We start from the raw sequence: 72,089 nt of genomic DNA, 5'->3' as shown, positions 1-72,089 counted from the left end.
GTCAATATAGCTACCTTTACCAATTTTATAGATTGAAATATTTTTATGTTGTATTTGGTGTCTTTTCATTTCAACTTTAAGTATCCCTTAAGTATTTATTATACAGTGATACAGTTTGAATATGTGTCCCCAGTAAATCCCACGTTGAATTGCAATTCCCAGTGTTGGAGGTGGCACCTAGTGGGAGGTGATTGGATCATGGGGGTTGATCTCTCATGTGTTGGTTCTGTCTTCATGATAGTGAGTTCTCACAAAATCTGGTTGTTTAAAGTGAGTTGCACCTTCTCCCCTCACATTGCTCCTTCTTTGGCCACGTTATATGCTGGCTCCCATTTTACCTCCTACTATGAATAAAAGCTCCCTGAGACCTCTCCAGAAACTGAGCAGATGCCAGCACCATGCTTATACCACCTAAGAACTGTGAGCCAATTACGCTTTTTTTCTTTATAAATTACCTAGTCTCAGGTGTTGTGGGAAGTCAGGGACCCCAAATGGAGGGACCGGCTGAAGTTGCAGCTGAGGAATGTAAATTGTGAGGATTTCATGGACATGTATCAGTTCTCAAATAATACTTTTATAATTTCTTATGCCTGTCTTTACTTTAATCTCTTAATCCTGTTATATTTGTAAGGTGAGGATGTACATCACCTCAGGACCACTGTGATAATTGTGTTAACTGTACAAATTGATTGTAAAATGTGTGTTTGAACAATATGAAATCACTGCACCTTGAAAAAGAACGGATTAATAGCGATTTTTATGGAACAAAGGAAGACAACCATAAGGTCTGACTGCCTGTTAGGTGGGGCAAAAAGAGCCATATTTTTCTTCTTGCAGAGAGCCTATAAATGAACATGCAAGTAGGAAACATATGGCTAAATTATTTTCCTAGCAAGGAATATTAACATTAATACCCCGGGAAAGGAATGCATTCCTGGGGGGAGGTCTATAAATGGCCACTCTAGGAATGTGTGTTTTATGCAGTTGAGATAAGGACAGAGATACTCGCTGGTCTCCTGCAGTACCCTCAGGCTTACTAAGGTGAGAAAAAACTCCGTCTTGGTAAATTTGTGGTCAGACTGGTTCTCTGCTCTCGAACCTGTTTTCTGTTGTTTAAGATTTTTATCAAGACAATACATGCACCACTGAACATAAACCCTTATCAGTCGTTCTGCTTTTGCCCTTTGCCTTGTGATCTTTGTTGGACCCTTATCAGTAGTTCTGCTTTTGCCCTTTGTCCTGTTCCCTTAGAAGCATGTGATTTTTGTTAGACCCTTATTAGTAGTTCTGCTTTTTGCCCTTTGAAGCATGTGATCGTTATCTTTGTACCTATTCCCTGTTCTTACACCCCCTCCCCTTTTCAAATAAAAACTTGCTGGTTTGAGGCTCAGGTGGGCATCACAGTCCTACTGATATGTGATGTCACCCCTGGTGGCCCAGCTGTAAAATTCCTCTCTTTGTACTGTCTCTCTTTATTTCTCAGCCTGCCGACCCTTATGGAAAATAGAAAAAACTTATGTTGAAATATTGGGGGTTGGTTCCCCCAATACTCAGATATTTCTGTTTAGTCGTAAAAGAATGGACTAACACATATAGCAAGTGTAATGGTAATGAATTTTCTCAACATTCATCTGAAACAGTGTTTATCTCAACTTTATTTTTGAAGGACGATTGTGGCAGATACATTATTGACTGCAGGTTTTACTGTTTGTTATTTTTCACATTAATTATATTATTCAAATCAGGTCTGAAAGTCTTCTACTGAGAAATCCTCTGGGAATCTTATAGGGACTCCCTTGCATGAACCACTTTACCGTGCTGTTTTCAAAATTCTCAGTCCTTATCTTTTGACAGTTTGATTTTAAGGTATCATACTATGAACTTATTTTTATTTATTACATTTGGGGTCTTTTGGGCTTCTTGAATCTGTATATATTTATTTAAGTAATCTTTCTGCTTCTTTCTATCTCTTTTCAGAAATTTCATAATGCATATATTGGTTTGTGTAATGTTGTCCAATAAGTTTATGTTTTCTTCACTCTTTCATTTTTTTCTTCTCTTAATGGATAATTTTGAATTCTCTTTGAATTTCTGATTCTTTCCTCTGTTTTGGCAAATCAATTGTTGAATTCCTCTAGCAAATTTTTCAGTTCAATTAGTGTATTCTTCAGCTCCAAACTTTATTTTTTATATATTTGCTACTTCTTTGTTAAAATGTTTATTTTTTTCTCACAAAACATTTATCTGACTTGTTAAGTGTCTTTATGAATGTAATTTAGAGAGCTCTGTCAGGTAAATCATATACCTGTTTCTTTGGGGTCAGTTTCCGGAGACATATTTTGTTCCTTTAGTTAAGTGATGTTTGCCTATTTTCATATGTTCTTTCAAATTTTGTGCTGAGTTAATGCAATTGAGAAGAAAGCTACCCCTCCAAGTCTTTAGGGTCTAACTTACAGAGAAAAACATTTTTACCAATCAACCAGGCTAGAAGATCTGGCACCTATCAAATATTTTCTGTGTATGTGGTTTCTCTAGTAGTGCATAGAAAGTCCTAATTAGATTAATTTGCTGTTTTTATTTTTGAGAGCATTGTAGTCTTCTACTCATTGTGGGGTCTTTCTGGGGCTCTGAAACCTCTCTGGTGCAATGGCCAGCTGACTTAATGTTTTCTTTTCCCAGTGGCCATCAGGCAGCTCCTCATCACTCCCCCAATCAGGCTAAATAAATATGATTTCCTTGGGAAGACCTCCCATAACCCTGATCTCCAGAAACACACTCTATTTCTCTGTTTCTCTTTCTCTCAATGTAAGTGAAGGATGAGGCAAGACAAATCAATCCCTGAGATCACGTTCTGAAAAGTCAGGATGTTGGAAGCATACTCAATACTTTTATTCCCTTCCAGGGAAGAAGTTTCAAGTTCTACATCCTCAGTTGAACAAAGTTATGTTGGCACCTGTAAGCCACCTGCCTTTTTCTGTTTTTCTTAGCATCTTGCCAGGTCTCCAATTTGTTCCAGCTTCATCAGTACTGTGAATGAGGAGTGAGGAGATACCAAAACAAGCCCTTTAGGTAGAGCTTTGAAAACTTGCACCATTGGACCTATGTTCTAATATCTCTTTTCTTCTCAAGGAGGAAGTTGCAGGCCAGGGCTGTCTTCTTAGCACTGAGCTGTGAAGGCTAGGTAGAGGCGCTGACGTGGATAAAGTAAAATTGCTCTTTCTACCCATTTCAATGTGGCTGTTTTCATCTTTGTGCTTGTCTGGGGTACTAATATTTTTAGCTGGATTATGGAAAACTCATGAAGATATTTTAGTTTTCATATTGTGGTTAAATCAGTGTTTCTATGGACTTTTTATTCTGCCATCTTGTTGACTCACATGATATTTTCTTAATCTTGATTTTTTTCATCTATTAAATAAATTTGGCAGTGACTTTCAGAAAGCTTTTTTTGATTCATAGTCCATTTTTGCTTTTATTCTCTATGCTACTGTAACACCTGAAATACACTTCTATAGTACCCACAGTAACACAATTTATCTTCCACATTGTGGCACTTTGGAGAGTAAAAACAGATGATTATTGTGAATATTCAGAATGCAATTTTTATTTATTAAATTTACTTAATAATGGTATCTAATTCTAAACATTCTTCTCTGTTGAAAATGATAATAATGTTTTTATTTTAAAAAGTAAGAATCACTATAGGGTATCCTTAAATTGAGCTCTCAAGATTTTACTCACAATCCACAGGAGGCCAAGAGCTTGGTATGAAACACCTGTAGACCATTTGGTATTGAAAAGAGATGCAAAGGCTCCAGTGGGGGTAAATTAATACAAGCTATATTTTATATGCATAACTTATTGCTATTTTTCCATTGTTTAAAATAATTGTTTAAACAAATTGTCATAAAGACATGAATAAATAGTAAGATACTGTAGGCATTTATAGCTTTGAAAACAGAAAATCATTTTATGAGATTACCTTTATGATCTTGGGAAAGTTTCCCATTCCCAAATCATACTAGATTTCCTTAATGTGACATTTGTACTTTTAAGCCTGTTTAACTAGGTTAGGGAAAGGATTGTGAAAGTTCTCAGCATGGTATCTTAAACAAAGTAGGCTTTCGATTAATATTGGCAATGTTTCCTTTCCTTGTGGTACCAATGTCACATAAAACTTAAGAAAAATTATAAGATGTACTTTTGTTTTCTGACAAAACAGAAAACAGTTAATCTTTTTTGTGCTTTGACAACTATAAATTGGAAGACAAATGCATAGACTTAGCTATAAATGAACCTTTATAGAAAAGATCAATGGTTGCAATTAACAAAGGATGATAACCAAACTTACTCTTATCTCTTACAGAGATGGTCATTCTTTAATACATGTCTTTAAGGAAAAAAACAGCAAAGATAAACCCTTAAACCTTATCTGTGCTATTAAACTGCAGATATATATATATTTTTTCTCTAGGTACTTTAGAGACTATTTCCTGTCATTCTCATTATTTAATCAGCTTAATACAGATGACTTCCAAATTAACTGTGGTCTAAAATTCTAAGATTAGAAACTTTGTGTCATATATTTTATAATATAATAAAAACTAATGGAAAAAATAAAATATATATATATTTGGAGAAATAACTCTAAGGAACATTAAATAAAGTAAAAATAACTACGAATAAGGTAAATGAAACTATAATATCTCTGAGGAATGAATAAAAGGAAGCTAATGGCTTTGCTAAACAAAGTACCAATGCTTTGTCATAGGCATGGTAGATATGCGGCACATCTTTTCCAGTATAAAATTTATTTCATATAATGGAAACATAATTAAAAGTAAAACATAAGTGATTTAATGATGCTTTACTTTTGCATTTATAAAGTTTTTGAGTAAATAAATTTTGTTGGCACATTTATATAAATTTTTGGTTGACAAAATACCATTATCATAAATGTAGTAATCCCTATAGTCTGAATTTTCTTGCTCTTAAACAAGTTAATCTTTATTAGCATTCATAGTTTATACTTAGCCAGTTTTTTCTCAACTCTATTGAGGTAGAATTGATAAATAAAAATTGTATATGTTCAAAGTGTACAACATGATGTTTTGATAAATGAATAAACTGTGGAATGCATTATAATATATACTTTATGTTTAAGGGAAAATATTTAACTACTTATTTCAAATTTCTGCTTGGAGTAATTTAATATGTCTAGTTTTCTCTATATAAATGTAGTCTCCACTCAAGTAGGTGTTTCCCACTTCCATGAATAATGTGAATATTATTACCAATTACCCAAGTGACCCACGGTCAGAATCTAGGAATCGTTCTCGATTCCTACCTTTTTCATATTATCCTTTGTTAATCCATACACAAGTCCTGTATATTCTTTATTCACTGTTAAAATCTTGATCTGGGCCACTATCGTTGTTAGCTGGACTAGAAACAGCATTCTAACTAGTTTCTTTCTTTCCTTTTTTTTTCCTCCTCCTTTAGTTCATTCTACATGTATCAGCAAGATAAACCTTCAAATATAAATGAGATGATGTCATTTACACACTTAAATTTCTTCAAGAGCACTCTATTGCACTTACAGTTAAAATCTAGAAATTATTTTTTAACCCTACAAGTCCAAATATAATCTGTATTTCCTAGTTATTTAATCTTATTTATATATTCAAACTAATTTGGCACATTAAACCACAAGCACATTTATATTCTTTCGCTTTCTTAAACATGTCAAACTCCAAATAATTTCTTATTTCATGGCTCCTTTATATACTATTCCTTCTGCTTGGAATGCTCTTTCACTCATTGTTTGCATCATTGCCTTATCTGTTTTTTAATTACAATTTCTTACTAGGAATTTCTTTGAAGCCTATCTATACATAATGCTGCACGCTCCTTCATTTCCTCAGGATTTTCTGTTTTCTAACGTAATTTTATAGTACCTCACAATTTGATTTTATTTGTTTATTTTTTTTTTCAATTTTAACTTGCCTTTTATATATCTACCCCTTTAGAATATCCATGAAGCAGAGCAGAATGTCTTCTCTCTGTTTAATATAGTGCCTGGCACATGAAAAGTTTAAAAAAACACCTATTAAATTAACACTTGAATTATTTTCAAGAATTAGGCCTCTTATTTTTGTACTGAAAAAATGTCCTTTAAAACAAAAGATACATTTTTAGATCCTACAAAAACATGCTGCAATTCTAGCAGTTTCATGGTACTTAACTTAATCCTCCAAATTATAAAGTTTTCATAGTCTATGCTTTAGTTTAAAAAGGGACTAGAAAACAGAATTGAATGCTGAAAGCAGCATCTATTGAAAGCTCACTGTTTCCAGTGTTTCATAGTTCATTTATATCTATCTTAATATATATTCCCTATAATGTGAATGCTATTATCTCCCATTTTGGAAATAGTGAAATTTTTTGTGGTTTATAAAAATGTCCAAAGTCATTATTACTCATAAATGGCAAAAAAAAAAAAAAAAAAAAAAAAAAAAAAGGAATTTTAGCACGTCTATCTGGCATCATGGTTTATTACTTTTCCTGATATAATATTGTCTACAGCCACAATAATTATTAGGGGAATAGATGAGATTTAGCTCTAACTTCTCTAACCCCAAACCATGTATTCTTTTCATTATAATGTAGCTACCATATGCACACTGAGTCTACGATTTGAACAAGTAACAATAATTTATATTCAAACATATATTTATCTTTTATCTTAATTTGAAAATTAACTCCAAATTATTATAATTTTAGAAAATATAACAGTCGGCCAGGCGCGGTGGCTCAAGCCTGTAATCCCAGCACTTTGGGAGGCCGAGACGGGTGGATCACGAGGTCAGGAGATCGAGACCATCCTGGCTAACACGGTGAAACCCCGTCTCTACTAAAAAATACAAAAAAACAGCCGGGCGAGGTGGCGGGCTCCTGTAGTCCTAGCTACTAGGGAGCCTGAGACAGGAGAATGGCGTGAACCCAGGAGGCGGAGCTTGCAGTGAGTTGAGATCCGGCCACTGCATTCCAGCCTGGGCGACAGAGCGAGACTCCGTCTCAAAAAACAAAAACAAAAACAAAAACAAAGAAAATATAACAGTCATAAAGGATTAAAGACCTAGGGATGACAAATACAGTACAATAAAGTAATTAAAATAACATAAATGTACTCACTAAATATATCTTTCATAAAGCTGGTGATTCCAATACTGTACTACTAGAGACAGATGAAATAAGGACATTGTTTCTGTCCATGTGTTCATGAAATAAATATTTTATCAAATAAACGAAAACTAAAGGATGTGGATTTAATCACTACCATGGCTACATTCATTTTTTACTCTAATATATAAAGGATTCATCAAGATATGCTAAGTCTATAAATTTCAGGATATAAAGCAGCAACAAAATATTATGATGGAGGCACTTTTAAAGAACTGTGGGATAATCACCATTCTGAGAAACCCTGAGTAGCCTAATTGAATTCTCAAATGTTGTCTTTTATTAATATCTATAAATAAAACTAGAAACACTAACTATCCATTAGAATAAAAGATAAAAAATACGTATATAATTTTAAAAATGTTAAGACTTCTGCCAAATTTTATCTTTGTTTTAGTAAAAATTAAAGGAGTACAAGTGCAGTTTTGTTACATAAATATATTATGTAGTGGTGAAGTCTGGGCTTTTAAAATTGTAACAATCACGTGAGTAATGTATACTATGCCCATTAATTAATATCTTATTCCTTAGTCACCTCTCATTCTCCTACCTTTCTGAGTCTCCAAAGTCTATTATTTCACATTCTATGTCATATTTTAATTTCTCTTAGGAAGTATGTCTTCAAAGTTTATGACTTTTATTTTTTGGAGTACAAATTATACAATTTATATTCATATGAGTTTTGTAACTTCATTAAATCATCTCAAAAACAATTTTTCTCTCTTATTTTCTGAAAATCTTCTGCATTAAAATAACTCAACATATATGCCAGACTGTGAAGTTATTTTACTTCAAACTGTTTCTAGGTGTTATAAGATGTATATTATGCTCAGAAAAGTTTCTTCCTTTCATAAAAGAAATTGTAGTACTTCAATGGGATTGTGCATATCTGCTATTTCCCACATCAGTCTCTGGGATAAAAAGAAAAATATCAAAAATGAAAAACAATAAAGTACCTTATAGCTTTGTTTAATTTCCTTCACTGACACTAATGTCACCCAAAATGTCCAAGAATATTGTGTGTCAAAATTATTTCTATTATACACAAAAAAATTAACTAATGGATATTGATATTAAAACTGTATCAATGGTAAAAGCACATCATAAACACATGAGTTGATGTTATAGCTTTAAAAAAATTTTTTGAATTAGTTACCAACATAAAAGCTTTCAGCAGAAGTGCCTTAAAAATTACATGCTGCATTGCCAAGTAAAGGAAAACATTAATTGACTTCAGCTGACAAAAACACATGTTAACAGCAAAAATTTGTTTTGTATTGTAGAAAAGTAAGAGTCATTGAGGCGAATAATATTAATGACATGGCTTATTTAGACATGGATCATTTGAATAGTTTGAAGTAGTTTCAGGTACAACTACAATTACCTTTAATGAACGGCTAGATGTTACCATTGATACTTGACATTGTAACCAGATTTGGACTTTGGCCTGTTATTAGAACATCTAATCACATTAGAAAATCCAAATTGTACAGCTATCTATTAAAATGTTAGAGAATATTTTTGCCTTAAAAACAGTCAAATATTTATGCCTGGAACAATTTCAGTGGGAAGGTAAATCTTTATATTCTCTGCAAAGGTTGAACACCTCTACTGGTTGGTGTGTTAGTCTGTTTTCACCCTGTTGATAAAAACATACCTGAGACTGGGAAGAAAAAGTGGTTTAGACTTATAGTTCCACATAGCTGAGGAGGCCTAAGAATCATGGCAGGAGGAAAATAGCACTTCCTACATGGTGGCAGCAAGAGAAAATGATGGAGAAGCAAAAGTGGAAACCACTGATAAACCCATCAGATCTCATGAGACTTATTCACTATCAGAAGAACAGCATGGGAAAGACCGGACCCCATGATTTATACCTCCCCCAGGTGCCTCCCACAATATGGGGGAATTCTGTTGCTGCAGTTCAAGTTGAGATTTTGGTGAGGACACAGCCAAACCATGTCATTCCACCCCTAACCCCTCCAAATCACATGTCCTCACATTTGAAAACCAATCATGCCTTCCCAACAGACCCCCCAAAGTCTTAACTCATTTCAGCATTAACCCAAAAGTCCACAGTCCAAAGTCTCACCTGAGACAAGGCAAGTCCCTTCCACCTATGAGCCTGTAAAATCAAAAGTAAGCTAGTTACTTAATAGGTACAATGTAAGTACAGGAATTGGGTAAAAATACAGCCATTCCAAATGGGAGAGATGCGCCAAAACAAAGGAGTTACAGTATCCAAGCAACTCTGAAATCAAGTGGGGCAGTTAAATTTTAAAGCTCCAAAATTATCTCCTTTGACTCCATGCCTCACATCCAGGCCACACTGATGCAAGAGGTGGGTTCCCATGGTCTTGGGCAGATCCACCCTTCTGGCTTTGCAGGATACAGGCTCCCTCCCAGTGCCCTTTATGGGCTGGCATTGAGTGTCTGTGGTTTTTCCAGGCCCAGGGTGCAAGCTTTCAGTGGATCTATGATTCTGGACTCTAGAGGACGGTGGCTCTCTTCTCACAGCTCCACTACACAGTGCTCCAGTAGAGACTCTGTGTGTGGGCTCCGACCCTACATTTCCCTTCTGCACTGCCCTAGCAGAAGTTCTCCATTAGGGCCCCACCCCTATAGCAAACTTTTGCATGGGCGTCCAGGCATTTCCATACATCTTCTGAAATCTAGGTGGAGGTTCCCAAACCTCAATTCTTGACTACTGTGCACACACAGGCTCAACACCACATGGGGTGATTTCAGACTTGCATGGATACTGTAACTCCTTTGTTTTGGCGAATCTCTCCCATTTGGAATGGCTATATTTTTACCCAATACCTGTACTTTCATTGTATCTATTAAGTAACTAGTTTACTTTTGATTTTACAGGCTCATAGGTGGAAGGGACTTGCTTGTCTCAGTTGAGACTTTGGACTGTGGACTTTTGGGTTAATGCTGAGGCTTGGGGCATCCACTCTCTGAAGCCACAGCCCAAGCTGTATGTTGGTTCCTTCCAGCTAAGGCTAGAATGGCTGGGACACAGGATACCAAGTCCCTAGACTACACACAAAATGGGGACCCTGGGCCTGGTTCATGAAACAAAATTTTCCTTATGGACCTCCAGTCCATAGGAGGGGCTACCATGGAGGTCTCTGACATGGCCTGGTGACATTTTCCTCCATGATCTTGGGGATTGATATTAGGTTCCTTCCTACTTATGCAAGTTTCTGTAGCTGGCTAAAATTTCTCCCCAGAAAATGGTTTTGTTTTTTTGTTGTTGTTGGTTTTTTTTGTCTATCATATAGTCAGACTGCAAATTTTCCAAACTTGTATGCTCCGCTTCCCTTTTAAAACTGAATGCCTTTAAAAACACTCAAGTCACTTTTTGAATGCTTCCTTGCTTAGAAATTTCTTCCACAAGATACCCTAAATCATCTCTCTCAAGTTTAAAGTTCCACAAGTCTCTAGGGCAGGGGCAAAATGCTGCCAGTATCTTTGCTGAAACATAACAAGAGTCACCATTGCTCCAGTTCCTAACAAGTTCCTAATCTCCATCTGAGACCACTTCAGCCTGGGGCTTATGTTCATAATGCTATCAGCAATTTTGTCAAAGCCATTCAATAAGTCTCTAGGAGGTTGCAAACTTTCCCATGTTTCTCTATCTTCTTCTGAGCCCTCCAAACTGTTTCAATCTCTTCCTGTTACCCAGTTCCAAAGTCATTTCCATATTCTCGGGTATATTTTCAGTAACACCCTATTCTATTGGTACCAATTTACTGTATAAGTCCATTTTCATGCTGCTGATGAAGACATGTCCAAGACTGGGAGGAAAAAGATGTTTAATTGGACTTACAGTTCCACATGGGTGGGGAAGCCTCAGAATCATGGCTGGAGGTGAAATGCACGTTTTACATGTCAGTGGCAAGAAAAAAAATGAGAGAAGCCAAAATGGAAACCCCTGATAAACCCATCAGATCTCCTTAGACTTATTCACTATCACGAGAATAGCACAGGAAAGACAGGCCTCATGATTGAATTACCTCCCCCTGGGTCCCTTCCACAACATGTGGGAATTCTGGGAGATAACATTCAAGTTGAGATTTGGGTGGGGACACAGTCAAACGATATCAGTTGGAATAATAAAACATTATTGTTTGGATTAAAAATAATCTTTGCACATGACTATGACTCATTGTTTTCTTCATTGGAATTCATTGGTGTCAACTTATAAAATTGCTGAACAAATTATTTTCTGTTACTTCTTAGCTAAGACCTTGGGCCATGATGTTTCAGGAGGTTGTGTTAAGCAATGTGGGCAGAATAAGTCATCCATTATAGAGATAATCACAAGAATTCAGGGCTCTGATCAAGCTTATTGATTCTACTTTGATAGATATGTTTAAAGAGTAAAGTAAATACCTGATACCAAAATATGTCACGTCAAATAGATATCTTACATTCATAATTGATTGAAAGATGTTTTTATTTATGAAAACTACATATGTCTTTCATTTCAAGACCTTAGAATCAGCTTTGTGTGTGCTGCCATTCAGGAAGAAAGAGGCTAATGATGGCAGTGCCCACTCCAGACAGCCTGTTGCTGCTATCAAATGGGCTGTAGCAGGGATGTGCAGCTGGAGCTGCATGTTGTGTGCAGCTGGCGAAAGCAAGGGACAAGTGGGAGCCCCACCCTTTCTTAGTTGGGGTAGGAACTTCCCAATGGCTGCTGCAGCAGCACAGCTGCACACCTGGGCCTCCCGCTCCATGGAGAAGGCAGGAACCACCCCCATCCCCTGAACAGCTGCAGCTTCCCAAACTGAAACTGAGGCTACTGACTCAGGCATCACTGAACTCTTGGGGGCCCAGGAATGCTCCCCCTCCCCCTGCAGGCTTGGAAGTGCCTGCTCCCACTGCCTGGCTTCTCCCTGGTGTTGGTGCCCTCTCCAGTCTCACCCAGGGTCAAGCCTGGGTGCCATAAATGTCAGCAGGAGGCAGACAGTCCCCTGCGTGAAGGGGCAGGTCCCTGGTAAGGCCACACCTTCAGGACAGGGTGGGCCTGAAAACTGGGACCAGGCTGTCTGTCACACAGACTGGAGTGGGGACTTGTGTTACCTTTTCTGGGCTGCCTGTGGCCACCCATGGACCAACTGGCATGTACTTCCTCCCCTCTGAGACTCACAAAAGCTCTCCCCTCTAGTGTTAGCCAGAGCAGAAGAGAAGATGGAGAGATGACAAGAGGACCAGTAGCAGAGAGAAACTACCCTCTCTGCTGAGAGTTGAGCATTTGTCAGGGATGACCTGCCTGCAGAGAGAAGCTGATAACTGAAAACAGTTTAGAGCACTGTAAGACAATTAGTGTCCTATACTAACGTAATGCTTTAACAAATCTAAAATATATGGCATTGAATTAACAGTTCAGAAGTTGAAATCAAAGGAATAAATATGGCAAATTGGGAAAATGGAGATCTATGTTATCTTGTGGCAAAAATTTGGTGAACTCTCACCTGTTATAACTTGAACAACAGATTGTGGGCTCACTACTGTATCTCTAGGGTAAGGAGTTATAAAATGCTACAGTATCAATTTTTATTTACAGTTACTTGCTGATTTTAGCAACTTTTCAAAAAAAAAATGAGATCAGAAAAAATGGCTGATTTTAAAGTAGAGATAAAGGGACTCACAGTATTTGAGAAGCCAAGTGCTTCTGGATTATAAACAGTGGGAGGTAGAACTAAAATAGGCTTAGAAAGACAAAGGTTCAAGACTTCTCAATTAAGAAAGACTCACCCTTAACGTAAAAAACAGATTAATACTATTGCTTTTTAACAAGACTATTGCTTCGGGTGGCCTCACACAGCCAATAGTAAATTAAGTATGTAGGGGAATTTCTTAGTCCATTTGGTCTACTATAAGAAAATATCATAAACTGGATACATTTTATACTATAGAAATTTCTTTATCACAGGTCTAGAGGCTAGGACTCCCAAGATCCAGACTGAGGCAGAATTGATTTCTGTTTAGGACCCATATTTAAGATGATGACTTCTTTCTGTATACTTCACATGGTAGAAGAGACTAATCAGCTCTCTGAAGCCTCTTCTATAAGGATACTAATCTAATTCATGACTACTATGCACTTGTGATCCAATCACTGCCTAAAAGCACAACCTCCTAATGTCATCACATTGGTGATTACATTTCAACATATGAATTACAGGGGGACACAAACATTCAGAACATAGCAGGAAATAAAGCATATTTAAGAATTACATAACAAAGAATTTGGGTGGTTGTTGACATAAGAAATGTTTTTGAACCCAATATTGTATTAATGATTCCAAGATGAGTTTTAATAATCTGGAAGTTAAATGGAACATTTTTAAAGCTCTCTGAAAGTTTTTGTTTGTTTATTTGTTTGTTTTTTTAGTTTGAGAGAGAGGGAAGGTGGTGAAAAAATACTTTTGAAGTGAGATAAGTAGTCTAGCTGTAATTAAATGCAATCAGTTTATGAATCTAGCACCAATGGCTTTTGATAATTTTATAATTTCTTTTTCAGTGTTCCTAATAACCTAGGTGATAATATTATATGGAAAATTTTGCCATTAATGACTGAATAGAGAAGTATAAAAGTTGGACTGCATGCATCTGAAGGCAGATTCTGGAAACTTTCTCCTATTTGTGTGCTTATATTCTTTCTTTCTACATGTACACAGGAATAACAATGACAATGATTCTTAAAGCTTGGTATGTGCACTGCTGCATAAGTATTGGTACAGGAGCTAGAAAGAAATTATTTAGGCAGATAGTGAGGGTGAGAGAATGCTCAGTAAGGTTCCCTTTTCATAAAAAACAGCCACAAAATCATTTCTAATATAAAGTAGCCTGAAAAAAATCAAGCTGCAAGCATAGATAAGCAAATGCTTGCATAGGTAAATGCTGACAGCTGTGTCAATAGAAAAGGCTACCTGAAAGCCAGGCATATGCAACCGGGAGGCTCCATCTTCCCTTTTCTTTGTCAACCATGTGTACTGTAAGGAACACACAAGATGGCGCCGGTCAAGTAGAAAACTTACCTGCATAATAAAATATTAGGTTGGATAGCCAGCTTCTTTGCATGCTATACAAACATCACACCTAGTTCAACCAATCTCTCATGCTCTATGTAAATCAGACACCACCTCCTCAAGTTCATCTATAAAACCCCGATCATTTCACCATGGAACTGAAAGACCCACTTGAGAGCACCTCTCTCTCTGCAAGAGAGAGATCTATTCTCTTTTCTCTTTCTTCTGCCTATTAAACGTTTGCTCTTAAACTCACTTCTTGTGTTTCCACGTCCTTGATTTCCCTGGTGTGAGACAGGACCGGGTATTTACCCCAGACAACAACGCTATTTCAGTATCACCTAAGCCTTACCAGAAATGCAAATCCTCAAGCTCCACTCAGACCTACTGAATCAGAAATTGTGAAGGTGGAACCCGGCAATCTATGTTCTAGCAAGCTCTCCAGGTAATTCCAATACACAGTAACATTTGTGAACCACTGAGCTAGGATTAAATATCTATGCCTAAAACTATTCTATTTTAATGCATATCAAATAAGCATTTATGTTGATAAATTGTGGCAGAGTGGCACATAAAATACTGATTCAACCTACAAAGAAAACTATAGATTTGAGGATATGTGGTAGTGAAGAAGTGTAAATGGTTTATCAGAAATTGTATTACGAAAGATATAATGAGTCTGGTCTCAGAAAGCTTTGAAATTTGTGAAACAGGCAAAAATCCTGGAGCCACAAACTTACAACAGCAGAAAGCAGTGCTGTTAAAGATGTACATTTCTCATGGAGGACATACTTGCTATAATCCTATGTAGTTGCGGCCACGGAGGATAATGGATAAGAAAGACCTTTCCACAGGATAGAGCCAAAGGAGTCTTCATAGTGCTTATTCAATAGCTGTAAGAGATTTAAAATATCTTCAACACAAGAAGAAATAATACATGCTCAAGGTGATAGATATTCTAAACACACTGATTTAATTATTGTGCTTTGTATGAATGCATCAAAATATCACATGTAACCCATTCATATGTATAATTATTATGTACCAATAATTTTTTTAAAAAGAATTCTATAACTCTTATAGAACAATAAATGCACTGCTTTTCTCTTTTTACAAATGGGATGTGTGTATATATATATATATATATATATATATACACACACACACATACACACACACCATTTTTTGTGTGCATGTGTACTTGGACAAATGAGAGATATTTGCTCATTTATGAATTTGTAATTGTTGTACTACAGAAATCTGCCTATAGACCATAGATTTTGAACTTGGAGTTTGATGCAATAAGTAAATGGAAATTTATGCTGTCATGTTTTGGGAAGGACTGAATTAATTCTAAGTGTGAGGACAAGAGTGACATGTATATCTGAAGATCAGATTGCTAAAGAAAGTGAGAACCAGCCTTTAAATTTATTCTTCCGTTTCACTTTGAAAAAATAACTTGACTATCTTCACACTGTTTGCATTTAGGTGTTGCCATGTGGCTGAGTTCTAGCCAATGAAACTTGAACAAAGTATTTTTGCCGCTTTCAGACCTGCCTCTAAAACTTGTGCTCCACCATTACCCCCTGCTCAGGTGGCACTGGCATTGACAATTCTTAATGTTATTTTGGAAGCCACATATTGAAGACTACAAAGCCTGCAATTGCCTAGTACTTGAATAACTTCATGGAAAAGAACACATACATCACAACCAGTTGCCAACCCCAACCCCGACCCCCGTCCCAAGATCTGCATCTACTTGGACTGCTATGAACAAGCAATGTATGTAAACTGTGTTAACTTATAATATTTGAGGCTGTTTAGAAAAATCTCTTTAGCTTACTTATAATAAAAAAGCCTAAATATAATAATATATTCAATAATACAATAGAACATGACTGAACTCAGAACCTCAGAAAATAATTTATAATTCTACTACACCACGCTGCTGGTAATAACTTTTAAAAAGTAAAATCTCTAATACAAATTTATTATTGACATGAACTTTTCTCTATTATTACATTTATCCCCAATATGAATGTATATTTCTAGCTTTCTTTTTAACTCAAAGAAATACTAATTAAATAGTTACTTCCTATTAAATGCTGAAGCTTTAGAAATCAATGAAAACCCTCTACTTACAGGTTAGATCAGATGACTGAAGAACTGTATTGGTGAGGCTTATGCACAGACTCAGTTTATATGAGGACAGAAACTTCTTCATAGTCACATGCTGTACACATAATTTTAGTAGTTTATACACTTATATCACTAGATTAAAGTGCATATAGATTCCTAGATTTAGGTCTTGTTTAAACAAGTTGGAAATTTGTTCAACTAACTAGGTGCTTTTAGGGAACTCCAGATTTTTTTTTTTCTGATCTTTTATCTAATCCCTAAAAGAGGAGGGTGGATTCATGATCTTTTAGGAACTTCTGTAACATATGAGATAAACATTTCCTATGCCACTCAATATGTCACACCTCTTATCATATGCATTTGTGCAGTTTTACTATTTATTCAGAATTCAATAATAGAAGTGCTTGTACCCATTTTATCTTCATATTTGCTGCAGCTTTCATTTTGGTATCTTATATAGTTGCTCATGAATATTTGTACAATGAAGGAGTGGCACTTTCTGATGTCAAATTCTTTGCCAGAATTCTGAAGAGTAGCGTAGATAAATCAGTGTGGATAGTAGCATGGATCTATACATTCTACTTTAAGGTTATAACAAATGATGGTAGTGATAAGTTGCTTCAAGAAACATATATTTTATCTAGAATAAGCCAGGGCAACTCAGCTAGGTTTTATATTCTTGTATGGGCTGTTTTAGATGTACTTTCTTACTTACATCCTTTTAATACCTACTTTTTAAAAGGACCATTTATTTGAAAAAAGGAAACTGAATAAATGTTTTGTGTACATTTTTACACCGAACAAATAGTCTAGAAATAAGTTTCAATACAAATTGAAACATCCTTTTAAAAAAGTTCTTTACTATCTACTCATTGACCAAATAAAGAACTTATTATTTCTAGCTTAGATAAATTAATAAATTTTCCCAATTAAACTTGTTTTTTATGGAGTAGGGCTGAGGATATTTCTAATTACATCTCAGCAGCTTACATAATTCAAAGAAAGAAGGAGATGATGAAAATAATAGGTAACATGAATTAAACACATCCCAGAGACCCTTACATAATAAAGCATTATAGGAAGGGAGAAAGGTGGAGATGTTGCAGAGCTAAGGATAAATATGGAATACTATTTATTACAATTACAGTAACTTTCCCACTGGAAATACTGTCAATGTTGAGCCACAGGGCTTGGTAGCAGACACTAATTTTAGGTTCATTTAGTATAACCTCCATAATTTGGAGTCCTTGTATTCAGAATTCCAACCTGAAACTATTTACTAATGAAGACAGGGCTAATACTACTTAAATTCAAAAGTGATGACAAAGCCAGAAGAAGGAAGAAAATTAACAGCTTACTTAAGAAAAACACTACATTGTTATATTTCAATATGTTAGAGAAATTACTCACACCTGTAATTCATTTGTACAGCAATATATTCATCACAGAATGAATTGCTAAATTGGAAATTAACAAGTGGATTTTTGAACTCATTTGGCTCCTTTCTGAAAAATAAATTAACACAAAAATTTCCTAAATGGTTCTGTGGTTTGTTTGTTCTTATTGTTGTTTCATAGTAGTCATATAAATGCTTACATTGTTGCAAATAAAACCTACCTGTATTCACGTAACTATTTGGGTTTAAGTTTTGAATGGGTTTAACTTAACTATCGTAAACAGATGGTTATCATTCTTTATCAAACTAGTTTACAGTCAGAAGCTGTGATGGGAAATACAAAAGATTATGTAGTCAAGAGACCTTGGTTCAAATCTAGCTTAATACCTGATTGTATGCAACTTTATGCAAGTTACTTCATCTGAAACTTGAAAATACTCTATTCTGTTGTCATAATGGAGAAAATACATGTTTAGTGCCAAATGTAAAAACTTAGAGTGAGCACTTAACAAATATTATTTATGTTTTTAAAAGTTAAAAGTAAAGTTTACATTTCTTTGTCAATGAGCTTTCTCTCTTTATGAAGCTATGTTAAACATTCTGATTTTATTTAAATTACTTGGGTTTTGCAAATTCTGTTTCCAAAAAAGTAGACTTTGAGACAGAGATTAACATGCAATAAGATTTATTAGGAAGCTCTTCAGATTAATAACTTTGAAAAAAAGAGAAGGAATCAGGATTGGACAGAAGAATAAATTGAGCTTCAGTAACTCAGCTGACCCCATGAGGAGCTCTAAAACTAGTGTAGACCTTCATAGTTAGTCTGATGACACCAGATAAAGTTGCCCCTGGGATGTAGGCACACCTTGAGTGAAGCAGTTATGTTAAGCCTAGAGAAACTTCCAGAAAAAGTAATAAACTGGCAACACTCCCAGCAACTAGAGGAATAAATCCTACAATCCTAAAGGGGGACTTGCATGATGCATAACAGAAAGGTACATCACAGTGATTAAAAATCAGACATCCAAAGTGTCCCTGTTTGTACAAATACAATCCTACATCTATTAAACCCCATAGTCTCAGAACAAAAGCTCCTTGATCTAATAAATATCTTCAGCAAAATTTCAGGATACAAAATGTATGTACAAAACTACTAGCATTCCTATACACCAACAACATTCAAGGTGAGAACCAAATCAAGAATGCAATCCCATTCACAATAGCCACGAAAAGAATAAAATACCCAGGTATATAGCTAATTAAAGAGGTAAAATATCTCTAGAATGAGAATTACAAAACACTTCTTAAAGTAATTGGAGATGACATGAACAAATGCAAAAACATTCCATGTTCATGGATTGCTATTCCTATCAAACTACCAATGATATTCTTCACAAAACTAAAAACAACAACAACAACAAACTGTTGTAGAATTCATATGGAACTAAAGAAAGGCCTGAACAGCCAAGGAAATCCTAAGAAAAAAGAACAATCCTGAAGGTATCTCATTACCCAACTTCAAGCTACACAACAAGACTATGGTAACCAACAGAGCATGGTGCTGGTACGAAAGCAGACACATAGACCAGTGGAACAGAAGAGAGAGCCCAGAAATAATGCTGCACACCTACAACCAATTGATCTTTGCCAAAATTGACAAAAATATGCAACAGCAGATAAACTCTCTATTCAGTAAATCTACAGAAATCAACTGAAGATGGATTAAAAACTGAAATATAAAACCTAAAAATTTACAAGAAAAAAACAAACAACCCCATCGAAAAGTGGGCAAAGGATATGAACAGATATTTCTCAAAAGAAGACATTCATAAAGCCAACAGACAGATGAAAAAATGCTCATCACCACTGGCCATCAGAGAAATGCAAATCAAAACCACAATGAGATACCATCTCACACCAGTTAGAATGGCAATCATTAAAAAGTCAGGAAACAACAGGTGCTGGAGAGGATGTGGAGAAATAGGAACACTTTTACACTGTTGGTGGGATTGTAAACTAGTTCAATCATTATGGAAAACAGTGTGGTGATTCCTCAAGGATCTAGAACTAGAAGTACCATACGACCCAGCCATCCCAATACTGGGTATATACCCAAAGGATTATAAATCATGCTGCTATAAAGACACATGCACACGTATGTTTGTTGCAGCACTATTCACAATAGCAAAGACTTGGAATCAATCCAAATGTCCATCAGTGACAGACTGGATTAAGAAAATGTGGCACATATACACCATGGAATACTATGCAGCCATAAAAAGGATGAGTTTGTGTCCTTTGTAGGGACATGGATGCAGCTGGAAACCATCATTCTCAGCAAACTATCGCAAGAACAGAAAACCAAACACCACATGTTCTCACTCATGGGTGGGAACTGAACAATGAGATCAGTTGGACTCGGGAAGGGGAACATCACACACCGGGGCCTATCACGGGGAGGGGGGAGGGGGGAGGGATTGCATTGGGAGTTATACCTGATGTAAATGACGAGTTGATGGGTGCTAACGAGTTGATGGGTGCAACACGCCAACATGGCACAAGTATACATATGTAACAAATCTGCACGTTATCCATATGTACCCTAGAACTTAAAGTATAATAAAAAATAAAAATAAAAAAAATTTAAAAAAAATCTTTCAAAACTCTGGAAGGTAATACTATTCTGGACGTAAGACCTGGCAAAGATTTAATGATGAAGATGCCAAAAGAAACTGCAACAAAAACAAATATTGACAAATACAGCTAAAGAGCTCTACAGAGCAAAAGGAACTATCAACAGAGTAAACAGACAACCTACAGAATTAGAGAAGGTAATTGTAAACTATACGTCTGAAAAAGGTCTACTATCTAGCATCTACAAGGTACTTAAACAAATTTACAAATCAAAAACAAACAACCCCATTAAAAAGTGGGCAAAGTACAAAAACAGATACTTTTAGAAAGAAGACATAAATGTGGCCAAAAAGCATATGAAAAATGTTTAGCATCAGTAATCATTAGAGAAATACAAATTAAAACCACAATGAAATGCCAATCAGATAGGCTATGATTAAAATGTTAAAGAATGGCTGGGCGTGGTGGCTTATGCCTGTAATCTCAGCACTTTGGAGGCCTAGGCGGTTGGATCATGAGGTCAGGAAGTTGAGACCATCCTAGCCAACTTGGTGAAACCCCATCTCTACCAAAATACAAAAAATTAGCCAAGCATGGTGGTGCACACCTGTAGTCCCAAATACTCAGGAGGCTGAGGCAGGGGAATCGCTTAAATCCAGAAGGTGGAGGTTGCAGTGAGCCGAGATCATGCCACTGCACTCCAGTCTGGTAACAGATCAAAATAAATAAATAAATAATAATAAATAAATGTTAAAGACTAACAGATGCTGGTAAGGTTGTGGAATAAAGGGAAGGCTTATACACTGCTGGTGGGAATGTAAATTAATTCAGCCATTGTGGAAAGCAGTTTGGTGATTTCTCAAAGAACTTAAAACAGAATTATCATTTGACCCAGCAATCTCATTATTGGATACAAACCCAAGAGAATATAAATCATTTTACCATGAAGACATATGAATATGTATGTTCATCATAGCACTACTCACAATAGCAAAGACATATAATCAATCTAAATGTCCATCAATGGTAGACTGGATTAAAACAATTGTATTACATATGCACAATGAAATACTATGCAGCCATAAAAAATAATGAGATCATGTTCTGTGCAGCAACATGGATAAAGGTGGAGGCCATTATCCTAAGAAAACTAACAAAGGAACAAAAAACCAAACACTGCATGTTCTCATTTATAAGCAGGAGATAAACTTTGAGTACATATGGACACAAAGGGAACAGCAGACACTAGATTCTACTGTAGGGTAGAAGATTGGAGGAGGAAGACAATAGAAAAACTACCTATCAGGTACTATACTTATTATCTGAGTGACAAAATAATCTTTACACTAAACTCCTATATAACAAACAATTTACCTATATAACAAACCTTGTACATGTAATCCTGAACCAAATTTAAAAAAATAAGACATCCAGTCTCAAAATATTTAGGTTTAAATAATGATTCTGACGTTTATTATATGCATGACCTTAATCAAATTGTTAACTATATCTATGCAGAAGAATCATTATCTGTATATAACATATCTATATGTTTATATATATAATTAACTTATAGTTCCTTGTAGATGCTATTTTTGTATTTAGTTTTTTTTTAGTGATTGGTAAGATATATATGATATAAATTTTAAATATAAAATAATTATATATAAGTTAATTATATATAAACATAAACATATTATATAAGTTAATTATATATAAACATATATAAACATAAACATATTATATAAGTTAATTATATAAACATATATTAACTTATATATAAATTTATATTTAAAATTTATATCATATATATCTTACCAATCACTAAAAAACTAAATACAAAAATACAAAATATGTTATCCATTCAAATAATGCTTGACATATAATGTCTCCATTGAATATCAGTTGTTGCTGTATAATTAGAGGGATCATTATGTCAGGGAACTTGTAAATAAATTATTGAAAATTGTCTGATTGGAATAACTTACAGTTTAACTTGTCTTAGTGTATTTGCAATACCTAATTTATAGCATCTCTTGAGAACCAAGAATAGGCTAAGAGTTTGTATTTGAGCCTGTTTTGATTTTCGGGGGGAAGAAATTTTTCAAAAGAAAGTAAGAAATCAGTGCTAGAAGGTAATAATCATAATGATAAACTGGACTACTAATCAATAGCTGCTGGGGTGTTGAACTGAAATGCCATTGTAACTAACTAGGTAACCTGAGTAATACAGGCTGCATACCAAAGGAGAAGTATATTAGTGTATTAGTCATCCTCCAGTTAGAAACACAAAAACCATACTGGTACTTCAACAGAGAGAATTTCATAAAATAATTAGTTAAACAGGTAGTAAAGAAACAAAAATGTAGAAAAGGAACACTGAGTTAACATAAAGATAGTAACAACCTCAGGAGGTAACTCCAACCTCAAGGGCTTGGGGAACAAAGTGTAGCCACCCAATGGGTTCATCTTGCCTGCTGCCTAGACAGAGCTGATTTATCAAGACCCAGGAATTGCAATGGAGAAAGAGTAATTCATACAAAGCCTGCTGTACAGAAGACTGGAGTTTCATTATTAACCAAATAAGTCTCCTTATGCATTCAGGATCAGAGTTTTTGTTTGTTTGTTTGTTTGTTTTTGAGACCGAGTCTCGCTCTGTCGCCCAGGCTGGAGTGCAGTGATCGGATCTCAGCTCACTGCAAGCTCCGCCTCCGGGGTTTAGGCCATTCTCCTGCCTCAGCCTTCCGAGTAGCTGGGACTACAGGCGCCCGCCACCTCGCCCAGCTAGTTTTTTGTATTTTTTAGTGGAGACGGGGTTTTCACCATATAAGCCAGGATGGTCTCAATCTCCTGACCTCGTGATCCGCCCATCTCGGCCTCCCAAAGTGCTGGGATTACAGGCTTGAGCCACCGCGCCCGGCCTCAGGATCAGAGTTTTTAAGGACAACTTGGTGGGTGGAGGGAAGCTAGTGAGCTGGGGGTGCTGACTCGTCAGGTCACAGATGAAATTATAAGGAGTCAAAGCTGTCTTTTTTTGCTGAGTTCCTGGGCTGGGGCCATAATATCAGATGAGCCAGTTTATTGATCTGGGTGGTGCCAGCTGATCCATCAAGTGCAGGGCCTGCAAAATATCTCAAGTGCTGACCTTAGGAGTAGTTTAGGAAGGTTAAGAATCTTGTAGCCTCCAGCTGCATGACCCATAAACCATAATTTCTAATCTTGTGACTAATTTGTTAGTCCTACAAAATCAGTCTAGTCCCCAGGCAAGGAGATTTGCCTTGGGAAAGACCTGTTTTCATCTTTGTTTTAAACTATAAGTTCCTCTCAAAGTTAGTTAAACCTATGCCCAAGAATGAATAAGGACAGCTTAGAGGTTAAAAGAAAGATGGAGTTGGTTAGGTCAGATCTCTGTCACTGTCTCAGTTATAATTTTGCAATGGCGGTTTCAAAAGGAGAAAATATTAGAATGTCAAGTTTTTGAGAAGAGGGCTCCTTCCTAGAGAATGCTGGTCCCCTAAGGACCTTTGAGGAGAGGACCACAGAGTTGAGACTCAGAATTCTGAGAAGGAAGCAGCATCTAGCTCTTACTTGTCCTCGGGAACTCAAAGGAGGAGTGTCTTGAAGCTAAGGCCTGAACATCATAAAACATTCAGGTAAATCTAAGAAAGCATAATGAAGTTGGTCCTTAGAGAGCAAGAGCAAAGACACAATTAAAGACTAGTACCAACTGCCAGTGCAAAGGTGGACTTTGATTGCTGTAGTCAGGTGGACTGCAGTGCAAATAAACAAGAAAAGCAAGACCCTTCTCCCCACCTTGTAGTATCTGTCTAGTGAAGAAAGTGGCAAACTGCAGCCCATGGACCAAATGTGGCCTGTCTTGTGTCTTTGGAGAAGTTGTGAGTTAAGAATTGATGTATACCTATAGTCCCAGCTACAAGAGAGGTTGAGGTAGAAAGATCGTTAGAGGAAGGAGTTCAAGATCACCCTGGGAAATAGAGCAAGATTCTGTCTCTCTTTTAAAAAAAGAAAGAACAAAAGAAAAAGAGAAAAAAAAATACTATTTCCTGACAGGTAAATGTTATATATAATTCAATTTTCAGTGATCATAACTAAATTTTTACTGAACACATTCATGGTCACTTATTTGCTTATTATCTGTGGGTGGTATCATGCTGCAAAGCTACAGCTGAATGGCTGCAACAGAGACCATAAACCCACAGAACCAAAACAAAAATGTATTACCATCCATCTCTTTCAAAAAAGTGTGCCAACCTCCGTTCTAGTGCTCCCTATTGGCAAAGGAGAAGCACTGTTTGCAGATCTCTAGCTCCGGTACAATGAAGAGCATACAGTGGAGCAGCTTTGAGGCTGAGAAACAACGGTTCTACAGATGCTGGGTTTGAAAATAAGTGAATTTTTCTAAAGAGTGTTAGAATGTGTGGCTATGTGCCAACAGACCCTGATGCCCTGATTTCGGTCCATCTCTCTTTGTCCATCCAATTCACCTAGGTGATATTTTCTAGGGTGTAATAACTTGTGTAACCCATCCTTCTCTTTTCTTGTTCCCATTATTTCATTCTGTTGTTTTTCCTCCTCACACTCAAAGACTTTTAAATCCTGCATACCTTGAAAATTCTGCAATTGCTTAAGTAACACTGTTTCTGAACAGAAGTCAAAATAGATTTTGATCAAATAGCCAAGTATCTGAGAAAATATTGTTATTTACACCAAGATTATATTGCTTTCCACAGATATGACGGTAGGTGGTTCAGTGGAAATAGGTTCACCATTGTAAAATGCCATAATTAATCTCTGATGGACGTGATGGGCCTCATTTATGATGCTGAGAGTCTGGGAGTCTTCTGTTTACTGATGTTTCCACTTTAAAGTATCTGTGTTTAAAATGAATAAGATACTGAAGTAAAGAAATCTTGAGTTAATTTCTAAATTTTTTTTTAGTTAACTTTTTTCCTCTAGCTGAGCTCTAAAAGAACAACTAAAAAACTATAGTCATGTACCACATGACGACATTTTGATCAATGACCAACTGTGTACATGATGGTGGTTTCATACAATTGCAATGCCCTATTTTTACTGTACTCTTTTCTACTATAAATTTAGACATGTTTAAAATATAAATACCATAGCCTACAATCTTTAGTACAGTAACATGCTGTACAGGTTTGTAGCCTAGGAGCAATAGGCTATATCATATAGCCTAGGTATGTGTTAGCATGTATGTACATCTAAGTTTGTGTAAGTCACTCTATAATGCTCACAGAATAACAAAGACTCCTAAGGACACATTTCTCAGAATGTATTGCCATCATTTATCTACACTTGACCGTACTGAAAATACATTTTGAACTTATTTCTCAGCTTCCCTGAAATCTGAAGCATTTATTAAGAAACAATAAAATAAATATAAAGGATTTAAAGAAACAGAACTAATGAGTTATGAGAAAGAGTGTGCCTTTCTTCTGGGGAGCTTATGAGGGTCAGCATAAATGCATGAGGCCAGTGGTACAGGTCACTTCTGACAATAAGGGGAAAGGGCTTGGGTTAGCCTTAAGTGTACATTAGCAAAAATGAAAAGAAATTGTTCTGCTTTCAAATAACTTGAAATTTAGTTGAGAAAAGAGACTATAGAAAAAGTAAATTTGAGACTTATAAATTAACATAGAAATATATAAAACCAAAATTATCCAAATCCTGAGGGCTTGGGATGCTAAGACTGTATGAAAAAGCTAATGATAGTTAGTTTCAATACTTAAAAAATAACAAAGCAATGATGCTCTTAATTTAATTAACTTGAATTATAGCTGTTTATATATGTATATATGTGTGTATATATGTATCTGTACACATTTATATACACACATATATATCTGTACACATTTATATACCACATTTTGGCAAGATGTTGAATTAATAATATGTTGCACTTATTTTTCACATCCAGTTTAGTCCTTTGAAAATTCTTAGAGGCTCAGCAAAGAATATAGTGGCAGATCTAATAAAGTAATGTGTCCAATATCTTTCTTTTTAATGTATCTATGATGGAGAATTCAAATAGGAGTTCACTCTTGAAAAAGACAGGTCTTTCTTAAACTGTCACCAATCAAACCTGAAAACAGATTGATGTTCTGTGTTAGTCCAGTGGCTACTGAGAAAGTAGACTTAAATCAGTCCTTCAGATATTCAGATTTTATGTCATTCAAAGGACTAATATTTAAAGGTCAGAACTGTGAAAAGGAGGATACACTGAACTGACATCTAGTGTAGAATTCAGGGGAAAACATTTGGCTTCTAGTTTATCTTTTTGTTTCCATGAAATTCACAAGTGTTGTGTGTTTAATGACATCAATAATATATACCACTTCTATCCATAATGGAGTACTTAATATCAGAAAAGATAATTTTATTTATAGAAATAAACTGTATTATACAACTGTATTATACAACGTAAATATTAAACGTATTCATAGTTTTGCTAACATTATGGTTATTTGGTAACATTTCTCTTCGGTTGAACTTCTTTTTATATATCTAGTAAAATTATTTGAAAAATGTACCAGAAATGTATGTGGTAAACATTAACTTGTAAAAGGTATACTTAGAATTAACATGTACTATCTTAATTCTATATAAATGTATTTTCTTAACATTTGTTTGATTGATCAAGAAGGGTCTCCTGCAACAGATATTAACCACTCCATCTGACCCAAAATAAGAGGGTGTTAAGATTACTTATGTAATAGGTAAAACAATTTCAACTTAAGCATTTTTAGAATTTGGAAAATAATTCGAATCTCTTTTAATTTGATTTATTGTGCTGTTTTTCTTTTGCAGTTTGCACTGTAAAGTTAGTGGGATAAGGAGACTTAAAATCTTCTTCTCCTGGGAAGATGGGTCTAGTGAAGCTCCAGTGACACTTCTTTATTTTTTTTCTTTTGGAGACAGTCTCACTCTGTCACCCAGGATGGAGTGCAGTGGCATCATCTCGGCTCACTGCAATCTCCACCTCCGGGGTTCAAGTGATTCTCATGACTCTGTCTCTCAAGTAACTAGAATTACAGACCTGTGCCAAAAAGCTCAGCTAATTTTCATTTTTATTTTTTTTAGTAGAGAGATGGTTTCACTATGTTGGCCAGGCTGGTCTCAAACTCCTGGCCTCAAGTGAATCGCCTGCCGTGACCTCTCAAAGTGCTGGGATTACAGACCTGAGGCAGGGTGCTTGGAAAAAAGAGAGAAGCAACCACGAAGGGATGAATTTTTCCGTCTGTTTTCTTCTTGCCATTTTGAGTGGCAAGGAATATTGGGCTGTAACCTCAATGCCTGGGTAAGTCAGTCAACAGTCGATGCTTTAAAAAATTGGTTGAATTCATTTAGAGTAAATATAGATTTAAGGTTAAATTGTGAGCTCAGTGAGTGAAAGAAGACTATGCCATTGAGTTTTGTTTTCGACTGGAACATATTTATGACTTTGTCTAAAACAATAAAGCAAAATCCTTAATCTCAGATCATTAAGAGAATACACCGAGGCTAAGCCCAAAAGCTGTGACTAAGAATGTACTGGTAGTTCTCCCCACTCCACATATCTATTTCATATGCAGCACCAAGTATAGTAAGCAGTTTGTAACAATTCAAGTGTAATGAGTTAGCCATATCTTTCTGTCTGCTTCCACAAGATGTACGACTGATGTTAGTCATGTTATTGAATATTTGACATTTGACAACTCAATGCACTGGCCATTGCAGGATAGAAGATGAAGAAAAATCAAATTCTGCATCAAATAGTTATTTTCTAAATGTCTGTTGTGTATCCAGGACTTTTATACATTTAATTAAAGTAATTATAAAATAGAAACAGAAAAAATAAACCATATTCTCTGTAAGAAAAAATTTTGTAAAGGCTTAAGGAACCATATTAGCTAGTGTTTTTGAGTATAAGTTTTACAAATAGATATAATTGTGAGTTATTCAGAGTGTGAAATTTTTCTCAAAGAAACAAAGTAGGATTACTAAATTAAATGATTTCCAAATATTCATTTTGCTCCTTATAGACTCTGTATATGGTATTTTTGTTTTAACATATCACATTTTGTACTGCAATGTTTTAACGAGACTCAAATATAACTTGAAAGCTCATAAAAGTCACATGTTCAGAAAAGCACTGCAAATTTCATATAAGCAATTTACTTAGCATATAATTTTCTTCTAAGAAGAAAGTACATATTATGTTTCTCTTACAGTACATATTATATTACTCTTCGGGGAATATACCAGATCATGCTGTTTATAGTAATTATGTATTCAGAGTTGATGGCTTCGCTTCTCCAGTACAAACAGAGTAACATTCATTTTTTCTATTCTGAGGACCTACCACATATCTGACAGAGAAAACATTTAATAATTTATGCTAAATAAGTGAAAGTACAGATAAATGAATATGTAAATTAGAAAAAAATATGTTAACAGCCTTTGGAACTCTTATTGAAATCTCTAAAGATATTTTATCCATCTGTGGGCTCTGATCTTGTTACCACAAACAATCTAAGGATATAATAATGCACCCACATTTATGTATGTATGTATGTATGTACGTATAAGTCTGGAGGTTGATATCTATGTACGAAGGTTAAAAAGTTGTGACTCTAATCTGCAATTTTGTGAAAAAGTTAATGAAAGTTTAACAAGGGTTATTTCTGAATAGTTTACGTAACTTGGCTTATGATTTTTAAAATTTAAACAGCCTGAGAAGGTATCATTTCCAGTTTGGTACTAAAAACTGATTATAACCAGAATCAGAAAGTCTGCTCTTAACTTGTGAAATACTTATTCATATGAAATTAAGCTGCTATTAAGAATTTGAATCCATGTATAAACTGAAACCAGGACCCCATGCATGATATTTTTGCTCTTTGCTTTTTATAATAAGGTATCTTCCAGTTTTTAAATTGTTACTTTTAGTGTGATTCATATCTATGCTTCATCTTAGTTTGTACTCCAACTCAATTATAAAATAGCTTTTTAGGGAAATGTGGGTTTGAATACTATTAAATTCATGAGATTACTGTATTAAAAATAAATAATGAACAATTATATTTCAAGATTCTAAGGAATCCTAATAAATCTTCTTTGCAATATTGCTCTTTTTGATTCAAAGTGTAATGCTGATTCAACAGCAGTTGATTTAGGTGCCTTAGGGCTTTTTCCATGAAGAATGAATGAACAATTTTAGCACTTTCTTTTCTTCTTTCTCCAGATTCTCAGTACTGATTTTGAGAGTCATGGGGTGAGGCCCATCTGTTTAATCAGGTTTCTGCCTGATGATGCAGGTAGACTGGGAAGTTGAAACTCAACCATGCTTTCCTTTAAGTGTTGTAATTAGCCTCTTATATCTGCACAGAGTGTAAGTAATGAGCACATTTAAAAATGCAATCATAGCAGAATGTAAGTTTTGCATGCTTAAACTCTTTCAAAATTCCCATGGGTTGAGTGTCTTCCTTCAGCCAAATTGGATCATGTTGGTTTAAAACCTCTCTAATATATCACTCAAGGATGTAGGCCAATTTATCCACTTAGATATCAAGAGCTCTACTCAAATAGGATAGAGTCATTGCCATAGGTCTAAGGTTTTTTTGTTTTTCTTCCCAATTGTTCAGAGTAAGTATGGACATTATTTCCCCTTCAGAACAAGACTTAGGTGAAATTCCATTTGTTGACTAATTTTTTTTCTTCTTATGACTATATGTAACATACAGTCACAGCTATATAGATTTTGCCATAAGCATTGTTTTTAGGCAACAACTCAGTAATATACATAGGAAATACCAGAGGATTGCATTTAGGCATGTGGAAGAATAAAATGAGGATGACACTTTTGCAATAAAATCTTAAGTTAACAGTATGAAATTTTAAGGAATTCAAGCGCAAAATAAAATAAAGTTAGGTTCATGACCAATCCCAAATTTGAGGTGGCTGAAATGGACTTAATGAAAGGAGGGTAGTGTTAGATTCCACTAGACCTGCTGGTGCTGTCCAATAATGTAGATCACCACACATCAGTGTTTCAATTTATATTAGTTAAATTAAACTAAATAAAAACGCAGTTCCTCAATTAGACTAGCCAATATTTCACATGCTCAATAACCACGTGTGCCTAGTGGTTAAGCTATTGGACAGCACAGGCATAGAACATTTTCATTACCACAGAAAGTTTTTTTTTTTTTTTTTTTTTTTTTTTTTTTTTTTTTTTTTTTGAGACTGAGTCTGGCTCTGTCGCCCAGGCTGGAGTGCAGTGGCTGGATCTCAGCTCACTGCAAGCTCCGCCTCCCGGGTTTACGCTATTCTCCTGCCTCAGCCTCCCGAGATGCTGGGACCACAGGCGCCCGCCACTTCGCCCGGCTAGTTTTTTGTATTTTTTAGTAGAGATGGGGTTTCACCGTGTTAGCCAGGATAGTCTCGATCTCCTGACCTCATGATCCGCCCGTCGGCCTCCCAAAGTGCTGGGATTACAGGCTTGAGCCACCGCGCCCGGCCTTCATGCTGAATCTATGATTTACATGGAAATGCAGACCTTAAAAAAACACAAACGATAAGAAAATTATTTGCAAAATTTGTATCTCACAAAATACTTAAATTTCATATATATAATATATATTTAAACAACTGGATGACAATAATAAAATGACAAGTCCACAAACTTAAATCAGCAAAAGCAAGATAAAAAAATGGGCAAACAAACAAAAACTAAGAAAATAGACATCATTTTTCATCAAGAAAATTTAAATTAAAACCACAGTAAAAATGTCACTTCAAAACTACAATTTTAACCAAATGTTAAAACTCCAACAACACCAAATGTTGGCAAGTAGGAAGAGCAATTAAAACTCTTAAACACTTGTGGTGGAACAGTAAAATTATAGGAGCAGAATGGAAGAAAAAAAATGATTCTGTGTTTAAAAAGTAAAAGCTACCCTATGGCATTGAAATTCTATGCCTAGGTAGTTTTCTAAGAGAAATGAAAATCCATGTCCACAAAAAATGTCTTCAAACATATTCATAGCATCTATATTTTTAATAGCCAAGCACTAGAAACTACTTAAACATTCCTCATCAAGAATAGTGAAAAGATGGTTATATTTTTATTTAATAGTAAAAAAGAACAAATTTGCCAAAAAATGGAACACCATGCATGAATCTAGCAGAAAACATGCTGAAAGAGTCCAAGCACACATGAAAAAAACACATATTATGCAATGCTCTTTGTACGAAGTTCTAGAAGAAGCAAACTAACATACAGTTTTAAGGAAATTAGAAAGTGTTTGTCTTGGGTACAGATATGTTAACTGGAAGAGAAGAGGAGGAATTTCTGAGATTGTGGTTATATTCTACATTTCGATAAGGGCTGGTTACATAAGCACACACATTTGTCAAGACTCCTCAAATTGAACACATAAAATTTTTACATTTCACTGAAAATATACTTAAGTTAAATGTCACTATAAAATATTGAAATTTAATTGTTTTAAATGTAGCCGTGATGTCAGCGATTCTGAAGCTATCTATAGAAAGAGAGAGTGTGTGTGTGAGAGAGATTGAATAATGAATAATGAATTATTGGAGACAGATTTCTTACTGTTAGAGAAGTGAGTTACAAATAAGGAAAGGAATACTACATGGATTATACCACAAAGGAATACCAATGTACCCAACACTTAGAATTGGAGGTACCATGGTGAACTCGTAGATTTTAGTAAAGACAGATACAGAAATATAGATATAGGTAAAGGTTGAGAAATAGGCATAACTATTTACAAGTTCTGTCCACTTTGTGGGTTTACAGAAATAACACATCAGAAGAAACATGTTTAAGTTTGTATGCAACATTCTGGAAAGTCGTTTCTAATGAAGTGATATTTGTATAAAGCCCTGAAGAAAGCTAAGGAATTAGTCAAGCATTAATTCGGAGGAAGGGCATGCTATGTCCAAGGAGAAGGTTGTATGAAATGTCTGACATGTTAAAAATTTTAGAAAGAAGATAAATGTGAAGGGAATATAGCTGATAATTTCAAAATTTTAATACAGTGCAAAATATTATAAACTCTTGCGAGTCTTCGTGAGGAATATTTGCTATTGTACGGATTAACACAATGGAAGGATACGTCTTAAAAATAGACTGTAGAAAAACAATAGAATAATATCTGTCAATGACGATGATGACTTGGTACAAGAGGATAACTAAACGTGAGGTAAAAAGTGGTGTGGTTTTAGATATATTTAAATTTTAGATTCCAGAAATTTAGATGAATAGATATTTAGATGTATACACTAAGTATGCAGATTTAGATGCTAAATATGTAGATCTAGGTAGTTCTCTCACAAGATTTCTTCATGGATTGGGGATTAAATTTGAAATAATGAGAAGAGCCAATGAACACTAAATATGAGTTGTATTTTACTTCTCTTGGAAGATCTTCAGGAGAAGCAAGTTTTGGGAGAATGTATAGCACCTTGCTTTGGACACATAAAGTTAAAGATCTATTAGATATTAAGAGACGTCAAATAAGCATCTAGAAATGTATCTGGATTTGAGGAGAACATTTGAAACTTGAGAAATACATTTGGGAGGCATCAGTACGAGGTGAAATCTTGAGCTATGAGCTTGAATACAGCTATCAGGAAAGTGGAAGTAGGAAAACTTGATTAGGAATTCAAGCCCGATCCTCCGGGTACTCCAGAATTTAAAGTATGAGAGATAAAGACCATTTAAAGAAGAATGAAAAGCACTAGATGGAGGGCTAGTAGTAGGAAAAAAGGCAGATGGTGTCCTAAAATCAAGAAGACACTTTCAAGCTAGAGGGAGTAATCCTTTCTGTCAAAGACTGCTAATAGTAAAAAGAAAAAAAAATATATGAAGACTAAGTTTTTATGGTTATAGAGTATCCCTGATCCTAATAAAAACAATTTTGTCGAGTGGTAAGGTCAAAAGCTCAATTAGAGGGCCTAGTGAAAATGATACACAAGGGGAAGAATGCCTGATTTTGAAAGGAGTAAATTTACTCAAAAACATAAGATTTTTGTTGCAAAACAGGTGAGATCAAGATGAAAGAAGTTGATGCTAATGTGAAAGATGACGTATAGAAAAATACGTCCAAAGGCATGAAGGAGAAAGAAAAATTGCTGAGGCAATGTCTTTGAACATACAAGTTAAAATGGGGCTGGTATTGGAGAAATAGAATTGAAAACAAAATCTTCACCCAACTCTGAACACCTCTTCACAAAAGCAGAAAACAAATAGAATAATTTTATTATTGAATAACCTTCATCTAGAAAGAAATTTTATCCTCTCATATAGTCACACAGAAAACTCATTGATATACATGTTCTCAAGATAAACAATAGCTAGTCCTCAAGTAAGAGAACTTGAAAACAGCATTTATCATACTTAATTCATCCTAGATTCACCTAGTAATTGGTTTGGCCATCTGTGTTTGCTAATTGGCTTTATCCAAACTCAAAATAAACTTCTTGTATTGTTATTACAGGAGGTACTTTCAGAACTTGAAGTTAGGATCTTACCTTCCCATAGAACCTTTCAGACTGGTGTGCTCTATTCCTTAATGATTACATTTCAAATAGATAGCTCCAGGACCTTGAGAAAGACATTTCTGTGTCTTAAAGCTGGAAAGTAGCTCATTTAGCATTTAAAAAGATATACATACATTTTAAAAAGACAGAAAAAGAACTCACAAGTGCCCTAAAGGAAATGATCTAAGAAAAGGGAGGCAAAGTGTCTTCTCTTATTTTCAAAGGGGAGAATTAAGCCTTTTATTTTAAATTTGTATTTGTCCTTTTAATACACAAGCAGAGATGCAAATCTTATTTAGGAGCACAACTTTCTCACAGAAATATAGTGTAATGTAAAGGCAGATAAGTGGTCCACAATCCTTTATCTAAGACCTTTGCAGCTAGATGTATTAAGAAATAAGAACGTATTTGGATCATAGGTAGGTATAGCTATGATATACACTTTATATATTAAGTAAAACCACAATAGATATAAGTAACATGCTGTAATCAAAATATTAATAGGTCTGTGGGGAATATATGAATATTCATACTAATTAGGATAAAAATAGCTAAACATCAGTTTCAGTTAGGTTTTCTTGCCAATGAATTTAGGTCTGGACAGGGCAAGTTTTATAACCAAATGAATTATAAAATTTTCTCATTTTCACAGTCTTTTGAATGATTGTTTGTTAAATAGAAGATTTTGAACTTTTGTAGGAGTGGGATGGCTAATGAATGATATGATTCATAGTATGATTCATGAAAAATAGCCAGGGACCTATATGGTGCCCTATAAATTTCAAAGAAGAGTAATCAGCACAACTGCATGTTTCTCTCCAGTCGTGTTCATCTGTGTGTTAACATTTCAGAGAAAGTAGAATGCTGGACTGAATTGGATCTGTTTCTTTCCAGGCAAATCGAGAAAATGGGCAAAATATTTGAGTATAAATATGAGTGCATGATTATAATGATAAGATCTGACTCCAAGTTAGGTAAGGAGAGAAACGAGGTTGTGAGCAATGGTACACTGAAGTGGGTAGGTGAGATGAGTGGAACTAAAATACTTTCACGGCTTAATGGTTATAAGACAATGGTTTTTGGAGGCACAGAGATGGAAAAATAATAGGTGATGCACAAAGAGTGAGATTCAAACTTGAGTTTACAAATGGGTTTCAGGTGGTAATAAGCAGATCAGTAGTATGCCCATGAGAACTAGTGACCAAGTCAAGGGGAAGGACAAAGTCATCTGAGGAGAAAAGCTTAGGTTATTAGAAAGAGCACCTGCATAGAAATTGAAATGGCAGTAATTATAATAGGAGTCGGTGTGGAGACAGGAACAGTAAGTAAAAACCCAAAATATTCAGAGAATAAGGGGAATGACTCTCTTCAGATAAGTGTAACCACCAACTTTATGTTAACTACATTTAAATTAAATACATTTTTCTTTTTGCTTTTCTTATATTTTCTTTCTGGGAAACTAAGATAGTTTTATATTTTTCTATGGGTACATTAGTAGTATAATTTTTATTGAAGAAGAATTCATTTCTGTTGGTAAGTTATTGTTTCATTAACATTATTAAATCATAGTATAATATTTGAAATCACTAAAACTCATATATCAAATAAAAATTTGAGAAATTTTTAAATTAAAATTCAACCTACTTTCATGCACACATTCTAATCCACTTTTTATAATATTCAAAATGATGCAAATTATTCAGCATGCATAATTTATTAATCTAGCATTTTGCAGCCTCTTTAAGAATAAATACCAAAAATAAATTTGCCTTTCAGAGTTTTAAGTCAGTAAATATAGACCATGACCAATAAAGTTTAATAAGCGGGAATAAGTAAATCAAATTTAGGCACAGAAATTGTCAAGGTAGTGATACAGTAGGTAGCTAGTCAGACTTGAGCAGGACAAGAGAAGGCCCCCAGCACAATCAGGAATGTCAGGCAGCCATCAAGTGATGGTTAGGCAGTTGGTAAGCTGTCTCTCTAAAATATTAATTTGTCACAGTCAGTCCCTGGGAAAGACAGTCTCCCAATAGGTAGAAACACCTGAAACTGGTGATCAGTAGCCTCCCAATAAAATCTCAAGAGTTAAGTGAGTGGAATCACTCTTGTTCACGAAGAGGCAAAATGGTAGAATTTAACTTGTATATGACCTTCTAGAAACATTTGGACTGGTAAGGGAAGAACACCTCAAGTGATGATATGTGCAACTCCAGTAAACAAACTGTACATGCAACCCCTCCCAAGTGCTCGCAGGTCACTGCAAAGGCAAACAGCCCACCCCAAGGGAGGATCAGGGGTAAAGCAATGCAACCCCAGAAGCATGCCAATGTGTAACCCCAAGTCAAAGGTCAAACTGACCACTTGATCTCTCAAGTCACCTACTTTGTCGTCTTCCAAGCATACTTTACTTCTTTTAATTGCTGGTCTAAAGCTTTTTAATAAATGTTTACTCCTGCTCTAAAACTTGACATGGTCTTTCCTTCTGCCTTCTGCCCCTCAGTCAAATTCTTTCTTGTGAGAAGGCAATAACTGAAGTTGCTACAGACCTGTATGGATTTGCCACAGTAACATCTTTTGGTGCTGTGTAACTCATATACATTCCCGAGTGGTAAGACTCCTCTATGCTCCTCTTCTTCAGCTGGAGGCGTTCAACCCCTGTATGTGTTTTTCTTCTCCCCTGTCACTCTCCTGACCCCAGAAAAATTTATCTCAGCCAAGGAAGCTCCGCTCCCTCTGGCTGATCTCTCAGCTCATCCTGATGGGTGTTTCTCAGGGGTTGGAAATAACTTGGAGTCCGCATCGAGCAGAATGGAGACAGTAATGACCCTCCTGCACAGGAGGCTCCCGAGAATGGTAGGACTAAAGTCTAACGTTATGCAATGTCTGGGTTTTTCCCCGAATTTTCAACTAAAATTGACTCTTTCCCAAAAACTCACACTGCTTATTCTCGTGTTTTCTCTGTGTGTATTCTGAAACAGCCTTATGCACCCACGAGACTGTCCACCTTGGGTGTGAGTCTGCCTCTTTCCTTTTGTTTTGTATGCCATGTGACTTTGTAAACTCACAATCCCTGTTATTTTTGTACACACAGCTCTTGCTGTGTTTGTGTAGCAGCAAAGACAAAGCTTCCCTTAAAATATTCCCTGAGATTTGTACTTATTTTTAACCTACAGGCTCAGATGACCTTCAACCCTTCTCCTGTCTGCTGGCACATTGCTGGGACAGACACTAATTGGAACCCCAGCTCTGCCAGATCCTTATGACTTACCATATGCTTTTCATTACTTTTACACCCAAGGGCCAAGTTTGTCTGTGACTTTTGAAGCAGTTTGTCCACATGACTAGAGCCTCACTCTCCGGCCATTTAAGGATTTTTTTGAGTTATTAGAGTACCCCTTTGAGAGGAAGTGGAATTCTTATTTTGCAATTTGCAAGTTCTCACCCTAAACTCCTAATCCTCCTGAGGTTACTAGTTTATGTCAAGAGCAAAGAAATATTTGCCTCTCTAATTCAAGGACTGTTTTTCTTGCAAGGATATGAAGGCTTTCCATAAGTATTTATCTTGATTTCTGCTACTTCCCCCTGTAGCCTCATTTCTCTAATTACTTCCATGGCTTTCCCAACATGCATCAAGACCTTGAAGGTTATATTGGAAGGGACAGAAGTCCCAGAGCCTTGTGGCAGTTAGCTGAAAAATAGGCTTCTTGTCTACTGAAAGAACATGGGAAATGGGAATATGAAAAAAAACAGATAATCATTTTTTTGCTAGGATGCTCTGAGCAAGAGTCACTGTAAAGTCATGGAGACAAGCATATAGGCCAGCCCAAAGTAACAGGAGCAAGAGACCCATAGGACAGAGATGGAGGTTTGCCCAAGCTAACAGATGACCATTAGAATAGAGATAAAGGCAAGGTTATAGATACATGGTAAGACTGGTTCATTCCAGAACTTTAGGATGAATGGGGTATGCCCTATTCAGGATAATAGGAAAGTAAGAAGGAATACTTTCTTTTTTTCTTTTTCCTTTTTTTTTTTTCTCCTCTATTCTCTCCTCACAGATGGATAATTGTGCCTCCATACCACAGGACAAGCTCCTTGGATCCATCTCACAAAACTGGGAAAAGTTTGATTGCCTCACACCTTAAAACCACCACCAACAACACAAAAAGCTAGTTTTCCTTTGTAATATTTATTCGGCATGGAACTGAACAGGGAAGAATTTACATAAGTCTATCTTGGAACTCAATGCCCCTGTGTAGGAAATCCTTAAATTAACTGCCTTGGTCTTTCATAACCAAGATCATGACAGGGAAGACAGGGCTAAGGAAAAGGAGAAATGAAGAAAGCAGAGGCAGGTTTGATTACTGGCTGCTCGGTCAGCCCACCAGCCCTGTCCAGGTATGTCTAGTGATACTCCTCCGGGTAACTGAAAGGCAAATTACCCCAGTGAGATAAATGGGAAAACATCCTACACATCTCATCCTCTCTGCCAGAAGCTCAGCCACTGGAAACAGGACTTCCCTGAGGGCCAAAGGGACCATGGGACAGACTCCCAATCCCTGATGGTCTTGAGCTGAAGGGGCAGTCTGCTATGGCTGACTTCTAAATCAGATATAATTATCCACAGAACAAAGCCAAGGACAACTCTGGAGGCTGCAAGTAAAATTATAAATTCCCCTTTTGGTTTCAAGAGCTGCCTAGCCTGTGCTAATCTTCTCTAAGCAACTGCCTCCAAATCCTATTATGAAATGGAGGTAAATGGTAGCCCCTCCCACCAAAAGAAAAAATTCACCCCCCTTTGGGGCAAAAATATACTTTCAAAGATGGGTGCCTGCTTAACATTTACCCAAGGTCTAAATACCTCTTTTCCTCTAATAACTGTGTTTCCCCTGGGAAAGCTACCTAAATCTTTAACCAATAATGTGGACAGTCCTACTTCAGGGGTTTAGATATACTCACACTTATTTGATAAACCCTACCAAAAATCTAACCAAGCAATCTCTTGAGGGAGGATAACTTCTACAATACACAGATGACCTCCTTATCTGGTCCCCTTTCAAAGGACACATACAGCAACATGCAGTACAAACCTTAATTCCTAACAGAAAGAAAATTACTTTTGTCTAATTCAAAGTTTATAAAGTTAAAGAGGTATTTTTGGTAAAGGAGGTTATAAAGAAAAGATATTTTATGAGAACATACCTTTTATGGTAAATTCTTGCCCTAAAGTAAAATGACTGGTTATTTAGAAAGATGGGTGTTTAGGACAAGTCAGAAACTCCAAGTATGTTGTAAACAGTTTGCATAAGTCGTGACTAGATTTGCAAAAGAGAATTTATTAAAAATGTATAGTTTTAAAGGGTATTAGGTCTACTAAATGCTTTAAGTTGTTAAAATGTTATAAACTGCTCTTGACTGTACAATTTGCCTGCTTTGAAGCTAGGTAAGGTGGGGACATACAGAGTGAGCAATGCCCCCTACCTATGTTGGAAAGAGTCAGACCTGATCTGTCCTTCTGTGTGGTGTACTAGGCTCCACATCTAGTACATAATTAGGATCACTTATTCAACAGTTTTTTCACCAAAAGTAAATGTAGCTAAGAGTCAACAAAGTAACATGTGTTAGAGACTACTGGAAAAATAGCTTTACTTACAAGGCATGTAAGGAAAGTAAAATGTACTTTTGGTCAAAGATTATAAGAAGGCATGGAAATGTGAAATATTTTTCCTTTAAAGGATTAAAAGATTGTTTTAAGTTAGATAGGATAAAGTTAAAGATTTAGCTAAGTTGTGAGAGTTGTGTGAAGATAAATTTGCGAAAGAAACTCTGTGTATTATGTAATTATATTGGCTAAAGTTAAAGGGGTATTATTTATTCATAAATTGAACATCAAAACAAAAATACAACATAGTTTTCTTAGAGCATTGTTCTGCTCTTTAAGAGAAAATTGTGAAGGGTTATAAAAGGTATATGAGAATCTTACCTTATGGTCAAACTGATTAAGATGGAACAGGTTTGTCTATGAGGTTCTATTAAGAACTAGATATGACCTCAATAGTACATAAATGCAAAGGTAAAATTGGGCCTTCTTTGGGCTGTATTTGCATAAATGTGTTATTGACATGTGTTCCAAAAGTAGGCAAAAATATTATAATTCTGATGTGACTTAGTATATAATATCAGTAATCATTATAATTGTTTAATTATTGTGTGCCACAGAGGCAACAAATTTTCTTGTCAATTGTGTCTTTGACTGTGGCTGCCTTAAAACATTTCAGCATCCACAGACAATTGTCATCTTATTTTAGCCCCCTTTAAAAGATACTTTTAAATCAGCTGTAGGACTCTAACGAGTGCTCTTATATGCAGGTTTCTAATAACTTTGCTTGTTATGGCATTAGAATAGAGGAAAAACTTTCAGGAGACTAATGGAGAGCCAAAATATTCATGAATATTGAGCAGAACAGGAGCTAACTGCATGGACCGAACTGATTAAAGACAAAAATAATCCTTTCATGACTTTTTGGTTGAAACATTGCTAATCTTACATTTGTTCTTCAAAGCCAAGAAAACTTTTCTTTTGAGCTATTTACAGCATTTAGCAATTAAGTAAAATATACTCATAAACAAAATTTGCAGCACATTTCTCTTTACTGGATTTCTCCAAAATTTGAAAATTAATTGTGAGTATTTTTAACTTAGGGCACAATATAGTTATTCGCATAGTACAATAATAATCATACCTTTGCAATGGGACACAATTGGAGAAACTGGTTATTTTACGAAAGCTTTAATTGGAATGCTGTGCTTGCCTTTAAGAAATAAAGTGTTACTTATTGAGACAATAAAAGCCCCTTGGAAAAAAATTGCCTGATACCTTATTTACACAATCCCTGTACAGGGTTTCACATCTATGGTTAGTAAATAATTTCACTCTCTGAGAGTCTTGGGAGCTCCAAGTCATCTTGGGACCTCAGGAGAGAAGAATTTATGGAAATCATACAAGTATTCAGTGTCTTAAACCTATGGCTGGGCACAAGGCTTTAACATAGTCATATCTAAGATTTCCAATGGAACAAAGTTCCATCAACACCAATTTAAAAAGGAGCCTATATGGCAAGTAATTATTCTTGCTGTGCTTTATGCAAATAATCAGGCAAAGTGTAGTAAGACTGAAGATTATTTAATAAATCAGTCCTACCATAATTTGTTTTTAATAAAAATGAGGACTGGAGAGAGAAAAATTATGTTTCAAAAACTATGGTTCACCTGTTATTAGATGCTAGCATCATCAATTGCGTTTGAGTTTTTGTCTGCAATTTAGACTAAACCTGCTTATCCCTATGAACCAGTCAATGATCTCTGGCTGCAGTTTATATGAAACAATGAATGGACCATCAAGCTCCAGATAATCCTCAGTGAGGGATACTGTTCTATCAATATTAAAGAGTCACCCTTCTACAGGGGATGTTTTGGGAAGTCAGGGACCCTGAATGGAGGGACCGGCTGGAGTCATGGCAGAAAACATAAATTGTGAAGATTTCATGGACCTTTATCATTTCCCAAATAATACTTTCATAATTTCTTTGGCCTATTTTTATTTTAATCTCTTAATCCTGTTATCTTCTTAAACTGAGGATGTACATCACCTCAGGACCACTGTGATGATTGTGTTAACTTTACAAATTCATTGTAAAACATGTGTGTTTCAACAATATGAAATCAGTATACCTTGAAAATGAACAGAATAACAGCAATTTTAGGGAACAAGTGAAGACAACCATAAGGTCTGACTGCCTGTGGGGTCAGTCGAAAAGAACCATATTTTTCTTCTTGCAGTGAACAGTTAACAGTTCTGTTAAGATGTTTATTAAGACAATACGTGCACTATTGAATATAGACCCTTATCAGCAGTTTCTGATTTTGCCCTTGCCCTGTTTCCTCAGAATCATGTGACCTTTACTCTTCTTTTTGGCCACTGCATCAGACTTCTTCTTGGACATCCAAGCATTTTCATGCATTCTCAGAAATCTAACCAGAGGTTCCCAAACCTCAATTCTTGCCTTCTCTCCACTAGCAGGCCCCAAATCACAGTGAAGCTGCAAAGGCTTGGGGCTTTTACCCTCTGAAATGATGGCTTGAATTTTTACCCTCTGAGCTGTACCTTGGCCTCTTTTTGCCATGACTGGAGCTGGAGAGGCTGAGATATAGGATACCCTGTCTTGAATCTGCACAGAGCGTCAGGTATCTGGGCCTGGCCCATAAAACCATTTTTTTCCTCCTATGCCTCTGGGACTGTGATGGGAGGGGTTGCTATGAAGATCTCTGTAATGCCCTGGAGATATTTTTTTCTATTGTCTTGGTGATTGACATTTGGCTCCTTGTTACATATGCAAGTTTCTGAAGCTGGCTTGAATTTCTTTCCAGAAAACGACTTTTTCTTTTCTACTGCATTGTCAGGCTACAAATTTTTCAAACTTTTATGCTCTGCTTCACTTTTATATATAAGTTCTAATTTTAGACCATCTCTTTCTTCATGCATATGAGCATACACTTTTTTTTTCTTTAGAAAATTTTTTTTTTAATACTTTAAGTTCTAGGGTACATGTGCACAACGTGCAGGTTTGTTACATATGTATACTTGTGCCATGTTGGTGTGCTGCACCCATCAACTCATCAGCACCCATCAACTCATCATTTACATCAGGTATAACTCTCAATGCAATCCCTCCCCCCTTCCCCTTCCCTGTGATAGGCCCCGGTGTGTGATGTTCCCCTTCCTGAGTCCAAGTGATCTCATTGTTCAGTTCCCACCTATGAGTGAGAACATGCAGTGTTTGGTTTTCTGTTCTTGCGATAGTTTGCTGAGAATGATGGTTTCCAGCTGCATCCATGTCCCTACAAAGGACACAAACTCATCCTTTTTTTATGGCTGCATAAGTATTCCATGGTGTATATGTGCCACATTTTCTTAATCCAGTCTGTCACTGATGGACATTTGGGTTGATTCCAAGTCTTTGCTATTGTGAATAGTGCCGCAATAAACATACGTGTGCATGTGTCTTTATAGCAGCATGATTTATAATCCTTTGGGTATATCCCCAGTAATGGGATGGCTGGGTCATATGGTACTTCTAGTTCTAGATCCTTGAGGAATTGCCATACTGTTTTCCATAATGGTTGAACTAGTTTACAATCCCATATGAAAAAAATGCTCATCATCACTGGCCATCAGAGAAATGCAAATCAAAACCACAATGAGAGACCATCTCACACCAGTTAGAATGTCAATCATTAAAAAGTCAGGAAACAACAGGTGCTGGAGAGGATGTGGAGAAATAGGAGCATACACCTTCAGAAACACCCAGGTAACTTCTCAAATGCTTTACTGTTTAGAATTTTTTTTTTTTTTTTTTTGCCAGATACCCTAAATCATCTCTTTCAAGTTCAACATTCCACAGATATCTAGTACAGGGTAAAAAAGGCTGCCATTCTGTTTGCTAAAGCAGAGCAAGAGTGACCCTTCCTTGAGTTACCAACAAGTTCCTCATCTCTATAAGAGACCACCTCAGTCTGGACTACACTGTTCATGTCACTATCAACATTTTGGTAAAAGCCATTCAACAAGTCTCCAGAAAGTTGCAAACTTTCCCACATCTTTCTGTCTTGTTCTGACGCCTTTAAACTGTATTTTAATTTCAATTTTCTGTGTTAGTCTATTCTCACACTGCTATAAAGAACTACCTGAGACTGGGTAATTTATAAAGAAAAGAGGTTTAATTGACTCAGAGATCTTCAAGTACAAAAGGAAGCATGACTGGGAGGCCTCAGGAGACTTATAATCATGGCAGAAGGTGATAGGGAAGCAAACACGTCTTACCATGGCACAGCAGGTGAGAGAGAGATGGAAGGGTAAGGTGCCACACAGTTTTAAATCATCAGATCTTCTGAGAACTCACTCACTGTCACTAGAACAGCAAGGATGAAATCTGTCCCAATGATCCAATCACCCCCTACCAGGCACCTCCTTCAATTTGACATGAGATTTGGGCTGGGACACAAATCTAAGTCATATCACAAATGAAGAGGCAAAATGGCAGAGTAAAACTGGTATATAACCTTCTAGAAATATTCAGACTAGTAAGAGAAAAACACTTTAAATGGTTATGTGTACAACTCCAGTAAACACACTGCACATTAGTCCCCACCCAAGTGCTGGCAGATCAGTGTGTATATGGACAACCCATTCCTAGGGAAAAATCAAGGGAGAAGGTATGCAACACCAGAAACATGCCAATGTGTAAGATCCCAAGTCAAAAATAAAATGCTCTACTCGATCTCTGAAGTTGCCCTTTTGGCCCTCTTCCAAGTGTACTTTCCAAGTGTATATCTTTTCATTCCTGCTCTAAACCGTTTTAATAAATGTTCACTTCTGCTGTAAAACTTCCCTCAATCTCTCCTCCTGCCTTACTCCCCTCAGTCAAATTCTTTCTTCTGGGAAGGCAAGAATTAAGGTTACTACATACCCATATGAATTCATAATAGCAGGTGGCAAACTTTTCATTTAGTGTATGTTATAGACTTAATGCTTTTATCACTCCAAAATTCAAATGTTGAAGCCTGACACTCTAATAGAATGGTGTTGGAAGGTAGGCCTTTGGTAGTTGATTAGGATTAGATTAGGTCATGAGGTAGAAATCACATGAATGGGATTAGTGTCTTTACAAGGGTCCTTAGAGCTTCGTTCCTCTCTCTCTGTAATGTGAGGATACTGAAAAGACTGCCTGCTATTAACCATAAACCAGGCCCTCACCATATAGTGAATTTGCAGGTACTTCAACCTTGCATTTCTTAGTATCGAGAAGTGAGAAGTGAATGTTTGTTATTTCAGCCACCTGGTTATAGTATTTCGTTATGGCAGCCTGAATTGTATCTGATAGTAGAGATAAAGTGTTCATTGTTTGTTAATTTGTGGATTTGTCTTCTGAATGGTCTTGATAAAGATAAGGAATCAGATCAGATAATAAATTGCTTGATTTGTAATTACTTAGTCAAATAATTAAGAAATTATTTACTTTTCTTTCTTACCATAAGAATTCTCCACATGCAATATTTCAAGCTTCATATTGTCTAAAATTGTGCAGTTAAGGAGTTGCATTTTCTATTACAATGAAAATGTCATCAGACATGCATGTTTGCATAAATGATGGAGCCATCCAATTTATGTCTCTTTAATAATGCATTCTTAAATTTAGTTTTAAGTTAAGGACAGCAATTGCTTATTGATCATGATGCATTATCCACACCCTGGAAAGCACCCGGCAGTTTTGTATCTTCTCAGTTAATTCTGAATAAATCAGAAAGTTATGTAAGCTGTGTTCATTTTCATTAAGTTTTTAAATACCTACCTGAAAGACAGTGAAATGTAATTAACTCTACCTAGTTATGATCACGGTACTATTGTTTATTAATTTACCAACATCATGGCTTACAGGCATAGCATATATACATTTATAGTACCATCTTAGAATTATCTTATAATAGTTATATTGTGCCTTTTATTATATGATTCCATACAGAATTCTTTTATGAGGATTTGTTTCTTTACATTGGCAAACACTATAAAATGTATTCTTGGGGATGAACTCTATATAAAATTTGTCGTGTTAAAATTGATAAAAGATAAATTTCTTTAGACAAACATGCTTTCTCTTAATCTATTATATTGTTAGTTATTTTCAAAGCATGGAAGAAAATTTTAAAATTATTTTGTCTGGGCTTTCAAATAAAAAACAGTTTCAAAATGAACAGAACTGGGGAGTATTTAAACATAATTTTATGGAAATAGTCAAGAAATTGCATTATACTTTTTAAAGTAATATATCAAGCTCCAGGTTATTGCCTTAGAATTAAGTAGGCAAGCAAGAATAACAACCCCAAAGGAAAGCACAGACAATCCATTTATACAGTTAGCAGATTCATGCACAGGGTAAGAGAGGTGGTTTAATGATAGGCCAAATAAATCTCTATTTCTCATTTTCTAAATTTAAACAGGCATTTTATTCAATGTGATCAAAATACATATTATATAGTTTATACAATTTGAAGCTAAGTCTCCTCCAGATAATTATTACTATACTGGAATAAACAAAAATGAGTTTAATGAAACATATTAAAATACAAATTTTAAAACAGTACACTAGCATTTTGTCATGGTTCGGAAATAAGCATATCTACTATTACTTAGAAAAAGCACCATTAGGAGTAAGTTTAAATTGTAAACGTGTAGCAAAAGAGAACTTTGATGTAAAACTATATATACTTCTTAAGGTTTGTCTTTTTTTGTATTATAGTGACAGATATTTTACTCATTTTCTAAATTGCATAAAGTGACTCATTTTTCATTTATTGCTGTTTAGCTAAAGAATCATTTAACATACAATATTAATAACAATGTACTTTAATCATTGGTTTAACTCTTTAACAAAGAGTTTTAAGTTATTTTAATTAAAATTCTTTGGAATTTGTTCTCTGAAAACCTAAACAAAACAAGTAAACAAAGACAAGTATCTGCAGTAAAATAAAATTGTTCCCACATGGAATAGTGGCTGGAAAATAAAATAAATGTATATGCTCTAAGTTAGACTCATTCTCAAATTTCTGCACAAAACAAAGTATGTCCGTGTTACTAGCCTCACCTACCTCTGCTTCTGGCCTAGGTATTAACTTTTCACTGCAATATATTGTGTGATCACAATAACATAATATAATAAAAAAAGATTGTTTTCATGAAGACCTGAAAACTATTATCTTTCAATATTGTTCTGCTAACACATTAGACTTACTTACAGGAGCTACGTACAATCTCAGAGACCTGGTTTGTATTTGGTTACTTTCCTATAATAGACTAATGTAGCCTGAAGCTTCTAGAGTGAAAATTATAGATAAATTTAGAACAATTCAATTTCATTTATATCCATAAATAATCATAAGATTTGAGAGGCTTTGTTTCTAAATTTAATTTTTGAAATGTCCATTTTCATAACACTGTATGTCCACAATATTATAAGGAGCAATGAGAAAAACAGCAAGAAATAAAATCTCAGTAACAAATTACACATCCTGAGAATTTTACAATGGTTCCTACTTATGAGCAGCTTTACTAAAATGAAAATGTGGACAGGCAAAATTATCTATCTATCTATCTATCTATCTATCTATGCTTGTGTGTATGTGTATATGGAAGAAATTGAAAATTAATGATTCTTTTCCTTATGGTTTTTCCATGGGGATATATTATTCTTTTTATATTGCTATGCAGCCATTTTCCATAATAAGTGTGAAATATCACAACATGAAATTATTAACTTTAGGTCTCAACTGTTCAAATTGAATGTTTTAGCATGTTGAGATTCAAAATACATTGAGTATTTTCAGACTAATTTTAAATATTTGGAGAAAAAATAGTTCAAAGCGGTGCTCACTAAGGTATTATTTCACACTAGCTTTATAAAATTATGAGGGTAGTCACTTGGAAGTTCAGCATGGAACTTACTTCCTGTTGAGAGACCTAATTACCAAACATTTTTGCTCACATTTTCTGAAGGTTGTGATTAGAACACATAAAAAAAAAAAAAAAAAAAAACCAGCAGATTCAGATATAAGTGCACAACAAGATACATAAAGTGATGAAAGGTCTCTCATGAAAGCACAAGGCCACAACCATTAAGTATCATCTATGAGAGTACAATTATTTAAAAATCAATGCAAATCTTTTACAGAGTCAGTGTTCAGTAAAACACAAATGAAACTGCCAGGAAGAATGAGAGATTCTGAATTTTGTATGAGGCAATCTAGAAACTACATGGAAAATCATAGGGAAAAAAGGACTTGAATTATTCAGATTTGTAAGAATTATAGCTTTTCAATGTGTCAAAATTGTTGTTATAGGACATTGCTGCATAATAATGGTAATAGACAAATCTCTTTCAAAGTTGGTCGAAAATATGTAATATATAATTAATTTAAATATTTAAAATATATGTTGATTTTCTTATTGATATTTAAGTACAAAATATTAACAATGGTAAATTTAAAAAGGAAATAAATGAACTAATCATCTTATGCTTAGAGATTATTACTTACATGTTGGATTAGGCCATTCTTGAATTGCTGTAACTGAATACCTGAGATGGAATATATATATATATATATATAAAACTTCTATGGCATGTAATGCATTCAAGTGTGAAGGACATACATGAGAATGAAGATATTTGTGGGCTTGAACTTGATCTAGAATGATATGGTATTGGTATGTTTAGAAGGGGAAAGGATGGAAATCTCAGGTACAGAAAAGGTAGAAAGCAAGAGTAAATACATAAAAATTGTATGTCTCTAATTATAAGAGCATAAATAGTTAATCTACATAGAATAAAGAATACAAGTGAAGTGGAAAGTGAGGTAGATAAATTAAACAAGACAGATAATAGAGACTAGTGAAAATTAAAATATAGCATATATTCAGTAAGAAAGATAAACTTTCAGTGTAGGATGCATTACTTTTTGCTTGGAGAAAGATTTACTGCTGAGATTCCCAAAGGTAAAGTGACTTAGCAAAAGAGGTAAGAAGAAGAGAGCTAAACCCTACATTTTAAATTCTGGGAAAGAGTAAACAAACATGACTAATTAAAGAAATTGGCAGAATGAAATACAGTATTTCCTTTCCTTAATTTTTTTTAAACCAAGATAGGTCTCCTAATGTTTAAAGACAGTAGGAAAGGAACCAATGAAATTGGAAAGAATGTCAAGATTTGGAAGAGGAAAAATATATGAGTGATTTGTTATTCATAAAAATTAACGTCAAATCTATGAGAAAGTGAAATAAAGTACAAAGAGAAGTTTATTTTCAAATGTGTACTAAGTGCCAACATGTCTCAGCAATCTCAAAATTTTTAAAAGTAGTTACAATTCTATTTTTCAAATGAAAATTCAGTCTATTTTTAGGGAAGAGTTTACTAGAAGAGAAAATAACTCAATCACAAGTCGGAAAATACAGATGATTTTCTATTTACAATGGTTCAGCTTATTATTTTTCAACTTTACTTATTTTATTTTTAAAATATTTTTATTATACTTCAAGTTATGTGATACATGTATAGAACATGCAGGTTTGTTACATAGGTATATATATGCCATGGTGGTTTTCTGCACCCATCAACTTGTCATCTACAATAGGTATTTTTCCTAATACTATCCTTCCCCTTGGACCTCACACCCCAACAGGCCTCACTGTGTGATGTTCCCCTCCCTGTGCCCATATGTTCTCATTGTTCAATTCCCACTTATGAGTGAGAACATATGGTGTTTGGTTTTTTGTTCTTGCATTAGTTTGCTGAGAATGATGATTTCCAATTTCATCCATGTCCTTTGCAAGGTCATGAACTCATCCTTTTTTTATAGTTTCACAGTATTCAATGGTGTATATGTGCCACATTTCCTTATCCAGTTTATCATCGACAGGCATTTGGGTTGGTTCCAAGACTTTGCTATCGTGAATAGTGCTGCAATAAACATAGGTGTGCACGTATCTTTATAGAATAATTTACAATCCTTTGGTTATATACCCAGTAATGGAATTGCTGGGTCAAACGGTATTTCTGGTTCTGGATCCTTGAGGAATCACCACACTGTCTTCCACAATGGTTGAACTAACTTACACTCCCACCAACAGTGTAAAAACATTCCTATTTCTTCACCTTCTCTCCAGCATCTATTCTTTCCTAACTAATGATCAGCATTATAAATGGCATGAGATGATATCTCATTGTGGTTTTGATTTGCATTCCTGTAATGAGCATTGATAATGAGCTTTTTTTTTCTTATGTTTATTGGCCACATACATATCTTCTTTTGAAAAGTGTCTATTTATATTCTTTGCCCATTTTTTATTAGTTTTTTTTTTTTCCTCGTAAATTTGTTTAAGTTCCTTGTAGATTCTGGATATGTGCCCTCTGTCAGATGGATATATTGCAAAAATTTTCTCCCATTCTGTAGGTTGCCTGTTCACTCTGAATATAGTTTCTTTCACTTTGCAGAAGCTCCTTAGTTTAATTAGATCTCATTTGTCAATTATGCCTTTTGTTGCAATTGTTTTTGGTATTTTAGTCATGAAGTCCTTGCCCATGCCTATTTTCTGAAAGGTATTGCCTACATTTTCTTCCAGAGATTTTATGGTTTGGGGTCTTATGTTTAAGTCTTTAATCCATCTTGAGTTAATTTTTGTATAAGGTGTAAGGAAGGGATCCAGTTTCAGTTTCCTGCCTATGGCTAGCCAGTTTTCCCAGCACCATTTATTAAACAGGGAATCCTTTAGCCATTGCTTGTTTTTGTCTAGCTTGTCAAAGATCAGATGGTTGTAGATGTGTGGTGTTATTTCTGAGGCCTCTGTTCTGTTCCATTGGTCTATATATCTGTTTTGGTACCAGAACCATGCTGTTTTGATTACTGTAGCCTTACTGTGTAGTTTGAAGTCAGGTAGTGTAGTGCATTCCACACTTTTTTGTTTGTTTGTTTCTTTGTTTTGGTTTGGAATTGTCTCGGCCATATGAGCTCTACTTTGTTTCCCTATGAAATTTAAAGTAGTTTTTTTTTGTTGTTTTTTTTTTTTTTTTTTTTTCAATTCTATGAAGAAAGTCAGTGGTAGCTTGATGAGAATAGCACTGAATCTATAAATTACTTTGGGCAGTATGGCCATTTTCATGATATTGATTATTTCTATCCATAGCATGAATGGATATGCTTTTCCATTTTTTGTGTCCTCTCTTTTCTTGAGCAGTGATTGGTAGTTCTTCTTGAAGAGGTGCTTCACATCTCTTGAAAATTGTATTCCTAGGTATTTTATTCTCTTTGTAACAATTATGGATGAGAGTTCACTCATGATTTGGCTGTTTGTCTGTTGTTGGTGTATAGAAGTGCTTGTGGATTTTGCATATTTATTTTGTATCCTGAGACTATGCTGAAGTTGGTTAACAGCTTAAGGAGTTTCTGGGTTGAGATGATGGGGTTTTCTAAATGTACAATTATGTTATCTACAAACAGAGACATTTTCACTTCCTTTCTTCCTATTTGAATACCCTTTATTTATTTCTCTTGTTTGAAGGCTTTGGATCGAACTTCCAATACTATGTTGAATAGAGTGGTGAGAGAGGGCTTCCTTGTCTTGTGCCGTTTTTCCAAGAGAAGGCTTCCAGCTTTTGTCCATTCAGTATGATATTGGCTGTGGGTTTGTCATAAATAGCTCTTACTATTTTGAGATAAGTTCCATCAATACCTAGTTTACTGAGAGTTTTTAGCATGAAGGGCTGTTGAATTTTGTTGAAGGCCTTTTCTGCATCTATTGAGATAATCATGTGTTTTTTGTCATTGGTTCTGTTTATGTGATGGATTACATTTATTAATTTTTATATGTTGAACCAACCTTGCACTCTGGAGATTAAGCTGACTTGTTCGTGGTGGATAAGCTTTTTGATGTGCTGCTGATTTCAGTTTGCCCATATTTTATTGAGGAATTTCACATCAATGTTCATCAGGGACATTGACCTGAAATTTTCTTTTTGTTGTGTCTCTGCCAGGTTTTGGTATCAGGATGATGCTGGCCTCATAAAATGAGTTAGGGAGGAGTCCTCTTTTTCTATATTTTGGAATAGTTTCAGAAGAAATGGTACCAGCTTCTCTTTGTATCTCTGGTAGAATTCAGCTGTGAATCTGTCTTGTTCTGGACTTTTTTTGGTTGGTAGGCTATTACTTCCTCAATTTCAGAACTTGCTATTGGTCTATTTATGGATTCTACTTCTTCCTGGTTTAGTCTCGTGAAGGTGTATGTGTCCAGGAATTTATCCATTTCTTCTAAATTTCCTAGTTTATTTGCATAGAGGTGTTTATAGTATTCTCAGATGGTAGTTTGTATTTCTGTGGAATCAGTGGTGATGTCCCCTTTATAAATTTTTATCGTATCTTTGATTGTTCTCCCATTTCTTCTTTATTAGTCTGGCCAGCAATCTATCTATTTTGTTAATCTTTTCAGAAAATCAGCTCCTGGATTCATTGATTACTTGAAGTGTTTTCATGTCTTTATCTCCTTCAGTTCTGCTCTGATCTTAGTTATTTTTTGTCTTCTGCTAGTTTTGTAATTTGTTTGCTCTTGCTTCTCCAGTTCTTTTCATTGTGATGTTAGGGTGTCGATTTTAGATCTTTCTCACTTTCTCACATGGGCATTTAGTGCTGTAAATTTCCCTCTACACACTACTTTAGCTGTGTTTCAGAGATTCTGGTACATTGTGTCTTTGTTCTCAGTAGTTTCATAGAATTTATTTATTTCTGCCTTAATTTCAATATTTACCCAGTAGTCATTCAGGAGCAGGTTGTTCAGTTTCTATGTAGTTTTGTGGTTTTGAGTGAGTTTCTTAATTCTGAGTTCTAATTTGACTGCACTGTGGTCTGAGTGACTGTTTGTTATGATTTGTGTTCTTTTGCATTTGCTGAGGAATGTTTTACTTCAAAATATGTAGTCAATTTTATAATAAGCTCTATTTGGTGCTGAGAAGAATGTATATTCTGTTGATTCAGTTTGGGGAGTTCTGTAGATGTCTATTAGGTCTGCTTGGTCTGGAGCTGATTTCAAGTCCTGAAAATCTTTGTTAATTTTCTCTTTCATTGATCTGTCTAATATTGACAGTGGATATTAAAGTCTCTCAATAGTATTGTTTGGGAGTCTAAGTCTTTTTTTTTGGGGGGGGGGGTTTCTAAGAACTTGCTTTAAGAATCTGGAGGGTCCTTTATTGGGTGCATATATTTTTAGGATAGCTTGATTTTCTTGTTGCATTGATCCCTTTATCATTATGTAATGCCTTTCTTTGTCTTTTTTTAATCTTTGTTGGTTTAAAGTCTGTTTTGTCAGAGACTAGTATTGCAATCCCTGTTTTTTTTTGCTTTCCATTTGCTTAGTAAATATTCCTTCCTCTTTATTTTGAGCCTATGTGTGTCTTTGCACGTGAGATGGGTCTCCTAAATACAGCACACTGATGGATCCTGACTTTTTATCTAATTTGCCAGTCTGTGTCTTTTAATTGGGACATTTAGCCCATTTACATTTAAGATTAATATTGTTATGTGTTATTCAATCCTGTCATTATGATGCTAACTGTTTATTTTTCCCATTAGTTGATGTAATTTCTTCATAATTTCGGTGGTCTTCACATTTTGGTGTTTTTGCAGTGACTAGGTCCCAGTTTTTTTGTTTGTTTGTTTGTTTGTTTTTTCTTTCCATATTTAGGAGCTCTTTTAAGGCAGGCCTGGTGGTGACAAAATCTCTTAGCATTTACTTCTCTGTAAAGAATTTTATTAGCTTGGCTGGATATAAAATTCTGGGTTGAAAATTCTTTTCTTTATGAATGTTGAACATTGTACCCCTCTCTCTTCTGGCTTGTAGGGTTTCTGCCAGAAGATCTGCTGTTAGTTTAATGGACTTCTTGTTGTGGGTAACCCAACATTTCTCTCTGGTTGACCTTAACATTTTTTCCTTTATTTCACCCTTGGTGAATCTGATGATTATGTGTCTCTTCTCGAGCCGTATCTTCCTGGTATTCTCTGTATTTCCTGAATTGGAATGTTGGCCTGTCTTGCTAGGTTGGGGACTTTCTCCTGAAATGTGTTTTCCAACTTGGTTCCATTCTCCCCATCACTTTCAGATACACCAATCAAACATAGGTTTGGTCTTTTCACATAGTCTCATATTTCTTGGAGGCTTTGTTTGTTCCTTTACATTCTTTTTTCTTTCATCTTGTCTTCATGCTTTATTTCATTAAGTTGATCTTTAATCTCCGATATCTTTTCTTCTGCTTGATTGATTCAGCTATTGATACTTGTGTATGCTTCACGAAGTTCTCGTGCTGTATTTTCAGCTCCAACAGGTCACTTATGTTCTTCTCTAAACTGGTTACTCTAGTGAGCAATTCCTGTAACTTCTAATCAAGGTTCCTAGCTTCCTTGCATTGGGTTAAAATATGCTCCTTTAGCTCAAAGGAGTTTGTAATTATCCACCTTCTGAAAGCCTACTTCTGTCAATTGATCAAATTCATTATCTGTCCAGTTTTGTTCCCTTGCTGGTGAGGAGTTGTGATCCTTTGGAGGAGAAGAGGCATTCTGGTTTTAGGAATTTTCAGCCTTTGTGCACTATTTTATTCTCATTTTCATAGATTTATCTATCTTTAGTCTTTGATATTGGTGACCTTTGGATGGGGTTTCTGCGTGGGCATCTTTTGTTGATGTTGACACTATTGCTTTCTGCTTGTTAGTTTTGCTTCTAACAGTCTGATCGCTCTTCTGCAAGTCTGCTGGAGTTTGCTAGAGGTCCACTCCAGACACCGTTTGCCTGCATATCAACAACAGGTGCTGCAGAACAACACAGATTGCTGCCTGCTTCTTCCTCTGGGAGCTTCATCCCAGAGATGCACTCACCAGATGCCAGCCAGAGCTCTCTCATATGAGGTATCTGTTGACCCCTGCTGGGAGGTGTCACCCAGTCATGAGGCATGGGGGTCAGGGACCCACTTAAGGAGCCAGTCTGTCCCTTAGCAGAGCTCAAGCACTATGCTGGGAGATCCACTGCTCTCTTCAGAGCCAACAGGCAGGAATGTTTAAGTCTGCTGAAGCTGAGCCCACTGCTGCCCCTTCCTCCAGGTGCTGGGTCCCAGGGAGATGGGAGTTTTATCTATAAGCCCCTGTCTGGGACTGCTGCCTTTCCTTCAGAGATGCCTTGTCCAGAGAGGAGGAATCTAGAGAGGCAGTTTAGCTACAGTGGCTTTGCCATGCTGCAGTGTGTTCCGTACCCAGTTCAAACTTCCTGGAGGCTTTGTTTACACTGTGAGGAGAAAACCACCTACTTGAGCCTCGGCTCTCTCCCCACCAACTTCAAACATCCCAGGTCGACTTCAGACTACTGTGCTGCAATTGAGAATTTCATCCCAGTGGATCTTAGCTTGTTGGACTCTATGGGGGTGGGATTTGCTGAGTAAGAACACTTGGCTCCCTGGCTTCAGCCTCCTTTCCAGGGAAGTGAATGATTCTGTCTCACTGGCATTCCAGGCACCACTGGGGTATGAAAAAAAATAATAATAAAATATAAAATAAAATAAAATAAAACCTGTAGGTATCACCTTGTCTGCCCAAACAGCCACTCAGTTTTGTGCTTGAAACCCAGGGCCCTGGTGGTGTAGGCACCCGAGGGAATCTCCTGGTCTATGGGTTGCGAAGACTATGGGGAAAGCATAGTATCTGGGCCAGACAGTGCCATCCCTCATAGCACAGTCCCTCATGACTTCCCTTGGCTAGGGGAAGAAGTTCCCTGATCCCCTGTGATTCCTGGGTGGGGCAATGTCCCACCCCCCTTCTGCTCACCCTCTGTGGGCTGTACCCACAGTCTAAGCAGTCCCAATGAGATGAACCAGGTACCTCAGTTGGAAATCCAGAAATCACCTGCCCTCTGCATTGGTCTCCCTGGGAGGTGAAGGCTGGAGCTTTTTGCATTCAGTCGTCTTGCCCAGGAATCCTTATTTTTCAACTTTATAATGATGCAAAACTGTTGCAAATTTGATGTAATATATTTCAACAAATTAGTTAAGATATTCAACACTTAATTGTAAAATAATGTTTTTGCTAGATGATTTTGCCCAACTGTAGGCTAATATAAATGTTCTGAGATGTTTAATGTAGGCTAGTCTAAGCTATTATATATCTTGTAGGCTAGATATATTAATTACATTTTTGACTATATTTTCAACTTACAATGAGTTTATCAGAACACATCACATTTTAAATTGACGGGCATTTGTATAATAAAATACAAGCATTTATATTTAAAAGTGATGTAAAAATGAAATAAATCATTTTAAAATATACATGCTTGTCTTTTCTTATACAAATATCTCATTTATCTCAGTGAGATAGAATGTCAAGAACTTGGATGCTGAGAAATAATTTTTACAGAGATTAAATAAAGCAAATACTTTAATAATTTACTAGATACTATGTTCCCAAATGAGAAAGATCAGAATTATAAAGACATTAGAAGTTTTAAAATTATGTATGTATAATATAAACTATATAAATATATAGTTGTTGTTGTTGCTGTTGTTTACTTCATTTCCAATCAAAATCTTACAAAACCTGCGGCCTCAAGATTTCTCTCTCTCTAAAGCAGTTTTTTCCAATTCTGTGAAGAAACTCATTGGTAGCTTGATGGGGATGGCATTGAATCTATAAATTACCTTGGGCAGTATGGCCATTTTCACGATATTGATTCTTCCTATCCATGAGCATGGTATGTTCTTCCATTTGTTTGTGTCCTCTTTTATTTCACTGAGCAGTGGTTTGTAGTTCTCCTTGAAGAGGTCCTTTACATCCCTTGTAAGTTGGATTCCAAGGTATTTTATTCTCTTTGAAGCAATTGTGAATGGAAGTTCATTCCTGATTTGGCTCTCTGTTTGTCTGTTACTGGTGTATAAGAATGCTTGTGATTTTTGCACATTAATTAAAAACTGCTTTAAAGTTCATATGGAACCAAAAAAGAGCCCGCATCTCCAAGACAATCCTAAGTCAAAAGAACAAAGCTGGAGGCATCACGCTACCTGACTTCAAACTCTACTACAAGGCTACAGTAACCAAAACAGCATGGTACTGGTACCAAAACAGAGATATAGACCAATGGAACAGAACAGAGTCCTCAGAAATAATACCACACATCTACAGCCATCTGATCTTTGACAAACCTGAGAAAAACAAGAAATGGGGAAAGGATTCCCTATTTAATAAATGGTGCTGGGAAAATTGGCTAGCCATAAGTAGAAAGCTGAAACTGGATCCTTTCCTTACTCCTTATACGAAAATTAATTCAAGATGGATTAGAGACTTAAATGTTAGACCTAATACCATAAAAATCCTAGAGGAAAACCTAGGTAGTACCATTCAGGACATAGGCATGGGCAAAGACTTCATGTCTAAAACACCAAAAGCAACAGCAGCAAAAGCCAAAATTGACAAATGGGATCTCATTAAACTAAAGAGCTTCTGCACAGCAAAAGAAACTACCATCAGAGTGAACAGGCAACCTACAGAATGGGAGAAAATTTTTGCAATCTACTCATCTGACAAAGGGCTAATATCCAGAACCTACAAAGAACTCAAACAAATTTACAAGAAAAAAACAAACAACCCCATCAAAAAGTGGGCAAAGGATATGAACAGACATTTCTCAAAAGAAGACATTCATACAGCCAACAGACAGATGAAAAAATGCTCATCATCACTGGCCATCAGAGAAATGCATATCAAAACCACAATGAGATACCATCTCACACCAGTTAGAATGGTGATCATTCAAAAGTCAGGAAACAATAGGTGCTGGAGAGGATGTGGAGAAATAGGAACACTTTTACACTGTTGGTGGTATTGTAAACTAGTTCAATCATTATGGAAAACAGTATGGCGATTCCTCAAGGATCTAGAACGAGATGTACCATAAGACCCAGCCATCCCATTACTGGGTATATACCCAAAGGATTATAAATTATGCTGCTATAAAGACACATGCACACGTATGTTTATTGCGGCACTATTCACAATAGCAAAGACTTGGAATCAACCCAAATGTCCATCAGTGACAGACTGGATTAAGAAAATGTGGCACATATACACCATGGAATACTATGCAGCCATAAAAAAGGATGAGTTTGTGTCCTTTGTAGGGACATGGATGCAGCTGGAAACCATCATTCTTAGCAAACTATCACAAGAACAGAAAACCAAACACCGCATGTTCTCACTCATAAGTGGGAACTGAACAATGAGATCACTTGGACTCAGGAAGGGGAACATCACACACCGGGGCCTATCATGGGGAGGGGGGAGGGGGGAGAGATTGCATTGGGAGTTATACCTGATGTAAATGACGAGTTGATGGGTGCAGCACACCAACATGGCACAAGTATACATATGTAACAAACCTGCACATTATGCACATGTACCCTACAATTTAAAGTATAATAATAATAAATAAATTTAAAAAAAAAAGATTTCTCTCTCTCAGCAATAAGGTCTAATTGCAGGGCAGCATTGTCTAGCTTGGGCTCCTCTTTGGAGTGGTGCTGCCAATTAAAGAAAAGAACTGCAGGCAGCCTCGTATATGTATAATTGGAATTTCTGAAAAAAGACTAAAGGAAGAAAAATATTTGAGAAAATACTGGATATAAATTTTCTAAGTTTGGAAAATATAAACACACAGATTTATATACCTCAACACACCCAAAACCTAGGAAATATGAGTCCCAAGAACTAAGCCACAAAATAAAATTGTTATAAACTATAAAGAGAAAATATTAATGGCAGCTAGAGAAAAAAGCATGCCAGATTTCTCAGGAAAACAAAAATGAAAGTGAAAAAAACAAAAAAAAAACACAGAAATATTTTTAAAGTACTGAAAGAAAACTTTCAGCCAGGCCCGGTGGCTCACGCCTATAATCCCAACGCTTTGGGAGGCCCAGGTGTGTGGATTACCTAAAGTCGGGAGTTCACGACGAGGCTGACCAACATAGAGAAACCCTGTCTCTACTAAAGATACGTAATTAGCTGGGTGTAGTGGCGCATCCTGTAATCCCAGCTACTCGGGAGGTTGAGGCAGGAAAATCTCTTGAACCCAGGGGGCTGAGGTTGTATTGAGCCAACATCATGCCATTGCACTCCAGCCTGGGCAACAAGAGTGAAACTCCATCTAAAAAAATAAAAATTTAAAAAATTTAAAAAAAGAAGAAAACGTGTATTAACCTATAATTTTGTAACTAGCAACAATATATTCACCAAAGGTATAATTTAATTTTTCCAGCCAAAAATAAAATCTGAAAGAACTTATTAACAGTAGATTGATCTGTAAAATTTGTAGTCCTTCAGTTAGAAGGAAAATAATGCCATAGGAAAATATGGGTCTATACAAAGGAATTAAGAATACAAAAAATAATTTCTACGGATAGACATATAATATTTTTCTTATTACTGAAATCTTTGAAAAACTCAGTGTTAAAACAAAAATAATAACAAATAATGTGTTTTTTAATGTTAAATGTAAACAATAACACCACAAGAACAGGAGACAAGAAATGGAAGCAAATTATTATAAACGTTTGATACTTTACATAAAGTGGTACAAGATATTTTTAAGGTAGATTATAATAAGTTATGATGTATACAATAAAAGCTAAATAAATGATTAAAATAAAAAAGTTATAACTAATAAGTTAACAATAGAATCATAAAACTACTCAATCAAAAAAAAAGGCAGAGAAAAAGAGAGTTATATTTTTTAAAAGATGGGACAATATGAAAACAAATATCAAAATGGGAGAATAAAATATAATATAACCATATCAATAATCACATTAAATATAAACCACCCAATACCCCCAATTAAAAGGCAAATTTTTAGACTTGAATAAAAGGAAACAAACCATAGACACAAAAAATAGCCAATTGTCAACTACCATCCATATGTAGCCTACAAGAATGCAATTTAAATATAAAGATGCAGACAGATAAAAGCATTGGAAATGACTTTATTATGCTAAAACTAATAAAAAGAAATTTGGAGTGGCTACACTAATATCAGACAAAGTAGATTTCAGATAATTAAATATCAACAGATATAAAAATGATCAATTGGTAATGTGATAGAGTCAATTCATCAAAAGCAGGGAACAACATGATTAGTTTTGTACCTCATAACAGAGGTTCAAAATTCATAAAACAAAATTTTATAGCACTCTAAAAGAAATAATTGCATTCACAGTTGGGACATGTAGGTAGAAAACCAGCAAAGACATGGAAACTTGAACAAAATTATCCAACTATTTGACCTGATATTTTAGAACGTTTTACCTAACAATAGCATAATACATATTATTTTCATGTGCACATGAAACATTTGCCGTCCTGGACCTGAGACAAAAATGAATCTCAAAAAATTTCAAAGGATTCATGTCATATAAAGAGTGTTCGCTTAATAAAATAGAATGAAATTAGAAATCAATCACATAAAAATACTGAGAAAAATCTCTAAATATTTGGAAACATAAAAAACCCATGAATCAAAGAATAAATAAGAAAAGGCAATTAGAAAGTATTTTGAATCAAAATAAGAGTAAAATAAAATATAGTAATATATGTGAAATGCTAATAAAACAATAAATTAAAGAAGCCTGAAATATATGAGATATACTGTGTCTGTGTGTGGGAATACTCTATAATTCTAGGATATAAGAATCTTTTCAAATTGTTATATAGATTTAGTGCAATTTCATTTACTATTATTGCAGGATTTCTTTTGTAGAAATTACATGCAGATTTTAAAACTCATATGGGAATACAAAGGACTTGCAATGGACAAAACAACTTTGAAAATGAACAAAGTTGAAGAGCAATACTGCTTTATTTCAAGATTCATTACGAAGCTTCAGTAGTCAAGACTGTGTGGGCTGGGCAGGGCATGCCAATAGACAAATAGATCAACAGAGCAAAATAGAGAGTCCAGAAATAGAGTCACATATATAAAAGAAACAAAGATTTATTCATAAATGTTCAGAGAAACTAGCAAAAAAATCGGAAACAAATGTCGATCTACAGGAGAATGGATAAAGAAATTGTGTTACATGCATACAATAAGCCAGACAGCAATGAAAATGAATGAGCTATCAATACATGAAACAACATGTATAAATCTCAAACTAATTATGCTGAGTGAAAGATTTCTTAAAAAGTATATAATATATACTTAAAAAGTATATATTAAACTCCAGAAAATGTAAATTCATGTATAGTGAGAGAAAGCAGATTTGTGGTGACCTAGGGCTGGAGAGGGCTGGAATAGTGGGGAGAGATGAGAGGGATTAGAAAGGAGTATGAGGAAACTTTGGGGGGTAATGGACATTCTTATTATTTTGGATGTAGAAATGATGCCACAGGCATATATATAGATAATAGAATATGTTTCAAAACTTATCAAATATTAACATTAAAAATGCAGGAATTTTTGTGTTAAAACCAAATAAAGCTATTTTTTAAAAAGTTACCACTCCCATAAACTTTGTAAACCAAATTAAGAAATAAATAAATAAGACATTGAAAAATATAGACAAAGAAAATAAGACATTCAAGAACAAAGAAATGACATACCACAGCTACTTTTAGGCTCCTCCCAACAAGTAAAACAAGCAAAGCACCCGATATCTTGGCATAAAAAATGGTTTATCTGACTCTGAAATGACTTTTTCCTTGTATCTACTTTCCATCTTCCATGAAAAATTTCTATTTTTGCCTGAGGTCCCAAAAACTAATGGCCAAGGCAGCACACAGGACAATTCAGGGGAACAAGTCATTTTCAAGAATTATTTGGGAAGGATTCTTAAATTACTTTACATAGAGTGTTTTTTCAAAAAAAGAAAACATTACACTGGAAATCAGTGAAATGCCCTTTGCAGAGCAAGTTTTCTATTTTCTCACTCTTAATGTCTTATAGTCAAGCAAACCTTGATCTAACAAACTGAAATTAGATAAACTGTGGTTGCCACATTTATTTTGTTAGATCAATATTTTGAATAAATTTACACAATATCCAATTCCAGATCTAACAATGTGCAAACACAGGTCACTTTTTCTAAAGATCAGAAAATACAGAAACATTAGTAGAGATGTAAAAACCCACTTCCAAAGAAATGTACAATGCTAAGAAAACAAAGTAACAAATTCCTTCATAAAACAGAATAAAAATTTAAATAAACAGATAATATTAATTACAAGATTTGTGATACATTTTCCTGTGATCTTGAATCAGAAATGAGGAGTTTTGACAAAAGACAGATTATGCAATGCAATAGACAGGTCATGACATATCACATATTATTTGAAAACAAGTCAATGTTAGAAATTATTTTAGAATTTTAAGATAAATAATAAGATACCAAAAATAAATCAGACATGGAATATATGATCCAATATTCATAGAACAGTAATTCTGGGAGAGAAGAGAATAGCCAGAGAAGTAAAAATCAAAGTAATACAAAGAGAGATTCCTATGCGGAATCAACACAATATTTTATAATGAGGGAATTCAGTAAGTACTGGTGATATTAAGATGCTCACACTGAAAATATTATTTTGTTGAAGTTTCCACTTTCCAAATCTTAGATGAACCACAATTATGCAGATGGGAAAACATAATTTACCAGTGAATATAAAATAAATACATTTTTTAAATGCATTGGAATTATCATACAGTGAACTAGATCCTGGTGTAGATTTTGCATACGGAAATTAGTAAATTCCAGAAGAAAGTTTTCAGAATATCTCTCTGGGTTATCTGTGATAGACCAGCACCCTTCAATGAAGTGGAAGGAAAGCCGGAAGGATGAGTATGTGAGTAGAATAACACAAAATAATTTAAAGTGGTTTCTGATGACTTTGTGAGGCTTCTAGGTTGGAATTTCCAGATGTTACATTATAAATTGGTTTTAGGAAGTGATAGAATTATTTAAGCTGTGTGGAGTGGATAAATTAGTTTCCTAGAACATTACAATTTTAATTTGTTTTATTTCTTTTTATTATACTTTAAGCTCTGGGGTACGTGTGCAGAACGTACAGTTTTGTTACATAGGTAAACATGTGCCATGGTGGTTTGCTGCACCCTTCAACCTGTCACCTGCCTTAGGTATTCTCCTAACGTTATCCCTCCCCAGCACCCCCTTCCCTGACAGGCCCTGGTGTGTGATGTTCCCCTCTCTATGTCCCTATGTTCTCATTGTTCAACTCCCACTTATGAGTGAGAACATGCGGGGTTTGGTTTTCTGTTCTTGTGATAGTTTGCTGAGAATGATGGTTTCCAGCTTCATCCATGTCCCTGCAAAGGACATGAACTTTAATCACTTAATTTTAATTTATTCCATTGAGTGCTTATTCTACGCCTGATTTTAATTTGAATTTTTAAAATAAACTATCTAATGTAATAATTGTAATAAAACTTAGTAGTAGGGATTACTATCCTCATCTTAAATGAGAAAACTGATATTCCAATTTTATATTGAGGTCTTTGGTAGGTAATTCACGTAATTTGGCTAGGGCCTGTGTTTTAACAGCATTCTAACTGGTGATTTTACCGTTAATCATTGCTCCCTTATGTCATTTTCCACACTGAATCCTGACTGGTGTTCCCACTGTCTTCAAGATAAAGTCTAAATACCATCATGTATTCCCTTCAAAATTTATCCTTTCTCATACTTATTTCCTGAAATGTTCTATACCTCTCTCTTCAACAGAAACCTCAGTGTCAGATTTTGACAAATTGAGCTGTATTCTTTTGATCAGCTTTGCACTTGCAAAGAGTTTCTTCTGCTTTGAATCCCTGTCTTTTTTTCTCACACCAGGCTACATTCTGTGAACCCCAAGTATTCGAGACAGGTCTCAGTCAATATAGAAAGTTCATTTTGCCAAGATTAAGGACATGCCTGTGACACAGCCTCAAGAAGTCCTGGCAACATGTGCCCAAGGTGCTTGGGGTACAACTTGCTTTTATACATTTTAGGGAGGTAAAATACATCAATCAATACATGTAAGATATACACTGACTTGATCTGGAAGGACAGGGTGGGATAACTCGAAGGTGGGAGGTTCCAGGTAATAGGTGGATTTAAAAATGTTCTGAATGGAAATTGGTTGAAAGAGTTATTATTAGTAGAAAGAAATATCTGGGTTATGATAAGAGGTGGAGACCAAGGTTTTATCATGGAGATCAAGCCTCCAAGTAGTGAGCTTCAGAGAGAGTATATTGAGAACGTTTCTTATCACACATAAGGTCTGTGATGATGTTAATACTGCAGGGGATTAATGAGGCATATTGGAACTCCTCTTCCATCATGGCCTGAACTAGTATTTCAGGTTAACTCTGGAATGTCCTTGACTGAGAGGAGGGGTCCATTCAGGTGGGTGAAGGCCTTAGAAGTTTGTTTTTGATTTACAATTTCATTCAGCTTTTGGGAATATTGCAAAGGTCATTTTCTCCAAGAAGTGTTCTCTTACTTTCCTGAATTTCAAATAGATGTCACCTCCTGTGTGCTCCTATTTCCACTCTGTTCATACATATGTCACTGTCCTTTTACACTACTCTGTAGCTTTTGCTTTATTTCCCCTTTCTCCATTAATAGATCTTAAAATCCCTGAGATTAGTTCCTATAATTTAGAAATTGTTTTTAATCTCTAGTGTTTGACACATTGCTAGACATAATAAATGCTCAACTAGTATTTAGTGAATAAGTAGATTAACAAACAGAAACTTAAAAGGAAAATTTATGTAAGTTGATAATTTTAGAAACAATATTTCAACAGTAATTGGAAAAGACATATTTAAGCAAATGCACATTGAAAGCATCTACAAAATATTAGCAGTTAAACAGAAAATACAAAAATATTTTTACAAATGTATAAGTAAATGAATAATGTTATTACTGGAAAAACATAAGAATTAGACTTATAAGACAATAAAAAGTATAGCAAATTATATGAAGACACTTTTCCCAATTAGGTTAAGTAAAATATTTAGTTAATAATATGCAAGTATTAAACACATAAGGAATCAAGATACATAATTTTGATCCAATTAGCAACTATTAAACAATTTCATTTGTTACAGTGATGCACAAGCTGGGCAGAACTTTTCACGAACTCATAGTGGGACTATAAATAAGAATGGACTTGGTACTGATGGGACTTAGAGCATGCTACTCCAAAATATGGTACCCTGGCACACTGAGTATTTTAATACTGGCATACTGAGTATTTTAATACTGACACACTCAGTATGCCGTAGTGCCATATTTTGGGGTAACTGAAGGAATTTGAGAGAGTGATAGAAGCAGTAAGTTCCCTCTAAGCTTTTGCTGCCCTTCTATCCTCAAACAAGTCATAAAACTGAGAAAGAATTCTCTGATTGTCCCCTGGAACAAGCCATAAGATTTTCATGTGAGGGGTACCCACCTTATACCTAGAGAAAAGGAGTGTCATTATCCTGGAAGACACAGGGACATAGAGAAGAATCTGAACAAACAGGCCTGGCTTAGTTCCCCTCAGCTATTACTATTAGATCATATCACGTTTTGTCCAATCTGACTTCTCTACAACTGTCTCTTCTTCATCAAGCCTATGTATAAAAACATATAGGTTTCCCTGTTTCTTTAGGTCTTCATTTATAAGGCTTGTGTGCCAAGTAAAACTTGAATAAATTTGTATGCTTTTCTCATGTTAATCTGTTGTTGCTAGTTTTATTTTCAGAACCAGCTTGGGACCTTAACAGGGTAGAGGAAAACCCTCCTTCCCTACAGTATAAATAATATAATTATACATCTAAAGCATTAAATTTCTAACAATCTTGGACCAGTTTTATCTTAGTAATAAATTCCTTTTAAAATGGCAGAATGCATTCCAAAATACATAGACAAAGATGATCATTGCAAGGTTATTTATCATAAGAAAGTTAGAAATCATTTTCATGTTTGATATTAACAGTAATTTTGAGTAAAGTATACATATATCTGTGTAACAGAACTATATAATACTATAATTAATATTATACCAATATTATAACATACATGAAAAAATGATTTCAAAAATTATGTTCTGTGAAAGTTGCATATATTATGTAAATTAAAACACATGCAAGTAATAAGGAATATTAAAATTATGTCTACAAAATACTAAGGATTATGAATCCTAAATTTTTATTTTTTAAATATTTTTCTCTATTAAGTATATTCAATGATCAGAAAAAAAGTAAGCTTAACACCTAATAAAAAAGGATAATTATGGAAATCAGGAAAAAGTAAATAGCATGAACTATGAAATAGCTTTACATTCTCAACACTAATTCATTGAACAACTTTTGTGTTTGCCTCTCAGAATATTATAAATAGAAAATCAAACTATTGAGAGACCCTGGAATTCAGGCTTTTAGTGTCTAGTAGATTATATACGTATATCTGAAAAGAAATTGTAAGACCATTGAAATCATTAAACAACCTTACAATTCTTTCCAAATAGGCATAACAGAGCCACATCCAAATAATTTCTATAGCTACATCATCTAACTAAAAAATAATCTATATCATGTAACTAAACACACAGACACAAACATATGGATAGAAAACACAGTGATCAAATATAGAAACAGCAAAGGTTAGTTATAACCAGCAGAGAATCACCACAAAACGGCAGATATATTCTGTCAATTAGGAAGAAAATGTTCTTCTAGGTTATATAAGGTGATCCCACTGTCTGCTCCCACAGAAGGGAATTCTGCATAGAACACTGTATTATTCTGACATCTGATTAGCATTTTGATGTACTCAAAATTTGTTCACATGAAAATGAAGTATTAAGGCAGACAGCAATTCAAAGTAACAGATGAAACTATTGCACAATAATTTTTTCTTTATTTTTAAATAATTGGTTGCCAAAGAATATACTCAAGATTAATTCTTCTTTCTCTGATTACCACAGAGGTAAAGCTGTAACCAAAATTATCTATCTATCTGTAGATAGATAGATAGATAGATAGATAGATAGATAAAAGTATTCCTTCTGTCAATTTAGTCTGCTAAAAACTAAAGCAAAACTCAGGAATTATCTTTCTGTTTAGTAAATAATGATAAAATATTATATCTCAAGATTACCAGAGAGTGTTGATATTTTCTTTTACATAGTAGAGACAAAAAATGAAAATATCATAAAATATATTTTGTTACTAAAAGAGAAGTATCTTGAAATTTGTGATTTATATTTCTACAAGACTTCTCCAATTTGTAACATTTCATACTCTATTAATCGCTGTTAGAATGATTATCTAAATATATACTCTATAAAGACAATTGCATTCTTAAACTCAAAATGTGATTGTTTTTTATATACCTTTCTGAAATAAAAAACGTTATATTAAGATGATCAAGATGACTCTTCTTTTAAAAAATGCAACATTATAAGTAAATTACAAGTAGTTGAAATGTGCTTAAACTGTGCTTGGTCCTAATTGTGATAAGGGACTCACAGCTTACTTTCTGAATATGCATTTGCTCTCTTGGTTCACGGTGTATTTAGTAAATGACCTCTTCTAGCACAGGAAATGTTACCTTAGTGACTCATAAGTACTAATGTACACCAAAAATTGCCAGCCCTCACTCCCAGTGCCACTTCACTCTTATAGTACCAAGCTTGCTGCTCCATTGTTGATTTAATTTTCAGAATATAAGAATAGGTAATTATTTCAACATGTTTTAGCATAGGCACAAAACAGTTCAATATCTCTTTTATAATGCAAAAGGACCATATTTGGAGATCTGGGAGATACATTATAAATATGTTATAGGCAAAGACATTTCTATTCTATTATATTCCATGAAACAAACATTTTTGACTCAAATACATATTTTAAAATTAATTATAATGTATTTGGTCACTATTACTGGCTTTTTTTTTAACATTCTTAATTTCATTGACATTTGCTCATTTAAAAAAATATCTTGGCCGGGCGCAGTGGCTCACGCCTGTAATCCCAGCACTTTGGGAGGCTGAGGCGGGTGGATCACGAGGTCAGGAGATCGAGACCATCCTGGCTAACACGGTGAAACCCCGTCTCTATTAAAAAAAAAAAAAAATCTAAAAAAATTAGCCGGGCATGGTGGCGGGAGCCTGTAGTCCCAGCTACTCGGGAGGCTGAGGCAGGAGAATGGCATGAACCGGGGAGGTGGAGCTTGCAGTGAGCCGAGATCGCGCCACTGCACTCCAGCCTGGGCAACCAAGTGAAACTCTGTCTCAAAAAATAAAAATAAAAATAAAAATAAAAATAAAAATAAACCTCACACAGTGTAAAATATAGCAAACCAATGTCATTCCTGTGTTTCCTGTGCCCCCAGCTATCTGCAGTTTGAAAAGGAAACCACAAGAAGATAATGTAGTCTATTCTTTTAAAAACTATACATTTTATGGGTTGTAAGACATTCTATTGGCACAAGTAAAGTGAATAATGTTTATTGAGACCAATGATATAAAAGCTCAGATAGAACTTGGAGCTGCTGGTTTAAGATTTAAATGTTATTGAAAATAAGAGAGCCTATTTTGCTCTGGAATAAACTCTGAAATAAACATTTAACACTTACACATTTGTAGATAGCATTATTTTTACTTATTAAAATATGCTTTATTTTTCCAATTTAACTTTTATAATTAATTCATTTTACTCATGTAGTTTTAGCATATCCTTTCTTTAAAAAAAGTTTAGTGTCTTTAAACTATCAAGACCTTTGAAATTATTCTCAGCAATATCACATTTTTAAAAATGTGCTAACTTTAAGAATTTCCAGAAAAAAATACATCCTTACCAAGTGATTTACAACCGAAACAAAGTTCTCAACTTAAAAGATTATTTTAATAATTAATTTTGCAACCTAGGCAATACCATTCAGGACATAGGCATGGGCAAAGACTTCATAACTAAAACACAAAATGGGATCTAATTAAACTGAAGAACTTCTGCACAGCAGAAGAAACTATCATCAGAGTGAACAGGCAACCTACAGAATGGGAGAAAATTTGTGCAATCTATCCATCTGACAAAGAGCTAATATCCAGAATCTACAAAGAACTCAAACAAATTTACAAGAAGAAAACAAACAACCTCTTCAAAAAATGGGAGAAGGGTATAAACAGACAATTTTCAAAAGAAAACATTTATGCAGCCAACAAACATATGAATAAAAGCTCATCATCATTGGTCATTAGAGAAATGCAAATCAAAACTACAATGAGATACCATCTCACACGAGTTGGAATGGCTATCATTAAAAAGTCAGGAAACAGGCCGGGCGCGGTGGCTCACGCCTGTAATCCCAGCACTTTGGGAGGCCGAGGCGGGCGGATCACAAGGTCAGGAGATCGAGACCATGGTGAAACCCCGTCTCTACTAAAAATAGAAAAAATTAGCCGGGCGCAGTGGCGGGCGCCTGTAGTCCCAGCTACTCGGGAGGCTGAGGCAGGAGAATGGCGTGAACCCGGGAGGCGGAGCTTGCAGTGAGCCGAGATTGCGCCACTGCACTCCAGCCTGGGTGACAGAGCGAGACTCCGTCTCAAAAAAAAAAAAAAAAAAAAAAAGTCAGGAAACAACAGATGCTGGAGAGGATGTGGAGAAATAGAAACACTTTTACACTGTTGGTGGGAATGTAAATTATTTCAACCATTGTGGAAGAAAATGTGGCAATTCCTCAAGGATCTAGAACCAGAAATACCATTTGACCCAGCAATTCCATTACTGGGTATATACCTAAAAAACTATAAATCATTCTACTATAAAGGCATATGCACTCATATGTTTATTGCAGCACTATTCAGAAAAGCAATGACTTGGAACCAACCCAAATGTCCATCAATAACAGACTGGATAAAGAAAATATGGCATATCTATACCATGGAATACTATGCAGCCATTGAAAAAGGATGAGTTCATGTCCTTTGCAGGGACATGGATGAAGCTGGAAAGCATCATTCTCAGTAAACTATCGCAAGGACAAAAAACCAAACACCGCATGTTCTCACTCGTAAGTGGGAGTTGAACAATAAGGACAATATGGGCACAGGGAGAGAAACATCATGCACTGGGTCCTGTTGGGGGCGTGGAGGACAAGGGGAGGGATAGCATTAGGGGAAATACCTAATGTAGATGGCAGGTTTATGGGTGCAGCAAACCACTGTGGCACTTGTATACCTACGTAACAAACATGCATGTTCTGCACATGTATCCCAGAACTTAAAGTATAATTAAAAAAATATTATTTTGATAATTAATTATGCACATCTTCAACAATTCCTAAGGAATTGATGGTCATTAAAGTACTCAAAATTCATTCTCAAAATATATGTTATATATTTGTTGTTTTAAGAATCCACAATTATATAACAGCAGTTTGAAATATAATCTATGTAAAATTCAAACCCTAAGTTTTTCTGAAATGTATGTGGTGGCTTTGTTTATTTAATTAGAGATTACCGTATTTTGTTGCTTTACATTCTATATGATTTTAAGCAGTGTAGCAATATTGTTGGTGTTCCAAAAGAGAAAATGTGGTGTATGGGAAACCACAGATTTATTTATTATTCAAGATTTGAGGTAGACTACTTAAAATACTATTAAAGTAGATTAGAAATATTGATTTTGAAAGTCTGCTAACAACTGCACCAAATGCATACATCATGCATGTTCACCTTGTTTATGGGCGATAATCTAAGTATGCTTACTTGTAAGGGCAATAATTTGTGGTTCAATTTTAAATACCTTCTCAGTCATTAATAAGGTATTACAGATACAGAATACATGTTAGCTTAAAATAGTGAATAATATGGTCAACTATGGTTAATAAAGAAATAAGTTCAATAAATCACATTGCTGTTTAATAGAGTTATTTTCTCTAGAGGCATAGCTTTATAAATAAGGAATCTAGCAATCAAAGTAAATGTCTTTGGAAAAATATCGTGTGTTTCATAGTATCTGAATAGTTTTTTTTTTTAATTTATTTGAATTTTTTGACCTACCTAGAATACATGTAATTATATTAAAATATATAATGTAAGCCACTATTTAAATGTGTTAATATCCATCTGGCTAATTATCTAAATCAATTGCAATTATAGATCTTATCTATACCAATTTGTATATTCTGTCAATACATTTCTTTTACAATATATATGATTTTATAAATATTATCTGTAGCTTCTCCCCTCCTCACCACAAAAAACAACATCACAGGTTGAATTTTGAGAAAGAAAGTTATTAAAAATACATAAAAAAGCAAACCTCAAATATATGGTGATTCTGTAGGTACAAGATTTACCTAATTAAAGCATATTATTATAATTATTATTTATTAATTTTGAGATGGAGTCTTGCTCTGTCACCCAGGCTGGAGTGCAGTGGCGTGATCTCGACTCACTGCAGTCTCTGACCCCTGGGTTCCAGTGATTCTTCTGCCTCAGATCCCTAGGTAGTCGGGATTATAGGCTCATGTCACCATGACCCGCTAACTTTTTTTTTTTTTTTTTTTTTTGTAATTTTAGTAGAGATGGGGTTTCACCATGTTGTCCAGTCTAGTCTTGAACTGCTGAACTCAGGTAATCCACCTGTCTCAGCCTCCCAAAGTGCTTGGATAATAGGCATGAGCCACCGTGCCTGGCCAAGGCATACATATTTGTGTGTGTTTAAACCAAACTGAACCATATTTAAATCAAACTGACCCAAACTGAAACATTGGTTCTCTGGCATCTAAAAAATGAACTCTACTTCTTATTTGGAGCAATCAACATTGTAGAAGTACAGGACACACAAGACCCAGATATATTCTTTTTTTTTTTTTTTTTTTTTTTTTGAGACGGAGTCTTACTCTGTCGCCCAGGCTGGAGTGCAGTGGCCGGATCTCAGCTCACTGCAAGCTCCGCCTCCCGGGTTTACGCCATTCTCCTGCCTCAGCCTCCCAAGTAGCTGGGACTACAGGCACCCACCACCTCACCCAACTAGTTTTTTGTATTTTTTAGTAGAGACGGGGTTTCACTGTGTTAGCCAGGATGGTCTCGATCTCCTGACCTCGTGATCCGCCCGTCTCGGCCTCCAAAGTGCTGGGATTACAGGCTTGAGCCACGGCGCCCGGCCCGAGATACATTCTTTTGAAGAGAATATATCAGGGAGTAATATATTGATTTGCAGGCAACAGGCTACTTAGAAGGCAAGACCTTCCATAAGTTTATGAGAAACTTTCTCACTTGCTTTGGTGACTTTTATAATTTAGGCAATATACTGATATGGATGGAAATTCTTGATCTCTTCAGTAGAAAAGTAAAATTTGCTTTTTATTCAA

The sequence above is a fragment of the Papio anubis genome, chromosome 2, assembly GCF_008728515.1.
Source record: "Papio anubis isolate 15944 chromosome 2, Panubis1.0, whole genome shotgun sequence".
NCBI lineage: Eukaryota > Metazoa > Chordata > Mammalia > Primates > Cercopithecidae > Papio > Papio anubis.
The sequence above is the reverse complement of the archived record's forward strand: the minus strand, read 5'-3'. Positions refer to the sequence as shown.